This window comes from Pinus tabuliformis, chromosome 7, assembly GCF_031772625.1.
Source record: "Pinus tabuliformis cultivar Carrire ecotype Pingquan chromosome 7, CPIR1, whole genome shotgun sequence".
In the NCBI taxonomy this organism is placed as follows: Eukaryota; Viridiplantae; Streptophyta; class Pinopsida; order Pinales; family Pinaceae; genus Pinus; species Pinus tabuliformis.
Genome location: NC_142293.1, coordinates 566,068,731 through 566,140,819, shown reverse-complemented (window position 1 = coordinate 566,140,819; position 72,089 = coordinate 566,068,731). Strand labels below are relative to the sequence as shown.

The following is a 72,089-nucleotide window of genomic DNA, read 5'->3' as shown; positions in this document are numbered from 1 at the left end:
CATATATAAGAATAGGAGAAAGGACATGTCAGAATAACATGGAACAATTAGGTGGCTCTTAGAGGTATATTTGGAGGTGTTAATCTTAGTATGCATGTTTCTATAAAATTCCCAGGATAAAATTATTTTACATTTTTTAAATTTTAACCTTTTATTCTCACAAATCCAATAACTATTGTAACAAATATTTTTCTCCTTGACATTAAATTAAAAAAAAAAATGATTTACTTGGATATCATGTAAAATGTATTTACTAATTGAAATTAGTAGAGATATTTTATTGCAATCAATCTAGTTTTAGTTCCACAATGTGATGCAGGAGCATCTAGCTGACGAAGGTCATCATGACAGAGGGTCATTTGGTCTCTGAGAGGACTGAGGAGGAAATTGCAAGTGGACACTTTAATTTCGTTTCTTTTGTTATTATTTTAATTTCTTAGAGAAACAGTACTTAGGAAGATAAAAGTTGAAATTAAACAAGTTGTTGTAGTTAATTATTTTTTTTTCATGTTAACTTTTACAGATCATAGCGTAGGGAAATAAACAGTTTTAGAACTGAAAATGAACTATCAAAATGTAACTAACAACAGTTAAGAGAAACTGTTTCCAGGAAATTATTGAAAAGGAGACAGAATGCATTGTAACGGGTTCGACTTTTAGAGAAAGAGAAATATAATAAAAACATCTCTGAGCACACAAGTTATATTTTGGCATCCCACAGTTGTCTATCTACAGTTTGTTGAATTGCTTGATACAGTGAAAGAAAATTCTCTGGTATCTATTCTACAAAGCATATATATATTGTTCTACTTGTATTGACTAAACAGGCCAACAAATCAACAAAATCTTGCAAGTATAGACACGGAAGAAACTACAGAGACGAGGCCGCATAGTCCCAGAATTATTAAATCAAAAGAGCGAAAGGAGTTCCTGGAAGATACACAAATTTTGAACAGCAAAGACAGAGACCAATAGTACAGGTATTTTCTGAAGAGGAAACCCTCTCTTTTTATTCACAAAAGTAACCGTAAATCTCTGTTCAATATACATACAGTCTATGCAAAATAACGTTGTACAAATCGAATGAGATTGTAATAGTGGACAGGTTTAGAAACCCTAACTGTAAACAAACCTACAACAACAACCCAGAACAGAAACATTGCAAGTCTAACAGACTCGGCTACATTATATCGGCCAGCCAAAAGTCTTCACAACAGACTACCCTAACCAAAGCCAGCGACAGAGATAAACAAGTGAACAAGATTGACAAGGAGCGACCCTACCCGGGTCTAGCCAGCACGCCATAAAGCCGAAGCCAAGACCTCCAAGACGAAACCACCTGCAACGAGAACACCAACAACAAAAGTATGAGCATTCCGTGACAGGGATAGAAGAAACGAGGAACAATTTTTTTTTACAGAGATATAGGGTTCAGACTTACCAGTGCGGAGACAGAGCACCTAGGTTGCAGTCACCGAGGGTCCCTCTGCTCACGAAGGAGCAAGTGAGTTAGACAAGTGCGTAAAAAGGGGAGAAGAATGATGGCATAGAACGGGACCTTACCTTCGCCGTTGAAGAAGAAACCGAAGCCGAAGACCCTGAGACCACAACCTGTCAAGGAAACAGAGCAATATGACCAGAGAACTCTGAGAATGGTTGAATCAAAGAAACCAAGAAAGGAACAGTCGCACAGTCCAGCAAAACAACCAACTGTAACCACATACTCAGAGAAACACACAGTCTTTTCAAATAAGCGAATTTCCTGAACACAATAGAGTATATTAAGTGCCGAGGCAGAAGAACAATAGAAATTCAGTATCGAGCAAGCATAACTTACCAGACAGTGAAGCCGAACAGGTTCCTAGGTCGAAGACCGAACCAAAGCACAAGAAGCAGCATACACTTACAGTGAAAATCGCACCAGAAGGACTACACAGTGAAACCCTCGACCTCCAACAGAATGACGAGCAAATGACCGGGAGAATAGGGTTTGCGGGTCACTTACCAAAGCAGGAGTGAGATTATCGAGGAGTGGACACCTGTCCAAGAACTAACGGTGCTGGTACGAGTCATAAATACCGGGAGCCAAGATATCTAATAAATCATTGTAATCAACCGCCGAATAAACTAATCACACAGTCAATCAAACTATTAATCATTTCAATTAATTTATATCCATTCATTAAGGTTGGCGAGTGTAACGAGGGGCTGGACCCATCACAATGTTACATGCTTTGCCATTTTCTATAATGCAAACTAAGAAAACTTTAATCTACCTCTACATATATGTAAAATATCTTTATTATTTTGTTATTATTGTTACAAATATATCGAAATCTAAAAAAATTTCCATTTATTTTTTCAAATTGTAAGTTCTTTGATTACTTATTATTTTATATAATCTCTTGTGATATAATTCCAATTCACCATAAAGTCACCTATCTTACACTTCTCTAATATACATAATTAGATACAAAATTATTTTAAAATACAATTAAATTTTCTAGAATTGTTTTAGGACACCAAAAGATTGCAACAAAGTATGTTTAATTTTTCACATAAACAAATGAGATATTGAAAAGAAACTCAATTTGGGTATCTAAAAATTATAATTTCAAAAGTTGGCAGAAAATTTATTTTACATTAAATTAAATGTAATAACCACTAACTAAAAGATAAAAGATAAAATGATACATATATAATATAGTGTTCATTAATTAATTAATGTATGATTGATACTTTGCTTAAATATTTTAGCCAATATTTTATAACAAATGCTTATTTAAAAACTTTACCCAAAACATTGCCCAATCCTTTAATACTCTATAAAATCTTTGATACTTTACCTAAAGATTCTATGAAATACTTTACAGCAAATGCTCATTGAAAAACTTGACTAACTTCTGTCTTTTGCATGACTTTGATACTGAATAAGATCTTTCATACTTTACCTAAAGATTCTATGAAGTAATTTACAACAAATGCTCATTGAAAAACTTAACTGACTTTTGTCCTTGGCAAGACCACAATTATGATCATATAAGTGTTATTGCGAAACATTATTAAGTTTTGATATAACAAGGTCATAACATTTACAGATTTAAATTAATCTATAGAATAAATTTAACTTTTCCTTTACATGTTTACTTTGTTCTTTTAAGCATTCATGATATACATAATGAAGCTTGAAATGGAACAATGGATATATAATTTAAGCAGTGAATTGCATGGATACCCAATAAAATGATACATATCATATTGAAGGGGGCATTGCTTTCTCCCAACATTGGTTATCTACACCAATAATAAGCCATAAGGACAGCTCCAATTAGTGAGTAGGGGCTTATTTAATATATTGCAGTTGACCTACTATACACAATTTAAATGGATAGTAAGCTAAGGATGTTTGCATCATCTTTAGAAGGAGGTTTCCATTATATTTTCTAACATTCAATCTTCGAAAGTATTTACATCGATTCTTCTAACATTTTTTCATTATTTTGGGGAAGCCATCATTCCAATATTACTTGGTGAATACTATGTTTAAATGTGTAGCAATGACTTTATATTGTGGGTTCATATAGCACTTTTACTTTCAAATCACAGATTATGAAGTTTTTGAAAATAACATATCCAAATATTATTGCAATGAAATCTTATTCAAAAGAAATACCAATACTCAATAACAAATTGTTCACAAAAGGATACCAGTGCTAATCCACAATGGAAAGAAAATACCATCATAAATGAGCAAGGGCACTTTCTTGTAATAAGTTTAAAAAAGATACTAATAAATACTCATATCTCCTTCAAACTTTTCACAAGAAAATACCAATAATCATTTAAGATGAAATCTTTTTTCCATTGAAGAAGAGCACTGATATCCTTTTGTGAATAAGTACAAGCATCTTCTTGCAAATAAAATTTGTTTGCAATAACAGTGAGATATGTTCTGTTCAAAAATCTTGTAATTCGTCCCTTATAAGAGAAAGAGCTATGCAAACCTGCAAAATAAAGAGACTGTTACTTCCCCTAAACATAGCATTACTCCTTTTTCATCCAATTGGGAGAACCTTAAACAAAGTGGAGGTCATTTGAGAGCTTTGAAGTGCTATCCAAAATCTTGTAATGAGTCCCTTATAACAAAAAGAGCTATGCAAACCTGCAAAATAAAGAGACCGTTACTTCCGCCTAAACACAGCACTGCTCCTTTTTCATCCAATTTAAAGGAACCTTCGACAAAGTGGGGTCATTTGAGAGCTTTGACATGCTATCCTCCACCACCACCGGCAATAGTGAAATAGGGCATGTACCAAATGCTGGAAGAGATTTTGGTTGGGTGAGCGACTGAAGACGTGTCAACCTTAAAAATTCAATGAAACTCTCATTTGACCGTGCGGCTAAGTTTTGGTGGATTTGCCAGCGAATGTAGCTCAATGCTGAATCATTTGGTGGATTTGCGGCTGAATGCAGCTTATTGCTGAATCATTTGGAGCTTATGCTTCAAGAAACTAATATGCTCATCCAATCAACCACATTTCTGCAATCCAGACAGAGAGTTTTAGAGAGGAGAGAATATACTATATAGTAATTACGATTATATGATTTGTATGAGATTATACCCGAAAGACATCAATGAGCACATTATCAAGAACTGATGCGCTTAATGCGAGCAGAGGCCTGTTCTCCTGCTTCATCACCACGGCCATGACATTAATTACCTTGATCTTTCACACAAAATAACCCAAAATTTCAATTACCTTGATCTTCCACACAAAAATCATGAATAAAGTAGCGTGCTCTAATCAAAACAGACAAAATAAGGGGCAAACTCAACCTGAAGGCTCTACCATAAAAGTGCGGCTCTACCATAAAAGTGCCTCCGACGCGGATCTTGTATATAGAATGAAGTGAGTCATTTATTTCCTGTGCTTTCAGGGCATCAAACGATTGTGCCGGAGCCGATGCAGGGGACTGGGACTCTTACTGCCATTTTCTTTGTTTTTGCAGTTTACTTACTACTGAGTGTGAAAGCCTAAAACCTTTTCTGTGCCGGTTCCGCTTAACAATCGTTGCATTAGTCGGCAATTAGAAAACAGTGACCTTATGCTTTGCATTTCCAAGCCAGAGAACATAAATTCTCAACTGCAGATTTAGGGGAACCTTCCGAAATCTGAAACACGGAAGAATATGTACTTAAACACTGGGAAACAGGCCGAAACCTGGAACACGGAAGGATATGGAGTTAAAAACGAAAGAAAAATTCGAAGGATCAACAGAAATTTTCGAAACTAAATCGTTCGGCTCCGAGTCGAATTGAGAGTGAGAACACGGGAAATCTGGATCAGGGACATGATTCAGCATGGAAGCATTCCCGGCAAAGCGTCCGAAATCCGAAACAGGAAGAATATGAAATTAAATACTTTAAGATTTAGGGAAACCGTCCGAAATTTGAAACACGGATGAAGATGAACTTTAAAACGGAAGAAAAAATTGAGGTATCAACAGAAATTTAGGAACGAACTTTTATCGTTCCGTTACGAACAAAATTGAGAATGAGAATCGTTCCGTTACGAACAGAATTGAGAATGAGAAGGCTGCAAATCTGGATCGGAGACAGGTATCATGATGGAAGCATTGCCAGCAAAGCATCCGATATCTGAAACACGGAGAATATGAACTGAAACACCTTAATACTTGGAGAAACCTTCCGAAATCTGAACAACTGGAGAGTGTAAACTTAAAAACAGTAAAAAGATTAAAGGATCAACAGAAAATTTGAAACTAACTTTGATGCCTCGGAGAATATGAACTTAAACACCTTAATACTTGGAGAAACCTTCCGAAATCTGAACAACTGGAGAGTGTAAACTTGAAAACAGTAAAAAGATTAAAGGATCAACAGAAAATTTGAAACTAACTTTGATGGCTCGTCTCCGAATGGAATCGACGATAAGAACTCTAGAAATCTAGGTCGGGCAAAGGATTCTGCATGGAATCATTCCCAGCAAATCCCACGGAGGCAGTAGGAGTTCTCCCAGAGCCTTATGCGTCCTCCTCCTTCGCTAGAAGGATTTTCTTGAGAAAAGCCACCACCTGGCTGTATGCACGAATTGGTAGTATAGATAAGATAACAAATGCAGAGAATCTGGACCTGATTCCGTCCAGATGCATTGCATCGCGAGTGAATCTTAGTTTCACTGGACCTGATTCCGTCCAGAAGCATTGCTTAGTGAATCTTCGGTTTAAGGTCTCTTTTCAATTAAGGTACCACTTGTTCACGAGCTGCGCTGTTCTTAAAAATGATTTTAAAATAAAATATAATCTTATAATTTTTAAATGTTTTCTCGAACTTTGTTAAAACTATAAGGTTTGCAAAATCTTTTTTTTTTTAATTGTGCTTTTTATTTTCTACGACTGTCTTTAATAATAAAGTTGTGAATTTATTTTTATTTTACGATATTTTGAAGCAAATATATCAAAAAGTTTTTTGTTTTAATTTTCTAATTTAAAATTAATTATTTTTACGTACTAAATCATTTTTTTTATATTTTTATATTTTATTATCTTATCATTATTCCTTAAAAATGAGAACACTATCTTTAATGAATTGATATTTTTAAAACATCCCTTTCCACCGCCCACCATTTTGGATTATACAATTTAGAACTTATTTTGGATTATACAATTTAGAACATATTTTTTATTTTGGATTATACAATTTAGAACATATTTTTCATTTATGTTAGACAATTTGTACAATAAGTGTTTTATTATACACTTCGTTTTTTTGGAATGTAAAATAATATTTAAAATGTCTTTTCATGGGATGACCGATTGTTTTGCACAATACTATAGGGAGACATCTTTGGCCCCTTGTGATAGTGCTCAAATAGTTCCTAGAGAGGTTAGATATACTTTTAGAGTTATAATGCTCAAATAGTTTCTAGTGAGGTTGGATATACTCTTAGAGTTATAGGGCTCTTGGATATTCTCTTTAACTAATTACCTATTCCTAATTGAAAAAAAAAAAAAAAAAAACTAAATTCACTCATTTTTTTCTTAAATTTTCTTAAAAATAATAAGTATACAATCATATATAAACAATAGAATCACAAACATATAAAAATATATTTATTTCCTTAAAACTATAACTTAACTTCTTTACAAATATTTTTAAGATCATAAAAACATTTCAACCCATATTTATCCTTTTCTAAATTCTATAGTGGATGTTGATTCTAAGTTATTTAGACTTCTTCTAAGATATGGTTATTTTTATTTTCCAAAGTTCTAAAATATTGTTATTAGAAACTAACTTTGAGCAAATTTCATTTTTAGAATTAATGATCATTATCTTTTATTTATTTATCAATATTCATAGTAATTTTACTTAAAGATAGTGCAAAAATATGAAGAGAATAATAGCTAGCCTAACCAAATGCATGTCCATGCAACCTTTATTATTTAGATAAAATTATAACTTGTTTGTAGAAATAACAATGAATAAAAGATAAATAACATCCTTGTTGGACCCTATATTAATATTAATTTCTTTCATCCCACATTTATTACTGCTAAAGTTGGCTCTCACCATAATATGTGAATTATTAAAGTACACAATCATAGATAAACATTGGAATCACAAACATGTAAAAATATATATATTTCCGAACTTAACTTCTTTACAAATATTTTTAAGATCATAAAAACATTTCAACCCATACTTATTTTTTCTAAATTCTTTGGTAATAATTTATCATATGTTGGATATTGATTCTAAGTTATTTATATGAAAGGATTTCTTTTTATATATGGTTATAATTTTTTTTTCAAAATTTTAAGATATGATTATCATAAACAAACTTCAATTAAATGTTATTTTTAGAATTAATAATTATTATCAATCTTTTATTTATTAATATTTATGGTAATCTTATTATAAAGAGAGTGTAAAAATATGAGGAGAATGATAGCTAGTCTAACCAAATGCATGCCCCCACAACATTTATTATCTAAATAAAGTTATAACTTGTCTATAGAAATAACAATAAATAAAAGTCAAATAGCATCCTTACTCAACCCCTACATTAATATTAATTTTTTTCATCCAACATTTATTGCTTCTAGAGTTGGCTCACACCATGATATGTGAATTATTATGTAAGCATTGCATCTACTAGCATGATATTATAATAGTGTTCTATATACGTATTTCATTAAAGAATATTATATATATATATATATATATATATATATATATATATATATATATATATATATATATATATATATATATATATAGAGAGAGAGAGAGAGAGAGAGAGAGAGAGATTCTACATTAATGCATGCCACCCTATTAAATTTAGACTATTGCACTTAACCATGAGAACATAAAAATATTTAGAATGTGCAAGATTTTTTGATAAATAGATTTTATTGCAAATCCAAAAATTTCGCATGAACTTTCAATTTTTTGTATTTATTTCCTGTAAACATTTATCCTTTGAGCTTAAATAAAAAAATGAATCTACAGTAGCAATATTTCACTTCTCTTTAACCCAATTTCATAAAGAATCCAATAAATTAAATACCATTTAAGTATAATTACAACAAAGTTACAACCTTCATGACACACTTTCCAAGGATATAAAAGAGTTGAAATGTCATATTACATCATATTATAACAATAATAGTTCCACCTAGTTATCTTATATATATATGTTAAATCACTTATCCACCTATACACTATGTTATATTAATCCATGTGCAAATTTAGTGTTATAATTTACCCAATCAATAAGATAATATAAAATGAAAATCAAATAAGAAAGTACAAGAATTTTGGATGAGTGGTACACACACGCACGAACAACATATGCATATAACCAATTTATAGAACTAGCATAAGTAATCAGGATTTTCAAGCTCTTATTAAGGAAACCATAACAAAACCCTAGCCTTTCTTTTGCATAGGTACTATAAAAATACTTCCTTTACTCCACAATATTTTATTCCAAACTTCAGTTTCTTCATCTCTTAGGGTGAACCCTAACCCCTTTCTTCCTTTGAAATTATTCAAAGAACCCTAGCACTCAAGACAAATAGATAAAAATACATTATGAAGAAAAAGTTTTCCTTAACTCTCACATATCTAATACAAATATGTGGTTAAATGAGTGAACATGTATAACTGAAGAAAATTTTTTATCCTCCCTTTATTTCTATGAAAGGTTAGAAAGTCCAACAACTAAAAAGTGGATCAGATCCAAAAAAAATACATACATGATTACTAAATAGGCCCACACATTGAGCACTCCAACTCCAATTGACACATGTTAAGCTTGAAAAATTGCACATCCAACAAGAAAGGATCTAAAGATTAATGTTTCTCAAGGATGGTTCAATACTACCTCCTAAGTTGTATGTACTTATATGCCCACCACACCTATAGATCACTCCTCAATCTAATCCTTTGAAGGTTAACTAGAATTTTTTATGCAAGTAACCAATTGTATCCATGCCATATACCCTCATCTAAGATGCTACGGTGAATCATCCTCCAAACGAGCAACCCACTCTACATGTGTGTATCATGTAGAATGTTATCATGACCTCTGGGTCTCTAATGCTTCAAGAAATAATGCAACATAATCATCAAGACAATGCATAACAATGAGTAGGTATTCTATGTCCAATGTATATATTCATTATGGTACATGTTATCCTCCATAATGTCCCAAGGTTGAGAAAGGAGATCGACAGAGGTAACCTCAAACCACTTAGGGTTCAATAGCTAGCCCTACTAAACCAGAGAGGGATCTCTCTATAAAGATCACGACCAAATATGACTGGAGTGGGAAAAAGATATTAGGCTAGATATTTTCAGCTCTAGGGTTTTGAAATTTGTGGTTTTGCTGGGTTAGGAGTGAAAATTAGGGAACTAGGTCAAAAGATCAAGGTTTCAGTTGCAAGAGATATAAAGGAGCAGGGTAGGTATGCCTTTGTGATACTTTGGGGTTTTGTCGATGTAGTGTAGTGTGAAAAAGAAAATATTCAAAATGATCATGGCAAGCATGAATTCATTTATCATAATATAGGTAACATAAACATGAAATTCTAAAGGAAACAAATCTTAAACTTAAGAATTCTGTTTAAAACCTCTTAGGAAAATCACTGAAAAGCATAGATATGGAAAGAAGATGAAATTATCATTCATATAAAACTATAATAGAGAGAAAACATTATCAAAAACTCACAACACAAGAATTCCTGAATAATAGCTGCAACTGTCCTTTGATTTCCTGTAAAAAAGATAATTGAATACAAGCTCCAAGAGTTCTACTCACTGATGTCCAACCCTTTCTCTAACTTAGACTAGGTTACATATAGATCAAAATATTGGTTTCCCCCTCTCAGGGGTCGAATCCAACATTCAAGGAACTGCTTACAAGAATATCTCCAACCATACCTAAGATTAGGGAGGTTAGAAACCAACTCCCAATTTGGTGCAAAACTAATTCATTTGACCATAAGAACCTATACAAGGATGAATCTACTTAATTTTTACTTTGACAAACATAATTACACCCCAATACATCATTACAACACCATAAATGAGAAATTACATGAAGAAACCTTGAACTTGACTGAAAAAAGTAAAAAAAAAAATCACTTCCAGGCAAAAACGTAGCGAATTCCCTGAAAACGTAGCGTGTCTACAGAAAATGTAGTGTGTTTCTTGCAAAAGGCTTTCGGAGGGGTTCCCGTGCTCCAAATTAGAATCTGTAAAATGATGGAGAAATATATGCATGTCTACTACATCATAGAACCCTTAAGAACTAAAAAATACTGCTCCAAGGCCTCCAAAATTCAATTCTCTCACAGTTACTCCAAAATATAGCATGCTGCTGAAGAACAAGGCAGAAAGGTGTTTTTCGCTACCTTTTTTACTTTTTGACCTACCAGAATGTGTTGAAGTGGAACTATGGCTTGATAATTTTGATTTGGAGGTCAAAAGGAATCCATAAATGTAAACCTTTTATGAAATGGAGGCCCCCAACAAAAACGTAGCGTAGGGCACGCTACCTTTGTGGACAAAATGCTATGCAAAATTTCTAGGTTTTCTGCAAACATAGGCCTCAAATATGGAGAAATATCTCTTTAACCATAACAAATTTTGCACAACTGGGAGAGGTTTTTGTCTATAACGAGGTTTTGAAGAAAAACCTCTCTTAGGTTTTGGAAATTCATTTTCATTTTCTCGGAATCCATGCCAAAAAATCGTGGCTAAAATAGGAAATTAACATGGAAATTTTTTATTTTCTGAAATATGTCTCTAAGAAAGTTGCATATATCCCTATGTTAAAAAATGAATGATTTTTTTGTTCCTTGGTTTATGATCGACAAAAACCTCTTTCACTTTTGTCAAATTCATCTTCCTTACTTCAGAAACTGATTTTGAAGTAAGATTGTCCCTATGTGTGGCAAATGACATCAAAACCCTAAAAATTATGCCAATCATGTTTGTTGATATGATGAAGTCCATCCCTAATATTGTGGCTTTTCCTCTTTTCAAGTTGGTGGCAAATAGGCTTGTCAACTTGGCATGGTATCCCACTTGCTGAATTTGCTCACAAAACCCTAGGCAACCCACTTCTTCACATGACCTTTTGATGAATGGTGAAGCATTGATCTCTTTGGTGTGAGGTGGCTCAAATCTACACACCTAACCTCCTTTATTATATGCCTTCTTCTCACTTTCCATGATTTTAATTTGCACAACAAAACCCTAAATGGATGAAAGGGAAAAAACACAGAGTTTTACTTGGGAAAACAGGGGATTAGGGTTAGTGTTTTAAGGTGAGGGGATAGAGGGGTTAGGGAGGAGATATCTTAGTTGGAAAATTTTGGAAGGTAGGGAGGTGTGTTGGGAAGCTTAGGGAAGTGAAAATTCAAATAGGGAGTGAAGGGATGATTGGTAGGAATTAAAACACAGTCCTAACCCTAATTTCTACAAAAAACGTAGTGTACAGACTAGGGTTAGCTATAGGACTTAGAGGAATGAGGCAAGAGGGATAAGGAAAGCTAGGGGAAGTGTGTTTGAGTGTGGGGGAGGGTAAAATGTGTAGGGAAATAGGTTTTGTTGTGCGCAAAGTAAATAGTAGTGCCAAACCAAGAAAACGTAGTGCGAAACCCTAGGAGAGGTTTCCCCACTAAAAGGCTAAAAAAACAAATGATTGGAGGTGGTGTTTTGATTAAAATTACTTGTAACTCAAACGATGAGAGCTTCACCTGCAGGAGAGAACATTTGGAGCTGTTCCTTTACTTCACACACTAAAAACGTAGTGAGCTAGAGAAAATGCAACGTGAGGTTGAAAATGCAGTGTGGAAGACACAAAACGCAACGTGAGGTAGGAAAACATAGCGAGAGGATGCAAAACGCCCATTGAGAGTAGAAATCGATGTTGAGGTTGCTTGGAAGGATTTCAATGACCAATTGGAGCTCTATACAAATGAGATGAGTGAAAGAAATGCTTGAAAGATCCTTTAAAACTCAAAAACACCTTTTTTTGGCATATGTCATGACATGGCATCATACATCATTGATTGGAGCAATATCTTTTTGAACTGAAGTATTACCTTTACCTTTATTACATTTTCTCCCTAAGATGCTAACTCCCTTTATATGAGGACTCAAGGCAATAAACATAGCTCTTTTTACTTAAACTGACATGGTGATGATGAAACAGGTGAAGACCTAGACTAAGACCCATATGATGACATTTTAACTGATTCATGATCTGCAACACCTGAATGATGACATGACCATGATGAATGATGATAACCATGAATACTGAAGGGAGTAGCACTGACCTAGACACACCAACCAATGATCAAATTTTTATTTGAAATCTCATTTGAAACCATAAAAGTTTGACCTAAATCCCTAGCAAAAAAATTTGAAAGAACATATTTGTGACTAACATAACTGACGGGCACTAACAGTACAATCAATGGTAATCAACAAATCATGCACTACACATTAATTGAAGTACACACAAGCATGGTGTAAATGCATTTAAAGTGATCTTAAACACTAACAAGAAAATTCAAATGAGACATCTAATAGTGGAAAACTTGCCAAACATAATATTGATGACAACCAATTGAGCTTACACACATACATATTAAATATTGATATCATAAACACATAAAAACACTTCTTTTTTAATTTAATTTTGAAAAAAATAGCTTACCATTTTACAACTATTTTTAAAACTATATAAACTTCTTGACCTTGGAAATAGGTTTTCTGTAATGTTTTGTATATTGTAAACAAGTTCTAGGGGTTCATGTACTCTAAATGGCCTTTTTCCTTAGGAACAACCTGTAATCATTTATCATTAAATTTCAAATAAAATTATGCTATATTGTATAATCATTTAATATTAAATTTCAATAAAAAATAAGATATACTGTATATTTTCATGGAACATATTCAAATTTGATGGCAATAATTTGGAAGTTGAAAGGAAGGAAAATACTTGTTAGAAGTAACTTTAACATTAAATTTCAATAAAAACTAAGATTTATTGTATATTTTCATCTAACATATTCAAATTTGAAGCCAATAATTTGGAAGTTGGAAGGAAGGAAAATACTTGTCAACTCTAGTTATTACAAACACTGATATATGTATAATACACCCAAGTTGTATTTTTAAATAGATGAGGACCATTTAGACTTTTGGATATGAGCTCGATTTTAAGAGGCTATTTTATTGAGAAAGGATAAAATTGATGTATTTTTAAACCTCTAAATAAAAAACCTTTGTTTAGAAATAACCTCAAGGGGAAATTACACACTTTATTACAATGGCTAAACTTGGCCTTTTGATGCCGACAAACATTGTCTCATTCCTAATGAGATAGTATATTTCAACCCGCATTCTTTATCCTCCACAAAACACACATATCAAATTTAAAAATCTCACACAAATGGAATAATTTCACACACAATTCATACAATTTTCATTAACACAAAGATCAAACACACACAAAATCCATAATTTTCGGTAACATAAAATTTATGTACAACTGGGCCAAATTCACAATATGTGCATTTATGGACCTAACCACTCCTCTCTCACACACTCCAACATGCATCGCAGGCTTACATATGTTTATACAAATAGATATGAGCCAAATTTGGTTTAAGTTCCTTAAAGTCTCTTTATATCCTAAAAACCCTCCTAATATATCGTAACAATCCTTGATTTTTTCTATGACTTAATTATGTGGAGAATATATAAATTATTTTCTCCATCTTCTAAACAAGATTTTCCTTAAGCAATTTGTACATGTCAATGAGGAAATCCTCTCCTCATTTCTCAACTAAATTTCTATAACAATTCCCTATTCAATAAAACTAATTCCTATCTTTTAATTATAGAAATTTGACTCAAAGTAAATTAAGGGAACCCACTCCCTTTAGAAAATATGGAAAGACCTCCCACATCTTGTTGTTGTGTAGAATGGTCCTACACCAGACTCCCGAAGTAAAAAAAATATCATGAGTCTACTTCTGCTAATTGTACCTTTCACCTTTGTTGTCTGCCATTTTTCAATTGCAGGTGGATATACTGCAATTTATTCTCCTCCTAGATCATGTACTTTATTATGTTGTTTTCCACTTGCCTCACTGTCATGATCATATTTAGTATCATATATTTTGATGTAGAACTTCCTCATCTGTTTTTGATGTGTTGATGTTATCCTAAATCTTCTAGGTTTCCATACTTTATTTTGTAATGCTCCACTAGCCCTAATGATGTACTTTCTTGCAGTCAACTGATTTCAATTTCTAACTTTCTTATTTGTTTTAGCATGCCTCTTCTTAAGTGATTTCTTCATCATAATACATAACTCCTCAATATCTATGTCCAATATACTCTTTTGTTGATCCATGTTGCTGACATTGCACCATTGTAACTTTGGTTCAAACTTGAAAATTTTATGGTCTTCAATTCCCTTTCATTATTCATCTTCCATTCTTCATCACTAGAAATTTTCCAAAAAAATTTCAAGCACTTTGTTTCCTTCTCCATGGTTGCTTTATGAAAGATGGATTTTCATCCTATAAATTCTCACTTTTACCTGCATCTGCAAAGACATTAAATTCGTAGAAATTGCAATCAATCATGAAAATGATTGCTTCCTTCTCTTCATTTACGTTTACAACCATGTAGCTTATTATCCATCCATGTACATTAGTTTCCTTTTTAGCCTCCGTTCCATCTTCCACAGTTTACCAATGAGATTTGTTGCTTTAATCATCTTGGGTTTTAATGAAATAAAATTTCATTCTCAAATTCTCTCATCATTCTTTCTAGAAATTCAAATCCCTCATCAAATTCCACTAACATTGTATATGATTGCTGCTCTTCATATTTCTAATCCTCTTTCTGGCTATTTTTGTAAGGAAACCTTTTTCGTGTTCATTACAACAATAAGTTCTCGTAACTATTCTTTTGTAGTTGTATTTGTCCATTATGTATGACTTCCATCTTAATTGCCCCCATAAGATAATTCTATCTCTCTCTTTCTTGTAGTAGAATTTAGATTATGTTATTTCTCTATCATTGATTTTCCTTCCCCTTCGATATGTATAACACTTGTATACAAATTATTAGTTTTTAAAACATAGGCCTTTGTAGTCTCCCTTGATGTTGTTGTCATCAAATCCTCATGTTAATATGATTTTAAATGATGCATCCTTATCACCGAACTACTGGAAATGATTCCTCATTTGCAAAGGGGTAAAAATCCCCTTTGGATAATGATTTCTATGATCTGGACCACTTGTGAATGGTACCTCATGCAAAATATTTCTAAAGTTTTTATAACTGAAATGAAGATTCATTGACTTTATTGCTACACTTTTTCACCCTTGAAATTTGTCCTTGCAACAATTGCATAAAACATGTCTATTGTCATGACTGTTAAGACACCAGAACTTCAGCACCATCTTTAGCAATAAAATAAGACAAATAGCTCACACTCAGTGTCAAGGTGATTTATATCTTTGTATCATTGAAAATAACACCAAGCAAGAGGAAATATGGGAGCTCAAAAGAAATGCCAAGAGCTAAAACTCTAAGAACAACTTGGGACAAGAACTTTATCAATTGTGCCATATTGAAAGTGTCAATTAAATTCATTTGAAAGAAAAGATTATAGACACCAATAGTTGTCCCATCGTTCATCAAATATTATCCTTCAATAATAGTATTTAGTTTCTTGCTATCACCAAGTTATTTTAATAAGGCCGCAACAGTTACATGGTCTGTGGCACTAAGCAGAACTCCCAACAATAACAATATCTTCCAGTTCCAATCATATGGAAACAGAAAGTGTATTGCAGTGCCAAGGCAAAAGGTTGATATCATCGCACTAGGACCAACAAGTAGCATGATTTGTACTAGACATTTTTGCAGTTTTGTTTGGCCCACTAGAATAAGATAGTTATCCACCAAAGATAATAAAATGTTGCTTTTCAACTCGAAATAATTTTTTATGCAATTTTGATTCCCTATTAGAATTTTTCTGAGAAAAAAATTTAAATTTAGGCATTGCAAGATTTAGCGACAATGCAAATGTTGAGGGTTTTCTTATTGTAGCCAATAAATATTATAGGGAGAAGGGTGAGTTTTAGTGGGTAGTTGAAGGCATGCTACAAAGTCTTCAGATAAGATGTTCTCTTGGCTACCATTATTAAAATGATCTAGCTATTTTTTATTTTACTTAACAATTATGAGTAAATGGAGGATCAAAAGGATTTCATTTCTACATGAGAAGTAGGGAAGGGTTTGATCTAATGATATTAGGAAGAGGGACTATTTCTGAATGAGAAGAGGGATTAGGGGGTATAATGTGGTTTATAAAATAAAATGCAATTAAATAATATTCTAGTAATCAATCCTTGGTTTATATATATTTTTAGTTAGATTGTCATTGTAGGCCATGACATCTAGAAGCATCATAAAGTGGGATTTGTGGAAATGACACTAGTGATAGGGTCATGAATGCATATCAATATTATGGTGAAGGTAAGGTTTGGATTAGGAATAGCATTGTGGAAGGATTGGTCAAACATGGCATTGAAAGGACATGAGGGTGGAGGGCATGGAGGAAATCTTTAACTAAATTTTTTCTCCCAAATAAAGATACTTCATTACAAAAAAAATACTAGAAAACTAAAAAATAATTTAAGAGTAAATGAATCTTCCAAATATTTTATCTATAGTTGGATATGGAGCTTCGTAAAAATGTAAATACGTTGTTATATACTTTTTCCTAAGAACTTCACAACTGTAACCATCCATACATCCAGTTTTGTAGGTATCCATGTTGATGCAGGAGCATCTTGACTTTATTAAATTATATATATTTAATTATTTCCTAAGTATAAGAAGTCTCTAGATATGTAAAATTCTAGAAAAAAATATGTCATCAAAACTGATTTCATATATTTTCTGTATTCAAGCTTCTCTGATCCATATTGAATTAAACAACGTCTTTTGGTAGAAATAACATGAGAGAATTTTTTGGCCGACGTGTTTCGAACCAATAAGTGTGGTTCATCATCAGGACTAGATGAAGAGGCAGACCATGGAAAAGGCTTAAATAGAGAGCAATGTAGAGACATAATTTCAAGTAACGACTATATTTGAACAATAATGTTTAAACTAGCAATTGCCCCAAAAGGTGCAAAGAGAGGCCGATAAGATTCTTAAATTGAAAAAAATGTATTTTGGTTTCCATAATCAAGTAATAAATGAACTTTGATTTGGAATATTGAATTTTGAATGATGCAATTGTCTTTGAGCTTCACATTGAAGGTAGCAAAGCATATTTGCAGGTGTTCATAGTACATCGTAGATCACTTTACTCAAAATCATAATGCAGAATAACACATAAAAGATTCTATCCATGAGATTAGAGATTGATAATGAAAAATAACACATAAAATATTATATCCATGAATTTGACAATCTTTGCGACATCTAAACAAGTTTTTCCAACCTAAATTTACTTTTCTTGTTTTTCTCTTTTGGTCATTCTCTATGTAATCTGTGTACATCATAAAGCTCATATGCATGTAATTTGTGTACATTTTCTATAATACAATGTCTTCTAAGTTACCAACATAAAAAACACACTATACAATATAATATAATTGATAATATTTATTTATTTTTGCAAAAATACTCTAACAATATGCTTCTTATATACACTAAAGAAATACCAAAATTTTCCACTAAATCCCCATGTAAAAGACAAAAACATAATCAAATTTCAATATAAAAAACAAAAATATAATACGAATTCAATTTTTTTTCAAATCTTAATTGATTTAAATAATGGAAATATTAAATTTGTTCCCTAATTAATTATAATTTTCAATCTTTCTCAAATTCGTAAACTTTAAGCTAAAATCACCTATATAAATTTAATAATATAGAAAAAATATTTTTACCTTTCTTACCTTCATGGAAAATGAATATTTCCTAATTTATAAATATATAAAATAAATTTATAATATTTATACTGTTGGAGAATCTACAGAATGCAGTTGGAGAAAAAGCAAGAGATCATTGTAGCAAATTCCTACCCTTATCTATAGAAACATGTTCCAACATAACTCACAAGCACACTATCGATCAAATACTGGAGTTGTTGAAGAATCCAAGCCATAAATGCTCTTGTAGATCATAAGCTAACTTGCAAAAATCTCATGGAAAACTTTCTAAGCTGTTTCCTGGCCACCTCCTAGAGGCTAACTATTTTCAACCTAGAGGGGGTGTTTCCAGTCTTCTAATGTGGGATGCACACAGACCCTACAAACTTAAAAAGCACATTGCTGATAAAAAGAAAGAATCATAAAAAGAAACCCTAAAAGTTATGTTTTGTCTTGCATCTTTGCACCTTTCTTTCAGTTTTTAAAATTACAGGTACTACAGCCTTGATAGGTGTCACCATGACCTACTGTCACCGTAGTCCGCGTACAAGGACAAGTAGCTGCATATTCTGGAAGAAATCAACCCGTAATAGTACTGGAGTTCTAACAAGGTGGGTGGCTTAGACTAAAACTTTTTGAGTATTGTTGGATGCCTTTGATGTATGGTTTGGAAATTTAATAGGTTTATAATATATGCGGATTTAATATATAATATTTATACTATTGGAGCATCTACAGAATGCAGTTGGAGAAAAAGCAAGAGATCATTGTAGCAAATTCCTACCCTTATCTATAGAAACATTTTCCAACATAACTCACAAGCACACTAGCGATCAAATACTGGAGTAGTATGCTATATCCATGGTTACAGTTGCTACTTATACCAATTGCAAGGCAAGGAAAATCATATCCACTTCCAGTGTCAGAACCCCATATATCTCGTTGCGTAGTTGGAAGTATTCATTCTGCAACTTCCTTGAGATCTTTGGATCTCTATCAATATTGAATAACAATGATTCTTGAGACCTCTATATTTTGCAGAAGGCTTTGCTGTTGGCAACTGAACTGCGTGTACTCCTTTGTAAGTCATAAAACAAGCTATGAATCTAGCCATTTTGGTTAAAAATGTGCTTCAAGTAATGTTAAGAATCATGGTGTTAAGAAAGTTAAATATGTATCTCTCTAGAATGATGGTCCTATGGGAAATGTAACTGCAAGTGAAGAGCTTATAATGGTACGTGGCATACAAGCAGCCCCTAAATAATTTAGTAAGGATGAAGGAACACATGCAAACAATCAAAAGAGCAAATGATATCAATTACAAGAATTCTACGGAATTCGGGAGTCAGTATGATCATATGACAGATCAATGCTTGTCATTGACTTAATCATGACAAATGCCACAACTTCAGATTACATGTATATTCCAAATTTTAGACAGCTGAAGAACCTGCAAACCTGTTATTGATTCTCCAGGTCCTAGGAGTTGATTGATTCTTGACGTCTAACTTACCTAGAGTAATTTACTAAATGACAAAACTCGGGACTCCTATAGATATTGCATCAAGCAAACTTCAAATTCAATTTGGGTAATGCAACTCTCATATATGACCAAGCGGGCTTCTATGGTTTAGCATTGTTACTTTTCATAAGGCTCACTAACTAGTTTATACGGTTTTCTCAATAATTATGCTTTAAAGGCAACACCAAGGGAATTAAGAGAGCATAACAGAAAAAATACATTGTTTTCATTCAAATGTACAACTACTGAAAAACAATTTAAAAAATGTAGAAACTCTTTAAGGCACGTAAAATCCCTCAAGAATCTCAGCTATACATATCTTGATGCACAGGATGGCCGAAGCACATTAAACATGGCAAATTTTATGGTGTATGATATATTAGAGCTACAGAAATATTAATTATGTTTTGATTTATCAAACTTTGATTAGATTCCTAGTGAATGGATTTGTTTTAGGGTGGTTTCTAGTCTATTTTATTAGATTCCAACTTTATGGAATCCTGGTGAATTTTTTTTTTGCAAGTATTAACAATTTAAATGTTTCTGCCTGAAGTCTTGGTTGGTCTATCACGTGCTGATAAATAAGTTTTATTGCCATTTTGTCTTAGATGTTTGGGTTTTGGGATTTTGATCGTAAGGAGGATGTTTTCATTTGTTTTTCCTGGAAATGAAAAATTAGAAATGGAGTTTCTTGAAGAGTTTCATGATTTGATTTTCTCAATCAATGGCATAGGCTTCTCTAAATCTATGGCCTATGTCATTTTTGGTGCAGTCAATTTTATGGAAAGACTAGCATTTGCTTAAGAAGTACTGCCCAGCTGTATGAATTATACAGTTTGTCATAGCTTCATAGTGACAATGGTATGCACTGTCCATTGTGAAAATGCTACAGGGATTTATGATTCCAACTGTGAAGGAGAAACTATTCTGTAGGAAAAGGTGACCCACTTAATAGGGCTAGCCTCATGAATAGGTCCTTCAACAGTTCTGTAAGTTCAATGGAAGAAGATAGAACTCAGGCATTTGAGGAGGTCAAGGAACCTTACATAGAATCAGTTCACACGCAGAATTTGGCAATATTTGACAAGGATCCCACATAACATGTTGCAGAGGGATCTGAATGAGTTTCCAAAAGATATTACTAAAGGTGAGTCTCCCAGCAGTGATGAGGATAGTTGGGTTGATGTAAAGCTTTCTGATTCCCTTGGTTTGGATTCTTCTTGTGAGGCTAGAGCTGCATCTTGTCTTGAAATATTGAATGATAGGAGAAATATTGAAGGTGCAATGAACAAGAAACCAACAATATCAGTTGATGAGGAACAGTAAGCACAACTGAATGTTCAAAAGAAAACAAACGGGTTGAAGAAGCTAGACAAGAGGTTAATTCAATCCCTCCTTTTTTTCGTAAACAATTTAAGGCCGGAAAAGACATTCTACAAGGCAAAAAGTGAGATAGTAAATGCTAAGTCGTGAATGTCTCTGACTATTCGGCTGCCATCTGCTCAAGACAAACATTTTGTTGAAGTTGAAGAAATCTGTATCCATGCCATCCCTGTTGCAGCAGTCATGGAAGGAATGGAACACATGGGTTTCAGTAGTCATTTCAATCCTTTTGGTAGCTCAATTGGAGGCTCTTTACTGGCAATGCTTGTTCCAAGTATTTTACAGATGTCACGGGTTTTGGATAAGTGGTGATCAGGTGTGCGGTTAAGGCACTCTTAGATGTTAATTCACCTGTTCAATTCCCAGCCTTATTCGTGTGTTATTTTTGTACATGACTATGATGTAGTCTCACCATTGCCAAAAAGAAAAGCAAGTGATATGGAAGATAAAAAAAAAAAAATTCACTAAGGTCAGTGAACAGCAGAGAAAGGCAGAGATCCAAGCCATAAGTAGAACAATACGAGCAAAGATATCACCACTGAGCAATTCAGTGCACCTAATAAAAATAGAATCAACTGTTAACAATATAATTGATTGTCATGGGATCATAGCTGAGGAAGACCTTGGAGCAAAGAGGTGGGGCATTGTGCAGATTGAGTCATAGTTTGACCGGTGGAGAAAGCTAAAAAAAGGTTCAATGACTCCGAACGAGGAGATTCAAAATAATTTTTCAAACAAGGTAAGTATGATGCAGAGCATCCATCACCATTCTGTAAAGCTCTGCACAATCAATAGATTACACAACACATCCCTAAACGCCACATTCTTGCAATGCAATAAGACCCGTTTATTAGTATTATTTTTATAAGAGGAGGTAGGCAACAGTAGTAACTGGGAGGCTCAAGAACATTGTAAATACACTCAGAGGAGCAAACACTTATTCTCAGCCCAATAGTCTCTAAGTTCTATATTATCTCCCTAATTACCACTGAAGCAAGCATAACCCCCAATAGATGGGACCATGAAGGTATTTCACTGTTCATCCATCTTGGTCTCATCGAATACCAGACCTAGCCAATTAGCAGTTAATAGATACCCACTGGCATTACTGATTGTATAGTCACAACAACAACACCTTGGGATTTATCTTAAGATGTTGCAGCGTGTGAGTCCTCTTCCTTACCACTGTGAGAAACCTAACTGTTCTTACTGAACTATACTTGTAAGTATGTGTTGAACTAAATGACTATTATAGTTTTTCTTCAATATCGCTAATATAGATGGGGTCAGGAAAAAGTTTTCTGAAAATGGATCTCATGGCCAGTAATTTTATTATAAAAGCATAGACTGCATCTCTGTTATACAGAATGTAAAAAAAATTACTCAGAAAATTAATGATAGGAAAAAACAGAAAAGCCTCGATACAGTCTCAAACCAGTGGACTCTGTTCACTTTATACATGTTGCACTATGCAAATAGTACTGTGCAATTCTAACAAGAAGGATAGGAAAATAAATTATTAAAGATCTTACCAGATAGAACTGGCTGCACATTGTTGAGAAGCATTGTCAGTGCAAGCAAAGTTGCTAGCTTGGATACTGCATGCATAACCTCCTTGCTATTCATAAAAGCCACTAGAAATTCATTTCTGGTGCCGAAAATAATGATCATACATGTTATTCCTATCATTAGTGATGTCAAGGTTGCCACCACTACTGCAAACTGTCCAGCCTTTGGGCACCCAGCTCCAAGTTCATTCGACACTCTCACACTGCAGCAGAACAAACCGAATACAGATAGAGATCATCATACTCTAGTTTTTGGGCACGACTCAAATGATTTTATTTAGTTCAATCAGACTATCATAGGGAAGAACTGGAACCACCCAACAGACCTGACAACAGCATTGAATCCAAGGGCTATCATCATTTCCCATCCGTTCAAATTCATACTGCAAAGGCATAATGGTTGCCAGTAAGATAATTACTATACTCTGTAACTTTGATGTACCAATAAAGAATATTAGATACAGGAAATGTTTTTGCAAATTATCATACCAAATGGAGATTGAGTCTACTGCAATTTCTAGATTTTTCAGGCGCCCAACTAAAACGATCAATATCATAAGATACCAGAACTCTAGGCTGCCAATTAAAGAGTACAGGATCAGAACGAGTACTTTTGCTAAGATTTGAACGAACTAAACAGTAAAACTAGAGAGCATAGCAATAAATGATCGAAGAAAACAAACCATAGCATCACAGCAGAAGCCAAGGAAAGCCTGATGAAGGCAGGCAAATCCTGGAATGCCAACCGTGACATTCCAGTCCATGAACCAGGAAAGGCACCCGACATTATATATATCAGCTGCCCCACATCAACTATCACCCATGCAAGGTTGAGAGTTATGGCTGCTCCTGGAAAACCCCATCCCAGCTTCAAAATAAAGAGCCAGCTCAAGAAAATGTGTATGACTAAAGCCACTGCAGCGATCCAGGCCATGGCCATGACCTTTCTCTGCGATTGAAGGAACTTCTGCATTGGAAAATTTAGTGCATAGGCAAATAACTGAGGAAGCATCCAGATGGCAAACTTCCCAGCCAAGTCAGAAATCTCATCAGATTGCCCAAAGAGCTTCAATATGGGCGGTGAAAAAATGTAAATGAGGCTTAAGCCTGATGCTGTGACAAGAAGTATAATCCATGACCTCTGCATATACACTCCCAGCATGTGTATCTGCCCTGCTCCAAAGGCTTGACCACACAGTGTCTCTAGTGCACTGCCCATGCCAAGCTGCAATTCAATTCAAGTCAAGCTTTACAAAACTGAAACAAACAAAAAAACTACCAATAGAAAATGGTTTTTAGTTTGGCCCACCATAGTTCCGAAGGCCAACCCTGCTATAACAGAGTTCTCGATAGCCACTGCAGCTAGTTCAATAGTACCCAAATGCCCAGCAAAGGTCTGGGTGATAGCTCCCAGCGAATACTGGCATAGAGCAGTGAAATCACAAGGCCTGAAATAGCCCACAGCTTTTTGGATTCTATCCAAGTTTCTCGTGCTGCCTCGTCATTTACATTTCGTCATAACGTAAATGCACTGAATTTGTTGATCGTGCATGGCATAACCGGGTTTTGGAGAGAGCTAAGGAATAATGCCACCAAACCAGACGCGGAGAAACCTGGAATAATGATGCATGTGGGAAACATATGTCAAGCGGATAGAGAAAAAATTGTGCCAGATGTCAAATAGTAGAAGATCCAGATATTAATCAGAGGATAGAGAAAAAATTGTGCCAGATGTCAAACAACAGAAAATCCAGATCTCAATCAGGGAATGAAAGTGTAGACTACTAAATTGATTCAAAGGAAGGCCTATGGGCCTAATTATAATATTAATTTATTAATATATTAAAAACAAATATTATCAAGTAACGGTTATATTAAATGGCTAGTTTTTGGAAAAAAAAAAGTAATGATATTATTTTATTAATTTATTAAAAATATTAATAGGTAACAGCTATATTAAATGGCTAGTTTTTGAAAAATAATATTTAAATTAATTTATTAAAATGAAATATTACTAGTTCTTGAAAAATAATATTTAAATAATGATATTAGTTTATTAATTTATTAAGATATTAATATGTAACGGCTATATTAAACGGCTAGTTTTTGAGAAAATATTTAAATAATGATATTATTTCATTAATTTATTAAAAATATTAATAGGTAACAGCTATATTAAACGGCTAGTTTTGAAAAATAATATTTAAATAATGATATTAGTTTATTAATTTATTAAAATATTAATATGTAACGACTATATTAAATGTCGTAGTCTAACTAGCCAGAGGAATTGTCTGGAAAGTTATGGAAATTTTGGGCATATTTAGAGAAAATCCGGCAAGGATTTTTGTAAATCCAAGTTATAGCTGTTAAACTTTAAAATTTTAGGTGTCCTAGACGTTTTTGATGGTGCTGAATCCATTTCCACTATCAAAAACACAATTCAAACACTGTCTCTACAAGATTTTTTGAAATTTTTTTGCCCAGATTCCGGCCACTTTTGGCTGTCCGGGCAATTCCTCCGCCTCGTTAGACAACTCCATATTAAACGGCTAGCTTTTGAAAAATAATATTTAAATTAATTTATTAAAACCAAATATTACTAGTTTTTAAAAAATAATATTTAAACTGTGATATTAGTTTATTAATTTATTACAAACAAATATTAATAAGTAACCACTATATTAAACGGCTAGTTTTTAAAATAAGTAAATAAATAATCAAAGTCAAACTTTAAAGGAGGGGAGTCAAAAATTATAAAAACGAGTGAAGACCCTAATCGAGACAAGATCATTTGATAAATAAAATAACTAATGGAAATAAAATAAAATAAATTAAAAATAATTAATGGAAAAATAAATAAAACAAAACAAAAATATCATTATTTAAATATTATTTTTCAAGAATTAGTAATATTTGGTTTTAATAAATTAATTTAAATATTATTTTTCAAAAACTAGTCATTTAATATAGCTGTTACCTATTAATACTTCTAATAAATTAATGAAATAATATCATTATTTAAATATTTTCTCAAAAAATAGCCGTTTAATATAGACGTTACATATTAATATCCTAATAAATTAATAAACTAATATCATTATTTAAATATTATTTTTCAAAAACTAGCCGTTTAATATAGCCGTTACCTATTAATATTTTTAATAAATTAATGAAATAATATCATTATTTAAATTTTTTCTTTTCAAAAACTAGCCATTTAATATAACTGTTACTTAATAATATTTGTTTTTAACATATTAATAAATTAATATTATAATTTAAACATTATTGTTCAAATATAGCCATTACTTGAAATTATGTCTCTACATTGCTCTCTATTTAAGCCTTTGTCATGGTCTGCCTCTTGATCTGGTCCTGATGATAAAACCACACTTGTTGGTTCGAAACGCTTTGGCCAAAAAAATTTCTCATGTGATTTCTACCAAAAGACTTTGTTTAATTTGATTTCATATAGTTATGATAGGTTCCTAAGTTTTATAGGATTCCCCTCAACTTCCTCGAAATCTATAGGAGTGGAATGATCTCTTGAACCATAGATATGTTTCCTTATTCAAGTATAAATAGGAATGTAATTCATTTATTGAGAAAGCAAGGAAAGTCCCAAGATTCATAATGAAATAAAATCTTATTTTTGAGTAATTACTAGTTTTATGTCTAATTTTTTCTTTTAATGTGTGAGTTTTGGTTTTAGTTCCATCATTTTGGTATAAAATATTTTATTGGCATGAGGTTGTGTACCATTGTTAGGAAGTGAGGTTATGTACCATTGTTAGGAAGTGAGGTTGCATCCAAAGCCTTCAAAGTGATGGAATTTTTATGTGAAGAATGAATCCTGCATGAAATTGTGGAGAGAAAAGCCTAAGGCCATATGAGTTTGAGATTACATGTTGTGGAGCTAAGGGATGAGAAGCTTACATGTGTGGAGCCAAGGCATGAAGATTCGAGGCACAAGGTTTGAGGCATGGAGTTGCATGAAACTCTTCCAAATTTTTGGAACCTTCTCTAATTCGTGGATCTTCTCTTACAAATATCGTGGAACCAACTACTTTGATTCATGCACTTGTTTGTAGTGTGAGAGGGCATGAGCTCAATTTCCTTGTGGCATAGCATATTTTCCTATAATTTCCTTGTGTCAAGATGCACGGAGCTTGAGTTTGATTTCGTCTTCAATGTGGCAAAGATAAGAGTCCAAACTTTGGCATTGTGTTCATGGAGCTCATGACTTGATAAGTTTGGCATTGGTGACTATGCCTGTGGCTTGCACAAGGAAAATGGTCAAAGTTGTACTAAGAGCAATCATAGTCTCTTCATACATCAAATATTAATTTCAAGTACAATCCTCTTCACAGACCTATATGTGGACCTACTAGTATGTTTAATGTTTCTTTTAGGAAGAAGTGGCATTGATGGTAGGCTTTAAACTTGTGTAAAGCAAGCCCATGAGATTTCAAGATTTTATTATTATTTTATTTTATTTTTAACTATTTATAGTAACATTAAACAATGTTTTATAATCAAAGGATTTTTTTTTCAAGAAATTTAAAAGGGAATAATATTCTTTAAGGATGATATAGAAGGAGACTATTATAATTTTTTCCAGTATCGATATTTTAAATATATTTGTACTTACAAAATTTAAATCTTTGGTAGTGGTGAGTATATTTTTTGGGATTAAAAAGAAGGTTTCTTAAGAAGCAAATTACTTGTAAGATAAATTGTGCAAAAGACCAACAACCAACCAAATCTTACATGAAGAAGTAGGAAGCATATGAAAAATATTATATGGAATGGAGATAACACAAAGGAGAGGTGTTGATATCGAAGGCATCAACAACCAAGAAGATTCCTTACAATAAGAAGAATCTAATGTTGGGAAGAAACTCAATTATAAAGAATGGTTAAGATAATTATAGGATTGAGCACCAAACCAATATTGGAAGTTCATATGTACAAAGGAAACTTAAACGTTGTAGAATTGATTGATTGGATTTGCACCATGGATAAATATTTTGACTACAAGAAGGTAGCCAACGAGAAGAAGGTGAAATTTGCATTTAATAGATTGAAGGGCCATGCCTATATATGGTGGGACAGTGTGAAAGAAAAAAGGAACAAAGGTAAGAAGAAGATTACTAATTGGGACTAGATGGTGGGAAAATTAAAAGGTAAATTTGTGCCCAAATATTTTCAGCTAAATCTCTTTATTCAAATGCAAAACCACAAGCAAAAATCAATTTCTATGAAAGATTATACAAAATAATTTTATAAGTATAGAATTGGCCATGTATATAAGGAATTGAAAATCTAGTTAGATATATTAATGGTTTAAGCTATGAAATCCAAGACGAGCTAAGTATTTTTCTTCTAAGAACTGTTGAGGAAGCACATAAGGTAGCTCGGAAGGTCAAAGAGAAATTGGCAAGGAAACAAATATAGAGATAAAAGGAGAAAAGTACATTGGAGAGTAGAGGGAAGGTAAGCAAATATCTACGTAACATACGAACTTTCATGGCGATCTACTCTTACCCCGAGGTTCAATGTTGCAACCTCGCTCTGATAATCCGCTTCTCCTAATTTATCTCAGTCAACATATCATCATCATCATGACACAATACTGCAATAATGACTATCACAATGCATGCATAACAAACACATAGATAACTAACATGCATGCATGACAAACACAATCTGCCCATCCTGTCCAAGTGTTTGAACCATGCTCTGATACCACTATGTAACCACCCCTCACATATCTAACCACGTCCACTAGTCTACCAGGGTAAACATGTGAAAAAGAGCTACTATGATATGAATCAACCTCCTAAATATAGTTAAGGAAGTGGCATAGACAAACCGAAACTTTAATGATCTTACTCAGGAGCTACATGACCACCAAGAGATAAACCATCCCTCCAGGTTCCAAAACCCTGAGTTAGTTAGCTTTTTCACTGACTTGAACTCCCAGTTGCATGCATAATCAAGCATCCATGCGACTGTAGGCCTCCAGTCGCATACACAAGCCTACAAGGGAGAGATTGCAATCCCAATTTCCTAATTTTTTGCCTGCAACCATGAAATTTGTGCCACCATTTCAAGGCTAGACTCGAGGGTACTTCCAAAACTTTATGAAACTTTCCAAGACAATAAATAACACGAGGAAAAAGCCTCTAACACAAAAATTGATCGAGTACTTGACCTAACAACCCTAACCATGAAAAAAAATTCATCCAACACAGTGAGAACATGTAATCTACAGCTCATGAATGCATATCTAAACATAGGGGTCTGATACTTATATGAGAATCATAAAGAAGGTATAATGTCGTCTCACAATGGATGCAATAGCATCTACTAGAATTCAATATCCATTATTTTACCAATCAAAACATGTTAAGAGCCATAACTAGAATCTGTCATGAAACCATGTATATAACCAACATATAACCAGAATAATGATAGTGATAGAACAACCATCAAATCCACATAATAATAAGTACATTTACTCATAAAATACAATAGGAAAAGGATCTCTTATTAGCATATGCAAATCCAACCAAGTCAGGTAATTTCACATACCACCCGACCATAAATTGTGCTGAACCAAATCTCTCTTTCATCCAATCACCCCCAAGCCATATTCCAAGCATGAATGCAGGATCTCATGGAATAAACCAAGCAAAACCAAAACCAAGGATTCCAAAGGCCAAACCACCTCAACCCTCATCCAATGATTCCACCTCATGGTCATACATCACTAACCATTACCAAATGGGTCTCTACCCAAGCTGTCTAAGGCTCTAGGGCATTTGTTCCAACTTGGCTCCAAGACTAGTAACTCAACCGACAATTGTTGCAAGGCTCCAAAGAGTTTGTACAACCAAGGATCCAGGACTAGTAACTCAACCTGCCAATGGCTCCAGAGCATTTGTCCAACCCATGCTTCCAAGACTAGTAACTCAACCTTATTTGTTCTGTGGCTTCCAGAGCATTCATCCAACCAAGGATCTAGGAGCTAATAACTCAACCCACAGCCATAAGGAACTTTAGCACCAATCAAAAAACAAAAGGGAAAACCCACAACACCATGGTTATCTAGGAAATGGATAGACTAGGCAAAACCATAGTCAATCTAGGAAATCCCCCATGGCAATGATAGATCATAACCAAATAACCACATGCCTACACCATGCATGCCAAAACTAGAAACTAAATCATACATGAAACTCGATACCTACAAAGCAATCATGTTTTCCCCTTGCACTTTCTCATTTTCATTTTCCTTCTTGTTCCAAATCCAAAGTATGCCATAATGCTCCAAGAGGGCTCCAAGAAATCTCTAAGTGTGCAAGAGTATGAGAGAGAGAGAACACAGAGAGAGTTCCACCATAAAACTGTCAAAAGCCATGAACTGATCCTCATAATCATTTTTATCATTGAGGCCTCTATTTTCTTCATTTTCCTTTATTTTTCCTTCAACTTCCTCCTCATGAAATTATGTGACCTTTCATCTCTCTTTTCTCCCATTTTCCTTTATTTTCATACATAAATGTCAATTAATCCCTCTGTGCCTTTGCCAATTTCCGTAGCCATTAATTAACTAAAAGTGATACACACTAGGATGCTTTTCCCACCATTCGTCTTGGAATACATGTCCCATGACCTTGGTATTATATTTTTTTACATGGGAATTCAACCAAAGGCTATTATAGTGGGGAGGACATTTCATATATCCCATCATGGACATTACACTCATATGTACTTAAATTGTCATCATAATCAGAAATTGTTGTGAATTAACAACTAATATATGTTAGAATTTTGTTAGATTAATATATATTGGAAAATTCAACCAATATATAGATTAGTTATAATAAATATAGTAGAAAATATTAGATGTGTAAGCATTGAAGCCTCTCATTACACTAGCTAGTGCAAATCTAGTTATGTTCTTGAGCATGTTCAAATTAAAAAAAATTGGAACAGTTATCTTCAAAACCTTGATAAAAAATTCTTTGGTGATGATAGCATCACACACCATTGATTTTCCATGCCATTCAATCCAGTTCACAGCTGTGGGTTTCATGTCTGCACAGAAATTGCTAGAAGCACTCATTAACATCCATGTCATGAAACTCATTTTGAAGGAAATCCAAAGCATTCTTCACACCCTTGGATACCATAGAATCCTTAGTAAAGTAAGAAAACATCATGTAAATCCATCAAATTATATATATATATATATATATATATATATATATATATATATATATATATATATATATATATAATTTTAATGTGCGGAATCACATCAGATATTCCACGGTATGTGGAAATCGTCACATATATGACTCTTATCAAACGAGACTACCGTCGAATATTCGATGCACGACCGATAGAATGAAGTGTTGGACATATAACACTCACGTCGAACAAAATTTTCCTATTTTCGATTATCAAACACTAAACCATCAGACTTTCTACTCCATACCAATGGAAAGACACGTGAGAGATATAAAACTCTCGTCGCACTAACTTAATTTAACGTCGATTATTCAACGCTTCACTATTAGACTTGCCACTCCATACCGGCAGAATGAAGCATCGGAGATATAACATTTCCATCGCACAAACTTTTTCTACTACTGATTATTCAATGTTCGACTGTCGGAAGTACCCGTTGGACTAAACTAACAAATTGTCAAATATCCAATGGAAAAGTGTCGTAATTTTTATCATCTAGGGCGATGGAATGAACCATAGGTCCTGTCAGATATCTAATGCATGTGGGAATCTCTACCAACATTTTTCCTGCCGCATATATGATGCATGTGGGTGTCGCAAAACCAACATCAAAGTGTTTGATTTTTAATGACATTTTCGACCATTTTTGGTGTTGCATATTCGACGTCAGTCCTGTCAAATATCCGACACTTAATAAAGTGTCGACTATTCGACACAATGCCACCAAAATGTTGCTTAGCTCCAATGTATCAGATAGAAGACACCAATAAGTCATATATCCAATGAATAGACATCGAAATTTTCCCCCATTTTTACTTGTGGGGCTAATCCACTATTGCTTTGATCTTCTCTAAATCCACAACCACTCCCTCATTTGAGATTATATAATCGAGGTAGTAAACTTGGGTTTGGAAAAAATCACACTTGCTGAGTTTGGCATATAATTTATGTTCTCTGATAAATTGTAGAACAACCCTTAGGTGGTCTTAATGTTTTTCATTCTTTGAATAGACTAGGATGGCATCCATAAATACCAACATAAATTTATCCAAAAATGTCCTGAGCACAATAAGGAACATAAAAGTTGTTAGAGAATTTGTCAGTTTAAATGGAACCATTGTGGATTCATATTGGCCATACCTTGTTTTGAATGCATTCTTGTGAATGTCCTCCTCCTTGATTCTGACCTGATGGTAACCTGACCTTAAATCAATCTTAGAAAACACTGCAACCCCTCTCAATTGATCAAACAAATCATCAATCCTGTGCAGTGGGTACTTATTCTTCATAGTGGCCTTACTTAATTTCCTATATTCAATACACAAACATAGTGTTCCATCCTTTTTCTTAACAAATAGTGCAAGGGATCCCCATGGTGATACACTAGGCCGAATATACCCATTTTCCATCAATTTTTTCAACTGTACTTTTAGTTCAACAAGCTCAGGCATGCTCATGCGATAAGGGCCTTTCACTACAGGTGTTGTTCCCAGAATCAATTCGATTTTGAAGTCAATGTCTCAACAGGGCAGGAGTCCTAGAAATTCCTCTTGAAATACATCACTATATTCACTTAGATTCAGATAATTTGCAAAGGGGTCCGAGTTAGTTCTTTTTTCTTCTGTGATTTGACTAGTGTAGAGGGCCCAACCCTTCCTACTGTAGCACTTCACATACACTGCAAAGATATTTGTAAATGTTATTAGACTTTTCATACCTTGGAATGCAATTGGGTCACCCTCATGATACATTCCAACACCTTATTGTAACAATCCACTTTCGTCTTGTGGGCTACCAAGAAATCCATACCTGTTAGGACATCATATGATCCCAAAGATAGGAAATTCAGTTTAACTAATGTAGTGATGCTCTCGAGTTGTACAAGGAAGGATTCAACCATCTTTGTTATTATTCTCTTTGTTCCATTGCCAACTGGAAAGCCATGATTCCTCATGGATTTTATTTGGCAAATCATATTTTTCCACAATCTTAGGATTCATCTAACTGAAATTGGATCTTGGTTGAATTAAAACTGAGACTGGAGAGTTTTTTATCATACCTTCCATTTGAATGATTGTTACTTGTTTGTATGCTTGTCCATTATCCAATGCTACATATATTTTCGGGTTGCTCAGAGCCACATTTTTCGCAGTCGATGCCTCATGTATGTTGTGCAGCTTTGCACTAAACTTCTACAACTTAGGGAAGTTTATCCTTAAGTGGTTTTCTCTGCATTCTTAGCACTAATAGATTCATTTAATATTTTCACTCCCTAATTTATGGGGCTCATTTCTACTGATAGTGGAGTTTTTTTTTATCCTCACCTTTGGTGAAGTTATTAAACCTTCCACCCTTTCTTCATTTTCCTTTATTCCTCTAGTCAGTCCATACTTTAGTCTTATGCTAAGACTATTCATAACAATGCTTAGTCTTCTGGATGACCTCCTCCAGAGTCTTAGGATCATCGAATTTTATTCGATCTCGATATGCTTGCAGTAGTCCGTTGACATACCTCTAGATCTTAGTCTTCTCATCCTTGATGTAAGGTACATACCTTAGTAGCTCAAAGAATTTACTAGTATATTCTTCAGGTGTGATCTTCCCCAGTTTATGCTTGTAGAAATCCGTGGCTTTGTTGTCATAATATTTCTTAGATAGGTACTTTTCTTGAAAGTAATTTTCAAAATTTCTCCAGGTCATCTATTTATCCTTTATGTCTTCGATGTTGTTGAGATCCTCCCACCATAATATTGGCTTTTGTCGGTATAGTGATGTAGCTTGAAGTACTTTATTCCTAAGAGCCAAGCCTCTACATCCTCTACTTCATTTACCTCTCCATCAAAGGTTGGGGGTTTTGCTTTCTTGAATTCCTCTTGCATGGGAGTCTTTCTACTCTTATTTTGATGATGATATTTGATAGTTGCACTATCTGATGATTAGCTAGGACTGCTTAATTATCTTTCTAGAGAGTTGAGTAGTTATGTTCCTCCTTCTACATGTCTTCTCCTCTTTCTTGAACAGCTACCTTCTGCATTCTTATCATTCCCTTTATGTATGTATATTTTTGATGGGCCGTCCTTAATCTTGTTCTTGTCTTGATGGTCAGTGCAACATCTTGTAGTATTTGTATTGTAATTTGGATAAGCTTTGTAATAGTATGGTGTATACTTCTGCTTGATCTCTGACAATATTTTCATTATCTGCCTTAAAACTTCTTATTTCATCTCTTAGACTTAAAGAGTGTCTATTAGTTTAGGAGTGTCCTCCTCTTTCATTTTCCCAACCAATTCTTCTTCAAGTCCCTATTGGGTTCTATTCATACCATGTTGGATAGCTCTTCTGCTCATCCTTTCCTCTTTCCTTATGGCACCTGGATACCTATCAATCTGCCTTTACATACATACAAATTTTATCCATCAATAAGAAATATGCATTTGATACAGATTACTTCTTCTCATTGGTCTACATTAATCTTTACCCATCACATAAAAACCAACATGTAACCATGTTCAATCAGTAACCATATAATGAATGCATTAAAAGATTATGGAGTAATCATAAAAGAAAACTTAACAGATCAGGCATATTATGGATATCAGTCAATCATTTAACATGTGCAAGTGAACCTTTTTAGGTATAGTGTCTGCACTTGTTTCTCTAATACCACTTTGTAACACACCCCCTCCAAAATCCTACCAATCATAGGTTAGGAGGAGGTGGTTACTATGTTGACCCAAAATCGAAGATGTCGTTATGGAAATGGGGTCTAAAATTTTCGATCTCATCAAATTACTTAAAACCATAATTAGACATCACCACTACGTTCATCTCGTCAAGACGATTTTGGTGATACAAAGTTTTACTTTGATCCATCCCTTTGATCAAAAGTTATAGCTCTTTAAGGTTTTTCACTACCTTGTCATCCTTTTGCTACGTGGAAACCATGTGGCAATTTTGTCAGCTTTTCACTACCACTTGGTGTGGTAATAATAGTTTCCAACCAATTCATGGTATGGGCCTCCACAATTCCCTTCCTATGTTTTCACATGAAATTATGTGTACATGTATGCATTTATTAATCCAAATTGACGAGCCACCAAATATCGTTAAACTCCCCATTACCCAGGTTCATTTTCCTGGACCTAAATGCTTTATTCATCTTGCAATTTGCTTTGGTTAAGCTCTCTAAGGCTGACTAATTGTCAAAGGATCAACTAACATATCGCTTGTGGATGGAACTTTTCCCGTCTCCCAAGGTCTGTTACTTGGCCAAAACTCCTTACACGCATTTATTTTCCTACAGAGTGAACCTTTCGGGATCAAGCCTCTAGTGCACACCACTTCATCCATTCGAGGAATCGCATCTGGGAAACTCCACATCAAGCATCCAGGAAAGAGACATCCAGGTAACCGTTAAACATCGAAATGTTTATTGTTGGAAAATTTTCCATCTCTCAACTCTGAAGCCTACCTAAAACTCTAGGTTCACTTTGCTTCATTCTTCTGGGGAATACCCTCTAGTGCACTCGATTCATTTATCTAGGGAATAACCTCCGGTGCACCTTGCTTTATTCATTTGGGTAATATCCTCTAGTGCACCCACTTCATTCATCTGGGAATGAGACCTCTGACGAATAACATCTAACATTATCCACATTGTAGTCTTGCCACGCCATCTCAGTACTTATTATTTTGGGTGTCTCCCTAGCGCAATATTTTGCAGGCTTCCAGGACTGTAACCCCCCAGGCTTATGTCATCCCAGATTTCTTGTGATTCATCAATCTTCTTGCTCTCAATCTCAGCCATCCATTATATAAGCTTCACACTCAAATATGCTATGCAGTCATATAGGCTAGCAACTTGGCCTTCAAGCCAACATTTACACAGCGAAATAAATCCCGATGGGATCGTAGATGAGGTTAAAAGGGTTTAAGGGTAAGGATTTTCCGCTTGAACCATCTGTTAGGGTTTACGATCATGGCTCTACCACACTGGTTCTGTAAGAGTTTGGACCTATGAGAGAATCTGGTTCTTGCCCTTGGGATCCTATGAAGAATGCGTAGTGCTATCCCTCCTGAGATTCCTGCAAGTAAATCATCTCAGGGTTCTCGATGGATGAGATACAAAACAAAACATAGGGAGTTATCCATACAATCCAAGGACTTGCCCATTTAGCATAATAGAGTCTTGTAGGTTTCATTTGAGAAAACGATAAGCGTAGCAAGCTTATAATAGCAAGTACAAGACATACGATGCCATGAAGGGCACCAGAACATCAAATTTTCGCAAAATAATAGGAAATCCCTCTTTACAGTCCTTTTATAGACATATATATATATATATATATATATATATATATATATATATATATATATATATATATATATATATATATACATATATACATACATATATATATATATATAGATACATACATATATATATATATATATATATATATATATATATATATATATATATATACAGGAAAGTAATCACATTCTTACAAGCCTACAAGCATTTCATTTTCAAAGACAAAATTTCCAGGCATAAATCCACATAGTTGCATGGCAAAGAATCATAAACAAAATCATAACAATGTTCAAGCAATTTCATTAGCAAGGCTCATGCAACAATATCATGCAAGACTTACAAATAATTTTCTTTAAATTCATAGCTTTCAACTCAGAGCTTTTTCATCTACAATTCATAAAAGAAAGGCAACTAAAAATGGGACTTCGATTTTCCCCCCAACCTTAGACCTACTGTATCCAATATTACTTACATCAGTCCACACCAAGCCAAAGCCATGATCTAAGGGGAATTAATTTCTCAACAACCTTTGTAGAAAGCCATCTTCATGACACAGAGGATGGGAAATTATAATAGTGGGTGGTTTATTAGCTATTCAAGCACAACATAATCCACAATGAGGGTGGTTTATCAAATATGTCAAGCACTCTATGAGTGGTTTATCAACCCACAACAAGCACCCTTTTTGGTTTATTAGTTAGTAAAGCACAAATGAATTTCACAGTAATGGTTTATCAACTGTGTCAACTACTATATGAGTGGTTTATCAGACCATGACAAGCACCTTTCTGCATGTGGTTTATCATCACTAGAAAGCAACCTTATGCATGTGGTTTATCAGCAATAGCAAGAACCCTGAGTGGTTTATCAATTGCAGCAAGCACTCCATGAGTGGTTTATCAGCTCACAACAAGTACTCAATCCCAACTCCTCTTGCTCTTCTAGTCACAATTCGTCCACTCAAGGAAATCCCATTCCCATAGCTCATAGCTTATTCTATCTTTGCTCATGAGCTCCACCAAGAAGAGGTCCAACCCCATATTGTTGTGCATTCTCCTTTTTATCATTTTCCCAGGGGTCTATTCATATTCCTCTTGGACACTTCTCACTTTTTTCTCATTATTTAAACCATAAAATTAATTTAAGGTGCCAACTAATCCCACTTGGGTTCTTCTTTCCTCTTCCCTCTTATATCATGGATATATGCTCCCATACTTCAAGCCATTGCATTCTTACATTACAAAAGTCAAGGGAACAAGTACCAAGGGTGTCACACCTTCATATACAAGAAGAGGAGAAAGGACATGTCAAAATAACATGCAACAATTAGGCGTCTCTTAGAGGTATATTTGGAGGTGTTAATCTTAGTATGCATGTTTCTATAAAATTTCCAGAATAAAATTATTTTACATTTTTTAAATTTTAACCTTTTAGTCTCACAAATCCAACAACCGTTGTAACAAATATTTTTCTTCTTGACATTAAATTTAAAAAAAAAATGATTTACTTTAACATCATGCAAAATGTATTTACTAATTGAAATTAGTAGAGATATTTTATTGCAAACGATCTAGTTTTAGTTCCACAATGTTACATGCTTTACCTTTTTCTATAATGAAAACTAAGAAAGCTTTAATCTTCCTCTACATATATGTAAAATATCATTATTATTTATTATTATTGTTACAAATATATCGAAATATAAAATAATTTTCCATTTATTTTTTCAAATTGTAAATTCTTTGATTACTTATTATTTTATATCATCTCTTGTGATAAAATTCCAATCCGCCATAAAGTCACCTATCTTACACTTCTCTAGTATACATAATTAGATACAAAATTATTTTAAAGTACATTTACATTTTCTAAAATTGTTTTATGACACCAAAAGATTGCAGCAAAGTATGTTTAATTTTTCACATAAACAAATAAGATATTGAAAAGAAACTCAATTTTGATATTTAAAAAATTATAATTTCAAATGTTGGCAAAAAATTTATTTTACATTAAATTAAACGTGATAACCACGAACTAAAAGATAAAAGATATAATGATACATATATAATATATTGTTCACTCATTAATTAATGTATGATTGATACTTTGCCTAAATATTTTACCCAAAATTTTATAACAAATGCTTATTTAAAAACTGTACCCAAAACATTGCCCAATCTTTTAATACTCTAAAAAGTCTTTGATACTTTACCTAAAGATTCTATGAAATACTTTACAACAAATGCTCATTGAAAAACTTGACTGACTTTTGTCCTTTGCATGACTTTGATACTGAATAAGATCTTTGATACTTTACCTACAGATTTTACAAAGTAATTTACAACAAATGCTCATTGAAAAACTTAACTGACTTTTGTCCTTGGCATGACCACAGTTATGATCATATAGGTGTTATTGCTCTTGCAACACTATTAAGTTTTGACATAACAAGGTTTTTAAGTCATAACATTTACATATTTAAATTAATCTATAGAATAAATTTAACTTTTCATTTACATGTTTAGTTTGTTCTTTTAAACATTCATGATATACATAATGAAGCTTGAAATGGAACAATGGATATATAATTTAAGGAGTGAATTGCATGGATACCCAATAAAATGATACATATCATATTGAAGGGGGCATTGCTTTCTCCCAACATTGGTTATCTACACCAATAATAAGCCATAAGGACAGCTCCAATTAATGAGAAGAGGTCATTTAATACATTGTAGTTGACCTACTATCCACGATTTAAATGGATAGCAAGCTAAGGATGTTTGCATCATCTTTCTGGAAGGAGGTTTCCATTATATTTTCTAATATTCATTTTTCGAAAGTATTTTAATCAATTCTTCTAACATTTTTCCATTGTTCTTGGGAAGCCAACATTCCAATATTACTTGGTGAATATAAATATGAAGAAATGATACTATGTTTAAATGTGTAGCAATGACTTTATATTGTGGGTTCATATAACACTTTTACTTTCAAATCACAGATTATGAAGTTTTTGAAAATAATATACTCAGTCACAAATTGTTCACAAAAGGATACCAGTCCTCATCCACAATGGAAAAAAAATACCATCATAAATGAGAAATGGCACTTTCTTGTAATAAGTTTAAAAAAGATACTAATAAATACTCATATCTCCTTCAAAATTTTCACAAGAAAATACCAATAATCATTTAAGATGAAATCTTCTTTCCATTGAAGAAGAGCACTAGTATCCTTTTGTGAATAAGTACAAGCATCTTCTTGCAAATAAAATTTGTTTGCAATAATAGTGAGATATGTTTTGTTCAAAAATCTTGTAATTTGTCCCTTATAAGAGAAAGAGCTATGCAAACTTGCAAAATAAAGAGACCGTTACTTCCACCTAAACATAGCATTACTCCTTTTTCATCCAATTGGGGCTATTCAATACATATTCTCCAATGGATAGCTTGATATTATGGCACTTTCTTGAGCAATTTATGGTTCCTCCACTTGCAACCATCACTTGACACTCTAGTGCTAGATATAGGAAGAAATTCAATTCCTTGGCTATCTTACAATGAATAAAATTATGGGTACTTCCCGAATCAATCAACACTATTACCTTTTTATTCTTGATATGCCCTTCTATCTTCATAATTTGAGGAGTGGTAATTCCAGCCAATGCATTACAAGATATGCTCAGATTCATTTCTTCTTTATCTAGGGGTTGTTCCTGGTGTATATCCTCTTCTTTTGACATTTCTTGTTCCTTTTCTTCCTCCTCTTCACAATCTATGTAAAATAATTTCTTCTTTGCACACTTATGACCTTTAGTGTATTTGCTATCACAATTGTAACAAAGCCCTTTTGCTCTTTTTTCTTCCAATTGTTGTGGTGTCAACCTTGTAGGTTGTGGATGGTTGGGGCAACAACACTTCCATGTTTATGATTGTGAGTGGTAGGCTTCCTTGTTGCCATAATTTTTCTTTCCATTTTTCTTGCCAACCTGAATGCCTTCTCCAATGAATCTGGTTCCCAAAGGCGAACCTCATGTTGGATGTTATCTTTTAAAGTCCCTATGAACACATCAATCCTATGCTCCTCTGGAATATATTTTACCCTTATATTCAAGTTTTGGAAGTCTTCAATGTGCTCCATCGTTGAACCCTTTTGTTTGAGATTTATCAATTGGCTAAAAAAATTGTTGCTTTTTGTATCCTCATAATGTGTTATCACTTCATCCGTAGAAATAGCCCATGTGACAATTTGTTTACGAAAGCAAAGCCATCAATACCATACAAACTGATTTGGTTCCAAATATAAAGTTGCAATGCGTACCTTTTGTGTATTTTGCACATTATGGAGATCAAAAAGTTGCTCCATTTGTAGTATCCATGTTCTGGGATCCTTGCCATCAAACTTCCTCATATCAATCTTTGGAACATGGTGGTTCTTCGATCCAACGTTAGAGTCTATGAAATCATGATTAACATTTTTTTTTTCTCATCATGAGTTTCCTTTACTATCCTTTCACCATTAGTAAGCATTTCTTGTAGAAACTTTGTCAAATCTGTCTTCAAATCTGTCTTCACTTTCTGTAAATCATCCATCTTAGCTTCCACATCATCCATCTTAGCTTCCACATCGTCTATCTTAGCTCCCACGCCATTCATCTTAGTTTCTATGCATTTCTTTAAACCATCCATCTTAGCTTCCATGCCATACATCTTAGCTTCTACGTCTTTTTTTAAACCATCCATCTTAGCTTCTGTTACTTTTGTGCGTGTGAAATTTGTTGCACTTGGTCTCATAATTTTGATATATCATGTTGCATTTCTTCCTCTTCTTCATGAGTCATGCTAGAGCTTTCAGGTTTCTTACTAGGTATTTCAATTTTCTTTCTTCGGGGCATCAATTACCAATAATAATGCTTCACTATGCCCTTTGAATTCCTTCAAACTAATTTTTCAAACCAAGCTTATGCAAAATAAAAAAAAAAAAAACTACACACCTTTTTTCACTTTGTAGGAGCTCGATATTGAATCTGATGTATCTCTGTAATTTTGGATCTCCAAGGTCTAGAATTTCTTCCTGTGGTAACCCTTTGAGTGATCTTTCTAACCCCGCAAGTCTGATCAATATTCGATTCTCCAATGAAGAGTTATGCCAAATCTCCCACGGTGACCTAAGTATAGACTAGTTCAGTAGAGTGAACTTGCACTATGTGCCGCAGGTCATTGTTTCAACCTTAGGTTCTGAAAATGATACCCAAAAAACTACAATCCGTCCCCTTTCTGTACTTCTTACGAAAATTCAATCTGATGCTCAGAGCGAAAGTTATGACGATTTTCCCAAGGTCACCTGTTTGGAATGTAATTCAGGGGTCTGCAAATACCCTAACTTCCTCATATTATATCTCCAAAAATATAGCGAGACAATATCTGAAATTTGGAGCCGAGATTCAAACCGATTTTTTCTCAAATGGGTTTTTGTTTTAGCTTCTGAAACTTCGTAGTGAAAGAGTTATAGCGAAAATTCCATGATGACCTATTTTAGATGAAATTATGGAGTTTACAAAAACCCTAACTTCCTCAGATCATATCTCCGAAAATATAGCGAGACAAGATCTGAAATTCGGATCTGAGGTTCAACGCGATTTTTTCTCAAATGGGTTTTTTGTTAGCTTCTGAAATGTCACAGAAAAAGAGTTATAGCAAAACTTCCACAATGACCTGTTTGGAGCAGTGAAACCCTATAATCCAAAGCTCTAATACCAAATGTTATGAAACCCGCTCACAAAAAGATAGAAAAGATAGATCAACACCTTAGAATTCAGCCTTTTCGAGGGGGGAACCTCCTCTACATTACACAAATGAACATTCTTGGATGATTCAAATGACAAAACCTCCTTTCTATATATAGGAGTGGGTCACAATATAACCAAAGCAAACCTAACAATAATAATATAAAGGCACAAAAATAACAATAGTGGGATTCTATGGGGCACAATAACAACAATATGGGAACAATAAGGGCACAACAATAACAATAAGGGATACAACGAAAATAGCAATGGGGGAATCACTAGTATTATAACAATCATAACAATATTCAAGCAATTTCATTAGCAAGGCTCATGCAACAATATCATGCAAGACTTACAGAGAAGTTTCTTTAAATTCATAGCTTTCAACTCAGAGCTTTTTCATCTACAATTCATAAAAGAAAGGCAACTAAAAATGGGACTTCGATTTTCCACCCAACCATAGACCTACTGTATCCAAGATTACTTACATCAGTCCACCCCAAGCTAGATCCATGATCTAAGGGGAATTTCTTTCTCAACAACCTTTGCAGAAAGTCATCTTCATGACACAGAGGATGGGAAATTATAATAGTTGGTGGTTTATCAGCTATTCAAGCACAACATAATCCCCAATGGAGGTGGTTTATCAACTGTGTCAAGCACTCTATGAGTGGTTTATCAACCCACAACAAGCACCCTGGGTGGTTTATTAGTTAGTCAAGCACAAATGAGTTTCACAATAATGGTTTATCAACTAGGTCAAACACTCTATGAATGGTTTATTAGCCCATGACAAGCACGTTTCTGCATGTGGTTTATCATCCCTAACAAGCAACCTTAGGCATGTGGGTTATCAGCGATAGCAAGAACCCTGAGTGGTTTATCAATTGTAGCAAGCACTCCATGAGTGGTTTATCAGCTCACAACAAGTACTCAATCCCAACTCCTCTTTCTCTTCTAGTCACAATTTGTCGACTCAGGGAAATCCCATTCCCTCAACTCATAGCTTATTCTAGCTTTTCTCATGAGCTCCACCAAGAAGAGGTCCAATCCCATATTGTTGTGCATTCTCCTTTTTATCATTTTCCCAAGGGTCTCTTCATATTCCTCCTGGACACTTCTCACATTTTTCTCATTATTTACACCATAAAATTAATTTAAGGTGCCGACTAATCCCACTTGGGTTCTTCTTTCCCCTTCCCTCTTATATCATGGATCTATGGTGCCATACTTGAAGCCATTTCATTCTTACATTACAAAAATCAAGGGAATAAGTACCATGTGTGTCACACCTTCATATACGAGAAGAGGAGAAAGGACATGTCAAAATAACATGGAACAATTAGGTGGCTCTTAGAGGTATATTTGGAGGTGTTAATCTTAGTATGCATGTTTCTATAAAATTTCCATAATAAAATTATTTTACATTATTTAAATTTTAACCTTTTAGTCTCACAAAACCAATAACTATTGTAACAAATATTTTTCTCCTTGACAATTAAAAAAATAAAAATTACTTTAATATCATGAAAAATGTATTTATTAATTGAAATTAGTAAAGATCTTTTATTACAATCAATCTAGTTTTATTTCCACAATGTTACATGATTTACCATTTTCTATAATGCAAAATAAAAAAGCTTTAATCTACCTCTACATATATGTAAAATATCACTATTATTTATTATTATTGTTACAAATATATCGAAATATAAAATAATTTTCCATTTATTTTTTCAAATTGTAAATTCTTTGATTACTTATTATTTTATATTATCTCTTGTGATATAATTCCAATCCACCATAAAGTCACCTATCTTACACTTCTCTAATATACATAATTAGATACAAAATTATTTTAAAATACAATTACATTTTCTAAAATTGTTTTATGACACCAAAAGATTGCAACAAAGTATGTTTAATTTTTCACATAAACAAATAAGATATTGAAAAGAAACTCAATTTTGATATTTAAAAAATCATAATTTCAAAAATTGACAGAAAAGTTATTTTACATTCAATTAAATGTAATAACCACTAACTAAAAGATAAAATATATAATGATACATATATAATATAGTGTTCACTCATTAATTATGTATAATTGATAATTTGCCTAAATATTTTACCCAATATTTTATAACAAATGCTTATTTAAATATTTAAAAACTTTACCCAAAACATTGCCCAATCCTTTAATACTCTATAAAATCTTTGATACTTTAACTAAAAATTCTATGAAATACTTTACAACAAATGTTCATTGAAAAACTTGACTGACTTTTGACCTTTGCATGACTTTGATACTGAATAAGATCTTTGATTCTTTACCTAAATATTCTATGAAGTAATTTACAACAAATGCTCTTTGAAAAACTTAAGTGACTTTTGTCCATGGCATGACCACAATTATGATCATATAGGTGTTATTGCTCTTGCAACACTAGAGTTTTGAGATAACAAGGTTTTCAAGTCATACCATTTACAGATTTAAATTAATCTATAGAATAAATTTAACTTTTCATTTACATGTTTAGTTTGTTCTTTTAAACATTCATGATATACATAATGAAGCTTGAAATGGAACAATGGATATATAATTTAAGGAGTGAATTGCATGGATACCCAATAAAACGATACATATCATATTGAAAGGGACATTGCTTTCTCCCAAAATTGGTTATCTACACCAATAATAAGCCATAAAGACAGCTCCAATTAGTGAGTAGGGCTTCATTTAATACATTGCACTTGACCTACTATCCACAATTTAAATGGATAGTAAGGTAAGGATGTTTGCATCATCTTTGGAAGGAGGTTTCCATTATATTTTCTAACATTCATTCTTCAAAAGTATTTACATCAATTCTTCTAACATTTTTCCATTGTTCTTGTGAAGCCATCATTCCAATATTACTCAGTGAATACTATGTTTAAATGTGTAGCAATGACTTTATATTGCAGGTTCATATAGCACTTTTACTTTCAAATCAAAGATTATGAAGTTTTTGAAAATAATATATCCAAATATCATTGCAATGAAATCTTATTCAAAAAAATACCAATACTGAGTCACAAATTGTTCACAAAAGGATACCAGTTCTCATCCACAATGGATACCATCATAAATGAGCACGGGCATTTTCTTGTAATAAGTTTAAAAAAGATACTAATAAATACTCATATCTCCTTCAAACTTTTCACAAGAAAATACCAATAATCATTTAAGATGAAATCTTCTTTCCATTGAAGAAGAGCACTGGTATCCTTTTGTGAATAAGTACAAGCATCTTCTTGCAAATAAAATTTGTTTGCAATAACATTGAGATATGTTCTGTTCAAAAATCTTGTAATTTGTCCCTTATAAGAGAAGAGCTATGCAAACCTGCAAAACAAAGAAACCATTACTTCCACCTAAACATAGCATTACTCCTTTTTCATCCAATTGGGAGAACCTTAAACAAAGTGGGGTCATTTGAGAGCTTTCAAGTGCTATCCAAAATCTTGTAATGAGTCCCTTATAAGAAAAAGAGCTATGCCAACCTGCAAAATAAAGAGACCGTTACTTCCACCTAAGCACAACACTGCTCCTTTTTCATCCAACTTGGAGAACCTTCAACAACAAAGTGGGGTCATTTGAGATCTTTCACATGCTATCCTCCACCACCACAGGCAATACTGAAATAGGGCATGTACGAAATGCTGGAAGAGATTTTGGTTGGGTGATAGACTGAAGACAAGTGTCAACCTTAAAAAATTCAACAAGTGGTTTTTACCTTTATGAAAACCTGAAACTTTCATTTGACCGTGCGGCTAAGTTTTGGTGGATTTGCCAACGAATGTAGCTCAATGCTGAATCATTCGGTGGATTTGCCGGTGAATGCAGCTTATTGCGGAATCATTTGGAGCTTATGGTTGAACAAACTAATATGCTCATCCAATCAACCCACATTTCTGCAATCCAGACAGAGAATTTTAGGGAGCAGAGAATTACGATTATATCATTTGTATGAGATTATACCCGAAAGACATCAATGAGCACAATATCAAGAATTGATGCGCTTAATGCGAGCAGAGACCTGTTCTGCTGCTTCAACACCACGGCCATGACACTAATAGCTTCTTCTCCACAAGCTGTATCCCCAATTTTTTAATTACCTTGATCTTTCACACAAAATAACCAAAAATTTCAATTACCTTGATCTTTCACACAAAAATCACGAACAAAGTAGCGTGCTCTAATCAAAACGGACAAAATAAGGGGCAAACTCAACCTGAAGGCTCTACCATAAAAGTGCCTCGACGCGGATCTTGTATATAGAATGAAGTGAGTCATTTATTTACTGTGCCTTCAGGGCATCGAACGATTGTGCCGGAGTCGATGCAGGGGACATCATGTTGTACAGATAGTGCGGTTTAAGAGACGGCAAAGACTGGGACTCTTACTGCCATTTTCATTGTTTTTGCAGTTTACTTACTACTGAGTGGGAAAGCCTAAAACCTTTTCTGTGCCGGTTCCGCTTAACAATCGTTGCATTAGTCGGCCATTAGAAAACAGTGACCTTATGCCCTGCATTTCCAAGCCAGAGAACATAAATTCTCAACTGCAGATTTAGGGGAACCTTCCGAAATCTGAAACACGGAAGAATATGTACTTGAACACTGGGAAACAGGCCGAAACCTGGAACACGGAAGGATATGGAGTTAAAAACTAAAGAAAAATTTGAAGGATCAACAGAAATTTTCGAAACTAACTTGGATCGTTCGGCTCCTAGTGGAATTGAGAGTGAGAACACGGGAAATCTGGATCAGGGACATGATTCAGCATGGAAGTATTCCCGGCAAAGCGTCCGATATCTGAAACAGGAAGAATATGAAATTAAATACTTTTAAGATTTAGGGAAATCGTCCGAAATCTGAAACACGGATGAAGATGAACTTTAAAACGGAAGAAAAAATTGAGGTATCAACAGAAATTTGGGAACGAACTTTTATCGTTCCGTTACGAACAGAATTGAGAATGAGAAGGCTGGAAATCTGGATCGGAGACAGGAATCAGAATGGAAGAATTCCCAGCAAAGCATCCGATATCTGAAACAAGGAGAATATGAACTTAAACACCTTAATACTTGGAGAAACCTTCCTAAATCTGAACAATTGTAGAGTGTGAACATAAAAACGGTAGAAAGATTAAAGGATCAGCAGAAAATTTGAAACTAACTTTGATGGCTCGGCTCCGAATGGAACCGACGATAAGAGCTCTAGAAATCTAGGTCGGGCGAAGGATTCTGCATGGAATCATTCCTAGCAAATCCCACGGAGGCAGCAGGAGTTCTCCCAGAGCCTTATGCCTCCTCCTCCTTGGGTGAAGGATTTTCGTGAGAAAAGCCACCACCTGGCTGGCTGTATGCAGGAATTGGTAGTATAGATAAGATAAGAAATGCAGAGAACCTGGACTTCGCTAGTGAATTTTAGTTTCACTGGACCTGATTCCGTCCAGATGCATTGCTTCTCGAGTGAATTTTAGTTTCACTGGACCTGATTCCGTCCAGATGCATTGCTTAGTGAGTGAATCTTCGGTCCAATGGTCTTTTCAATTAGCGTACCACTTGTTCACGAGCTGCGCTGTCATTTTACATGATGGAGTCTACAGTCACGACCACGGTTGTTCCGTGAGTGCGACAAATATTATTTTGAAGTTTATATAGCAGGTAAATAAGATTATTTTGAAGTTTATATAGCATGTAAATAAGATGATGAAGTTTATTTTTATTAGTTAATTATGCCGTAAGGCGTTCCCTTTGAAATGAACTCCTTCTCTTGCCTACTTGACATCATTATGGGCCATAAGATTATGTACTAGATGATTGAAAATAGTTCCACCCTTGGATGAAGGGAAAGTAGTTACAATTCGTTGCAGAGTATCAAGGATGCCATTTGATTAAATTAACACGTCATGGCAATGGTTGCGCTTGCCAATGGCAATGGTTGCACTCGCCGCTGCAACCACAAGAGCCACAGCTGCACTGAAACATCAAAATGATTCTGATACCCATATCTATACATCCATTGCTGCTAATGACAGCCCCAAAGGTTACCCAGTGGCAGAACACATGCCTCATTTCGGATTTCTTACTCAACGAATGTGGGCTGCGCTAATCTGAGCTTTCAAGAATCCTCAAAATAAGGCCAACCTTTGTCAGAACGAGATCCACTTCTACAGCCCAACAAGCCGTTCGGTTCTTGACAGATTCAGGATTCACGGATGACCGAGTAAGGAACCTCATTACCAGAAACCCATCTATTCTCGCTTTCAATGTTGTTCGGCTGTTGAAATCCAAGTTTGAGTGAATGAAAACACGTGGTATCACTGCCCAAGACATAAAACTTGCCTTATCTCGGGCACCCAGATTGATTAAATGCAGTATAGAGAAACTTTTGTGTCCTAACATGTAGTATCTTTCAAAATCTATTAGGAACAGAGGCCGATGTTTCCAAGGTTTTTAAATGGGCATCTCAGATTCTAGTCAATAGTAATATGCCATGACTTTTGGAAAAAAAAACGAAGTATTGGGCAACTTTTGGCCTCCTGGAAGATGAGATGAATGAGATTTTTAGCAGAAACCCATATATACTGAATGTTTCCATGGATAAGGTGCAGAAGAACATGGATTTTTTCATGCACACTGCAGGGCTGTTTTATCATATCCTAATTTAGCGTCTCATTGCAGCTTGGCATGTAGGATCAAGCCTTGCCACAAGGTGTGGAGCGTTATTAGTGCTATGCAAAACACTGAAAATTCAATTACATAACCCTTTAACAACCTCTAGCTTTTTCGCAGTTAAAAGAGTGTTACTTGTTTGATACATTTCCATAAAGTGAGTGCTTTTTCATTTTTTGTTGCATTTGTAATTTGTTTATTTTTCTGATTAATAGGAGAAATTACATTGATAGTAGAAATCACAATGTAAGAAAAAAAATTCTTCTTTTATTTATTTACTAGAAAAATCTAAAAGCCTTAAAATTTCATTGAAGTCAACCTTGTAATAAAGCAGTCCCAAAGATATTTGATGTTAGGTAACACTCATTCGTACTCTATTGCCTTAATGCTTGCTGTTTAGGGCTGACACTAGTATGCCAATTAGTAGCACAATTAAATCTCGTAGCAATTTTCCCTCAAAAGTTTGTTCATGGACTGTAACAGCGTTTGATTTCTTCTCAGTGACACATTGTTCTCCATGTATCAATCTGAATGCAGACAGCTATCAATAACCAAAGAGGCAATAGAATTTGTGATTCAGATTTTGGAAAGTTGGACTCCATACGTTCATTAATGAAATAGATCAAACACTATAACATCATCATTCCTGAATTCTGAGTCACTCCTAACTTATTGCTGAACTCCACCTGCAAATGAGATAAACTATCTCACACTATCCATCACACACTCCCTTTGTACGATAAAAGTGATCTCAGTATCAATTTGTATGCATGAATTGGTGGATTTCATTTCATTTGATAGTGTATGTAGAGGACAGAGGAAACAGATAGAGGTCTGCATGTATTCTGCAATTTTCTCTTGTCCTGAATCCCAACTAATTACTTCTTCATTTTCTTGTCTTGCAATATTATAATTTACAGGGTCATTGTTCTCCATATATAAATCTGAATGCAGATAGATATCAATAACCAAAGAGGCAATAGAATTTGTAATTCATATTTTGGAAAGTTGGACTCCATACGCTCATTAATGAAATAGATCAAACACTATAACATCATCTTGTAATATTTTATAAGTGGTTGGATTATCAGCTCTTGAGAGGGTGGTTAAAGTTTAGTTTTTTCTTGTGCAGCATAATGTGGATGTTTAAACCCGAGTCTTTTTTTCGAGCAATATGAAACAGAAAAGGAAGGAATCAAGGATGGACTAATCTTGAGAATCAATTCGAATGCTTGGTTAATTTGCTGGTATCCCATGGAACGAACCACACATTTCATGTATATTATGATAAAATAAAGTGACTTAAGGAATTAAAATAAGTGTGCTCTGATGGATGGGTTGTTTTCTTAATGACTTTTACATTATGGAAAACCTATGCCTGTTGAATCTTCTCATAAAAAATTAGCCTTGATGCTTGAATGTAGACAATGCCATAGGCCAGCATGCATTGATACAACAGAAAATAGCAGGTAAGAAGAAACCTGACAGATACAAGTAACAGTTCTCTAAACAATATGATGGAAGTGAAAAGACCCTACTTTAGATACAGGTTATAAACTTCATAGCTTCCTAAATTCTAGGTCACTCCTAACTTATTGTTGAACTCCACCTGCAAATGAGATAAACTATCTCACACTATCCATCACACACTCCCTTTGTATGATAAAAGTGATCTCAGTATCAATTTGCATACATGAATTGGTAAAAGATAGAGGTCTGGTTTTTACCTTTTCATATTTGGCATGTATTCTGCAATTTTCTCTTGTCCTGAATCCCAACTAATTACTTGTTCATTTTCTTGTCTTGCAATATTATAATTTATGGGGTTATAAAGCCTCCGCAGGTTCTGTGACACACTTCTTGGAAAGACAAATGTTTTACTAAGAAAAGAGACGTCAACAGACTCTAAAGTCATATCATTATCTAGTAAACGCTAATAAGCAAAGTCATTTCTACGACTCCATTATGTGCAAGAAAATACCAAGGGGAAACACTACATTTGAATCTGAATGTACATGCCAGAGCACCAAATGTTATGCACAAGCATCGCATAGAAAGAACCTTGATGATGAAATTTTCTAGTATAAGTTGTAACCTATGTTGCACGGGAACCGTTCCTGAGAGCTGGGAAACCCGTTCCGGTGGTTCCCACGCTCCTTGGAACTTTGGAGCTGCACAGGAACGTTCCGTTTTTTGTGGGAACGGTAAATGAAACTTTGGACGGTTTCCGGAACTGGTCAGAATTAAATTTGCAACGCTCCAGCGTTTCCATGTGGACCCATGTGGAAATTGGAATTGGCAGCGGTCTTTTAGCTATGGCAGCTAGTTTCGAACCAAACATTCCAGTATGGTTTCGGTGGAAACTGCCAGCGTGATATGAAAATTGGCTACTTGAATTCACTAATTTAGTAATTTTCACTTTGAATTTACCCAGGAAGTTGCAGAATTTAGTAATTGAATTCACCCATGAAATTGTATAGTGGATTACTACCAATATGTTAAGTAAAAAATACTGTAAACCCCAAAGAAAAGGACCTGGGCAGAGAAAGACGCACTTGCTGTTACACACTGTATGATCAGAGAGGGAAATACGCACTTGTTATTAATAGACGATGCACTATTCGTCTTTCCACCAGTTTCTGTGGATATGAATGGGTGGGAATGTTTTTGGCGCCAAAAAAACCCTTCAGTTTTTCCATAAATGCTGGTTGCTACACCTCTTTTCACTGAGAGCTTTAGTTGTTGTTTGGCGTTGAGAGCGGAGAGCTAAGTGTGTTGAGAGCGGAGAGCTGAGTGTGTTGAGAGAGCTAAGTGTGTTGAGAGTTGGAGCGCTGCCCTTCAGCAATAAACTACTTGTTTCGTTTTCATAAGTTCAGGTAAAAAAAACAAATCAAGCATATTTTATTTTTATTTTTGTTTTTGTATATATTCGAGTTGTTTGGGAATGCAGCGTTTAAAAATTTAGGCGGAGAGCTCATGGCTTAAACATTTACATGTACGATCCAACATTTTACTCAAATATGTTCATGGATACAACGCAATGATTAATTCAAAAGAAAATAATAAGACATGGCTTCAAACTTAAAATTGGTATCTACACTACACTAGTAAAAAAGTGCCTTTAAATTTGTTATGGATCACTAAATTTTTTAAAGAAATATCTGCAAATTCTTTTTCTTACCTCTGTAACTTATATTAATGTAATTTTAGTAAAGGTTCACCCTATTGGTAAATATTATATCTTTTTGGTAAAATAGGAGACATATGTCAACACTTATTTTTGGTAACATATGTCAACATATATATCTTTTTGCTATGGCAGCGGTCTTTTTGATTATATATATTATTTTTTTATTATATAATATTGCCGCTCCCAATTAGCCGTTTCCTGGAAAATTTGGGGAAACCTCTAGCCGTTCCAGACACCCGTACCCAAGTTCCCAACGTTCCCAAGTTCCAGAAACTCGTGCAACATAGGTTGTAACATTCCCACTGATATTTGAAGGTGGCTTATCATGTAATTTACACAATAACTATAGTTGTTGCAGGTAAAAAATTTCCTTTGATTGGAACTCGATTATCAAAAAGCAGTTCTTGTTTAAGAAAATAAGAGCATATGCAGCTCATTTAGATGGGTCTGCCATGAACATATTCAAAACGGTATCTCTACTCGTATATAATGTGTCCAACTTTTTTATTGCCAATGCTTTATAAATAATAAATATTTATAATAGAAATATAATAAGAAACTCGAGCACAAAATCAAGAAACATCTTTTTCAAAACATGAATACCAAGTAACTAATTGAGAACATGTCTATTCCAGCCCTCATGCCACAGAATTATTTGAACTTTATAGTGGAAAACCTGTCCTCTTGTAAATGACAAGGCACAATGATTTCTGGTTTGGTCATAGTTAGATTGTATTGCCTTTCTCTTGATGATTAAGTGCATTAACCAAGGGATCGTCTATCGGTTAAGATCCAATGTCATGACCCTTGTTTGTTCACCAGTAATGTTGCGACAATAATGTATTGGCAAGGATAGACCGATCGAAGATCCATTACACAATTCTTTTCCAGAAATACTCAACAACTATGAAAGCCTCTAGTCACTTGTAGACATGAAGATTTTTAGTTTGTCTGAATTATGGCTAATTTGTAAGAGTAAATGTGCAATCCCATTGGCATGTGGGGACCTTTTAAATTCTTATATCCTTTATAGTCTTTAAAGTGGCATGAATTGTTTGTTTTCTTATCAACGATTGTTGTTTGAATCAATTAGTATTGCTACAGACACTATTTAATATAGAAATGCATTTGTTGGTCACATTACACAACCTTTAGAAACTTTATGCGCAAGTGCACCTGTTATGTTAGTAGCTTGCAAGAACTACTGTAGAAATATGGAGAAAGCAGATAAAACCTTGATGACGAAATTTTCTAGTATAAGTTGTAACATTCCCACTGATATTTTCAAGGTGGCTTATCACGTAATTTACACAATAACTACAGTTGTTGCAGGTAAAAAATTTCCTTTGATTGGAACTCGATTATCAGAAAGCAGTTCTTGTTTAAGCAAAGAAGAGCACATGCAGCTCATTTAGATAGGTCTGCCATGAACATATTCAAAATGGTATCTCTGCTCATATACAATATGTTCGATTTTTTTATTGCAAATGCTTTATACGTAATAAATATTTATAATAAAAAATATAATACGAAAATCAAGCACAAAATCAAGAAACATCTTTTTCAAAACATGAATACCAAGTAACTAGTTGAGAACATGTCTATTCCAGCCCTCATGCCACAGAATTATTTGAACTTTACAGTGGCAAACTTGCCCTCTTGTAAATGACAAGGCACAATGGTTTCTGGTTTGGTCAAAGTTAGATTGTATTGCCCTTTTCTTGATGATTAAGTACATTAACCAAGTGATCGTTTATCTATTAAGATCTAGTGTCATGATCCCTGTTTGTTTGCCAGTAATATTGCGACTATAATGCATTGGCGAGGATAGACCGATCGAAAATCCATTACACAGTTCTTTTCCAGAAATACTCAACAACTGTGAAAGCCTCTAGTCACTTGTAGACATGAAGATTTTTAGTTTGTCTGAATTATGGCTAATTTGTAAAAGTAAATGCCCAATCCCATTGGCATGTGGGGACCTTTTAAATTCTTATAACCTTTATAGTCTTTAAAGTGGCATGAATTGTTTGTTTTCTTATCAGCGATTGTTGTTTGAATCAATTAGTATTGTTGCAGACACTATTTAATGTAGAAATGCATTTGTTGGTCACCTTACACAGCCTTTAGAAACTTTATGCGCAAGTGCACCTGCTAAGTTAGTAGCTTGCAAGAACTACTGTAGAAATATGGAGAAAGCAGATATGAGGAACACATTGTAGATGATCCCATCCATGCTGGCCTTGGTAGATTGATTTATGATTAGGCTTCTCTGAGATATGTTGAGGCAATTTCACAGGGGATGAGGCAACAAATGGAATTTTTGAAACATCAAAATGATTCTCATACCCATATCTCTACATCCATTGCTGCTAATGACAACCCCACAGGTTACCCAATAGCAGAGAACACATGCCTCATTTCGGATTTCTTACTCAACGAATGTGGGTTGCACCTGTCCTCAAAATAAGGCCAACCTTTTTTAGAATGAGATCCACTTCTACAGCCCAACAAGCCATTCGGTTTTTGATAGATTCGGGATTCACGCATGACCGGGTAAGGAACCTCGTTACCAGAAAGCCATCTATTCTCACTTTCAATGCTGATTGGCTGTTGAAATCCAAGTTTGAGTGGATGAAAACATGGGGTTTCACTGCCCAAGACATAAAACTTGCCTTATCTCGAGCATCCAGATTGATTAACTGCAGTATAGAGAAACGTTTGTGTCCTAACATGCAATATCTTCAAATTCTGTTCGGAACAGAGGCTGATGTTTCCAAGGTTTTTAAATGGGCATCTCAAATTCTAGTCAGTAGTAATATGCCTTGACTTTTGGAAAAAAAATTGTAGTATTGGGCAACTTTTGGCCTCGTGGAAGATGAGATGAAGGAGATTTTTAGGAGAAACCCATATATACTGAATGTTTCCATGGATAAGTTGCAGAAGAACATGGAGTTTTTCATGCACACTGTAGGGCTTCCTGCAAAGTTTGTTTTATCATATCCTAATTTAATGTCTTATTGCAGCTTCGAGTGTAGGATCAAGCCTCGCCACAAGGTGTGGAGCGTTGTTAGTGCTATGCAACCTTCCAAGCATCCTCGTAGTCTCATTAAAGCACTTAAATTAAGTGAGTGGAGGTTCCTTGAAGAACATGTCTATTCTAGCCCTTATGCCACATAATTACTTGAACTTTACAATGGAAAACCTACCCTCTTGTAAATGACAAGGCACTATGGTTTCTAGTTTGGTCAGAGTTAGATTGTATTGATGATAATCTACTTGAAAGAAGAAAAGGAAACCTATGACAGCCTCCCATAGGAACAACAGTTCTAAGAACTACTTTATGACTAGGTCCATGCCCAATAAGAGCAGGAAGAGGAATAGACTACTAGCATTGCTAGAACCTAGAAAGAACAAATGGATAAATAACAATTGGCTATCCAGGACCAGCCTCTTCATATTCCAAGTATCCCATTTTAGTCCCAGACCATTAAGCAGGTGTACCCCAAAAGAAAAAACCAATTTTGACCGCTATGGGCTAGAAGGCCTCAGGAGGTTTGTCTAAAGAGGAGCGAGGACCAATAGAGCCTCCTTCAGTGTAGAAGAGGCCAAAGGGGCTTGGGCTAGGGGTTGGTCCCAATGCTCCTACTACAATAAAAAAGGACTTACAGTATCCATTCACCCCTCCCATGGTTGAGCAAAAGTAGCAATAAGAAGGAATTCTTCTGAAGAAGAGGAGACATGCACTCTTAGATAGAGGTGCAGGCAGTTTTGGCAGCAGACAAAGACCCCGAAGGGGGGCCACATCTGACAAGAAGAGTCAAATAATCTACCCTATTGCAATGGGGGTATGCTTTTTCCAATCAAAAACAACTAAACAAGCTGCCAAGATCCTTGAGGCCATGAAGTTCCCCCTAGATAACCCCTGCAAGTATGATCGTAAGTGTATAATGGCTTAGCTAAAGGGAAAAAATTGGAAAACATGAGAGCATACCTACACAAGAAAAATTGGAAAACATGCACTCTTGGGTGGAGGTGCAGGCAGTTTTGGTAGCAAATAAATACCCCGAAGCGGCCACATCTGAGGTGTTCCTTGCTCCCTTTCCAGACAGATCGGGGGTACCACCTTTCAACACGTTCTATAGAGCACCAAATGAGGTGGTACCTCCAGAAGGAATGAAGTTTGTGGCCCTTACTTAAGCAAGGAGGAAAGAGGTAATTGAAGATGCTTTCACTACGAAGAAGATGGGGGCTTTTAGATTGTTAATTATGAGGAGATTGCAAAATTCACAATATTCTGGAAATCATAAACATACAAACTCAATGTCACTGCTAAGATAGCAATAACAAAGATTATAGGAGAAACATTTTTTTGAGATGACACAAATTAAAACAACAAAAAGAGATCATTTACTTATAAAGGTTTCAAAATCTTAATGAAGAGAATTTTCATAAATTCTTCACTTTGAACATTGACTTCTTTCTTCTATGCTATTGTTTCTTATGCCATTGCCTTACGGCATTTCCTTTGCAACATGTGGTGCAAATGCTAGTAATAATGATTTTAGAATATTTTGAAAATGAAGTAAAGCAAATTTGTTTTAATTTTATAAGTTTTATAGATTATTATATTATAAATATTAAAATGTTATTAAAAATAATTTCAAAATAAAATATAATCTTATAATTTTCAAATGTTTAAATGTTGTTAGATCTAAGACTTTTGTGATCCATAATTTAGAAAATAGTCTTTTGGATTAATCACATTGTAAGGATTGGGTCGACGTTTCAAACCAGCTAATGTGGTTCATCCTCAGGTCCTGAGGATGAACCACATTAGTTGGTTCGAAACGCAGACCCAATCCTTACAATGCGTTTAAATGTTTTTTAAAACTTTGTTATAACTATAAGGATTGCAAAATCTTCTTTTTTTTTAATTGTGTTTTTTTATTTTCTATGACTGTATTTTATAATATGGTTGTGATTTTTTTTTTTTTTTTTTAATATTTTTGAAGCAAATAATATCCGAGTTTTTTTTTTTCTTTTTCTTTTCCTTTAAATTAATTATTTTTACATATTACATCATTTTATTTTATATTTTATATTTTATTATCTTATCATTGTTCGCCTAAAAATTAGATATATTTATAAATATCCTCTTTCACCACCCACAATATTGGAATTACACAATTTAGAATGCCTTTTTTTCTTTATGTTAGACAATTTGTATAATAAGTGCTTGATTATTTCATTCTTTGTATGAATGGGAAATAACATTTAAAATGTCTCTTTTATGGAATGACGGACTGATTGGCACAATCCTACAGGGAAACAATTTTGGCCCTTTGTGATAAGGCTCAAATAGTTTCTAGGGAGGTTAGATATACTCTTAGAGTTACAGGACTCTTGGATATTCTCCCTAACTAGTTACTTATTCACCATTATTGAAAAAAAAAATCTAAATTGACTCACTTTTAAAAAAAATAATAAAATGTCAAAGTATTCAATCATATATAAACAATGGAATCACAAAGATGTAAAAATATATTTATTTCATGAAAACTATAACTTAGCTTCTTTACAAATATTTTTAAGATCATAAAAACATTTCAACCTATATATGTCATTTTCTTAATTCTATAGTGGATTTCGATTCTAAGTTATTTATATGGAAGGACTTTTTCTAAGATATGGTTTATTTTTATTTTCTAAAGTTCTAAAATATGGTTATCATAAACAAACTTTGAGTAGATGTGATTTTTAGATTTAATGATCATTATTTTTTATTTATTGATATTTATAGTAATCTTATCTAAAGATAGTGCAAAAATATGAAGAGAATAATAACTAGCCTAACCAAATACATGTCCATGCAACCTTTATTATTTAGATAAAGTTATAACTTATTTGTAGAAATAACAATGAATAAAAGATAAATAAAATCCTTGTTAGACCCTATTTTAATATTAATTTCTTTTATCCAACATTTATTACTACTAAAGTTGGCTCTCACCATAATATGTGAATTATTAAAGTAAACAATCATATATATACATTGGAATCACAAGTAAAAATATATATATTTAAAAAAAAAAAGATATAACTTAGCTTCTTTACCAATACTTTTAAGATCATAAAAACATTTCAACCTATACTTCTTCTTTTCTAAATTTTTTGGTATCAATTTATTATAGATTGGATATTGATTCTAAGTTATTTATATTAAAGGACTTTTTTTTTTCCTAAGTTGGTCTATTTCTATTATTGATACAAAATATGCTTACAGCAAGGCAAAGGCCTCGAGAGTTCTAGCCCATGAAACGGCATACTGAAAAAAAAACATTTGACAAACTAACCCGAAGACTTACATAAAGACTAGCTTCAGGACTTGGAATAACTGAAATCCATAACGAAAGACTTAGAGTCCAGACAATGACCAAAATCTGACTTGTAAACCACCTAAGCCAAGACAGTAACCAACAGACAGGGGAATGCCGCCCACGCAGGGGAAACCGACCCTCAAAAAGTTGAAAAAACCTGTTACTGGGAGCTACAAACATATGATGACCTTGTTTCCTGAGAGGATTGAACAACCGCTTTTATCATTTGAACAAAACCTAAAAACGCAAACCTATTTAGTCTTCATGCTGTGTTGGAGGCTGCTCTTCAATAATGCGGCACCCATAATGATCTGGTTCTTCAAAATCCGCGGATTGACCCTCTTTTCTTGCAAGTTCTTCTACTGCAGGAGCGCTCAGGCTAGCAAGAGTGGGCGAATCCTGAATAGCAAAGCCCCCAATGTCCCGTCTCTGCGAAGTCACATTCGTTGAGGGAACATTCTAGTTTTCCATCCGCTGGTGCTGAGGAACTCCTGAACCGACTGTCTCCGAACCCCCAGCATGCTCACTCAGTTCTACAGTGACCGAAACAATGAAGGAGGAATTGCCAAGACTACAAGGGAGGCAGAAGCGAGCCGTGTGCGTACTGGAGTGCTGAGAGCTCACCTCTGACATAAACTGCCTCCTTCCTCTGCCACGACCACTTCTGGTCACAGGATAGCAATAAAAACTGAAATCTGAAGCCTCAGACGAAGGGTCCGAGGTTGTTGAGGACCCCTGGCGAAGGACCCTACCACAAGAGCTGCCTCTTCTACAGCCCATTCTAGGGCGCTCTCTGGGCATGTTGAATTGAGCTAGGGAAGCAGAACAAACAGTCAAAGAGGGGAATGCGCAGTGTCGACTGAGGAGAGTGCATAACAGATAAATATGAGCATGAAAGCCTGGAAGAGTGTAAGCTTCTAGAACCAGAGCCAGACAGTGCCCTGAACTGTCTCTTTCACAAGAAGCATCAACCTTGCTATGCCAGCATAAGCAGATGGGAAGAGTAAAAATGAGAACCGTGCCGAGCCCTATTGCAGATAAACTATCAAACTGGCGCGCTTGAGAGAGCTGCATTAATGCAGCAATAAAGGTAATTGTATGAACCATTAACTCCTGCGTCTTGCAGCTCCATCTGGTTGCGGTAAGCGGCCATGCGCCCACCTGCCAAGCCATCTTTGTATTACACTCTAGATTGTTCACCCGCATCCGGGAATTAAAGGACTTTTTTTGACATATGGTTATATTTTCTTTTCTTTTTTTAATTTTAAGATATGATTATTATAAATAAATTTGAATTAAATGTTATTTTTAGATTTAATGATCATTATCGATATTTTATTTATCAATGTTCACGGTAATATTATCTTAAAAATAGTGTAAAACTATGAGGAGAATGATAGCTAGCCTAACCAAATGCATGTCCACATGACATTAATTATCTAAATAAAGTTATAGCCTGTCTATAGAAACAACAATGAATAAAAGCCAATAGCATCCTTACTCAACCTCTATATTAATATTAATTTCTTTCATCCAACATTTATTGCTTCTAGAGTTGGCTCTCACCATGATATGTGAATTATTATGTAACCATTGCATCTACTAGCATGATATTATAGTAGTGTTCTATCTACATGTTTCATTAAAGAATACTATATATATTGAGAGAGAGATTCTAAATTAATGCATTCCACCCTATTAAATTTAGACTATTGCACTTAACCATGAGGACATATAAATATTTAGCATGTCCAAGATTTTTTGATAAATAGATTTTATTGCAAATTCAAAAATTTCACCTGAACTTTCAATTTTTTGTATTTATTTCCTGTAAACATTTATCCTTTGAGCTTAAATAAAAAAATTAATTTAGAGTAGCAATATTTCACTTCACTTTAACCCAATTTCATAAAGAATCCAATAAAATTAAATACCATTTAAGTATACTTACAACAAAGTTACAATCTTTATGACACACTTTCCAAGGATATAAAATAGTTGAAATGTCATATTACATCATATTATAACAATAATAGTTCCACCTAGTTATCTTATATATATGTTAAATCACTTATCCAGTTATACACTATGTTATATTAAATCAATGTGCAAATTTAGCGCTATAATTTACCCAATCAATAATATATTATAAAATGAAAATAAAATAAGAAAGTACAACAAATTTGGATAAGTGGGACACACACGCACGAACTACATGTGCATATAACCAATTTATCGAATTAGCATAAGTAATCAGGATTTTCAAACTCTTATTAAGGAAACCATAACAAAGCCCTAGCCTTTCTTTTGCATAGGTACTATAAAAATACTTCCTTTACTCCACAATATTTTATTCCAAACACTAGTTTATGCATCTCTTAGGGTGAACCCTAACCCCTTTCTTGCTTTGAAATTATTCAAAGAACCTTAGCACTCAAGACAAATAGAGAAAAAATACATTATGAAGAAAAAGTTTTCTTAAATCTCACATATCTAATACAAATATGTGGTTACATGAGTGAACATGTATAACTGATGAAAACATTTTATCCTCCATTTAATTCTATGAAAGGTTAGAAAATCCAACAACTAAAAAGTGGATTAGATCCACAACAAAATACATACATGATTACTAAATGGGCCCACACGTTGAGCACTCCAACTCCAATTGACACATGTTAATCTTGAAAAATTGCACATCCAACAAGAAAGACTCTAAAGAATAATGTTTCTCAAGGATGGTTCAATACTACCTCCTAAGTTGTATGTACTTATAGGCCCACCACACCTATAAATCACTCCTCAATCTAATTCTTTGAAGGTTAAGTAGAAGTTTTTATGCAAGTAACCTATTGTCTCCATGCCATATACCCTCCTCTAAGATTGTAAGCTGAATCATCCTCCAAGCGAGAAACCCACTCTACATGTGTGTATCATGTAGAATGCTATCATGAACCCCGGTTCTCTAATGCTTCAAGAAAGAATGCAACATAATCATCAAGACAATACTTAACAATGATTAGGTAATCTATATCCAATGTATATATTCATTATGATACAATCAATGGTAATCAACAAATCATGCACTACACATTAATGGAAGCACACACAAGCATGTTGTAAATGCATTTAAAGTGATCTTAAACACTAACAAGAAAATTCAAATGAGACATCTAATAGTGAAAAACTAGTCAAACATAATATTGATGACAACCAATTGAGCGTACACAGACATACATATTAAATATTGATATCATAAACACATAAAGACACTTTTTTTTTTTAATTTAATTTTGAAAAAAAAGCTTACCATTTTAAAACCATATAAACTTCTTGACCTTGGAAATAGGTTTTCTCTAATGCTTGATATATTGTAAACAAGTTCTAGGGGTTCATGTACTCTAAATGGCCTCTCTCCTTAGGAACATCCTTTAATCATTTATCATTAAACTTCGAATAAAATTATGCTATATTGTATAAGCATTTAACATTAAATTTCAATAAAAATTAAGATATATTGTATATTTTCATGGAACATATTCAAATTTGATGCCAATAATTTGGAAGTTGAAAGGAAGGAAAATACTTGTCAGAAGTAACTTAACATTAAATTTCAATAAAAATTAATATATATTGTATATTTTCATGGAACATATTCAAATTTGATGCCAATAATTTGGAAGGTGAAAGGAAAATACTTGTGAGGGGTGACTCTAGTTCTTACAAAATCTGGTATATGTATAATACACCCAAGTTGTATTTTTAAATAGATGAGAACCATTTAGACTTATGGATATGATCTCAATTTAAGAGGTTGTTTTATTGAGAAAGGATAAAGTTGATGTATTTTTAAACCTCTAAAATAAAAAACCTTAGTTTAGAAATAACCTCAAGGGGAACATACATACTTTATTATGATGGCTAAGATTAGCCTTTTGATGCCAACAAACATTGTCTCATTCCTAATGAGATAGCATATTTCAACCTGCATTCTTTATCCTCCACAAAATACACATATCAGATTTAAAACTCTCACACAAATGGAACAATTTCACACACAATTCATTCAATTTCCATTAACACAAGGATTGAACACACACAAAATCTGTTAACACTCAGGTTGTCCCTAAAGCTCCTTAAAGGGATACGGCCGAGGTAACCACAAACCAATCTTTGGACTGCAGGTGCTAGCCCACCTGCAATCAGAGAGGGCTCTCTCTTAATGATTTAACTTTGTTGATGATGATTTTAGGCTAGTTATTGATTTCAAGGGGTTTTGTTTAGGTGTTGGTGGGAAGGTTGATGCTTTCAAGTAGAGAGGTAATGCATAGTGTGATAAGTTCAAACCATTGGGCATGGAGTCATGGAGTATGACTGCTGGTGCGTTTTCTTGTTCACAAGAGGAATATGGAGCAAGATAGCTACACATGAAACAACTTTCAAGCCAAATGGAGATGGATTGAAGGCTAAGGAACGAGAGGCAATTAAGAATCTCTCTTTCAGCTTAACAGAGGGAAGGTGAATGAGCTCTATCCAGGAGCAGTAAAGAATCCCTGGATAACTGTCAAACATGGGTGAATTAGGAGAAATATGAGCCAAAGGGAATTCTATTCATTACCAATTCAGAGGAAAACATAAAGAAACAGCAGAAACTGAGCATAGAGTGCAAGCAAGCAAGTTCTAAGCTAATCTTTCTATCTGCTATTTAGATGGTGATGCATGGGTGATATGAGCATATGTAAACTGGAAAACAAAGGTAAGAAGCACTTATTGAGTCATGTTGCAGCACAAGAATTCCACATTCACTCTTCAACCATTAAACAAACAGTAAACAGTCCATCCTCCAAGCTTTTCAGCAGTCTTTGATTAAGGAAAACATCAAGTATACAGAGCGAGTCTCTAGTGGAACGAATCAACCAACCAACCCTTTAAACAATGAATTAGGGTGGTTTATATAGGGAAAATATCTAAAAATATCCATTACAGTAGATCTTAAACAGATATGAGAGAAGTGAGTTCTTTAATCTAATCTTGTCGTGGAATTAATGCAAAAAAGATATCTAAGTGCTGCGCTGGGGCAGTTGCCTCAAAAAATGAGTCGAAATCTGTCCTTATGGCTCTGTGCGGTTCATTTAGCCATAACTGTGCTTTGGGCTTTGATCCCCTACTCTTGAGTGGCTTTGATGTGCATTAACTGTGATCTGAGAACCCTTAAATGGCTTTACCGCTTTCTTTGACTTTGCTTGGGGGCCTTTAATGTTCGCCCGCTTCGATCTAATACTCTTTGCCGCTTCACTGATATTTTTTAATTTAATCAAGGCTTCATCTTTCCTCTGATACTCTTTGACACTTGAATCGGGCCATTTTCTCTCCCTCGACATGTTTGAAACTGTCAAATCCCCCCTTTTCTGCCCTTTCAAGGCAAGAATGGCTGTTGCAAATGATTTCCGTGGTTTCTGGAATGCTACCGGCACTGGCCGATTTGAATACGAACATAAATGAAGAAATCCTATCAAAACTACGAATTTTCGGGCATCTTGGTAGCCGAGCGATATGAAGCCTTCCATTTTGGTCATTTTTTCTTAGCGATGCGCGATTAGCGCTAAGTGCTAATCGCACATTGAAAACTGCCTCAATTTTTCATTCCGGGCTCTCTTTGCTGCGATTTGCGCCCTTCGCACCTTCCTTTAGTGATGACGTCAGCAGTGGGTCCCGTATGGCAATGACGTGGCAGGGTGATGTGGCAGGGTGACGTGGGAGTACGACAGGGATTAAATCGGAGATCGGCAATCGGCGGGGACAGGGGGCAATGGCTTTTACACAAGTGATGTGATGGGAGCGATCGCCGATATCGGGAAAGCGATAAGGCATGCGGCTGTGCGAAAAAATGGGAAATATTTGCGGAAATGAGTGGATCGTGATGCGATATTCTTTCAGGTGCGATAGCAATATCGCATCGGCAGATGAGAGGGGGAATATATATACAGGTACGGAAACTTGCGACTGCTGATCGCGAAATCGCATCGACGAAGTGATATCGGGGAGACATAAAAGGGGGCGGGCCGATGAATGAATTCTGCGACCTCCGACAACGATATCGCGTCGGAGGGGGGGAGAACTCATCGGAGGAGGGTTAATGCGATCGGAAAAGGCTTTTTTAAAGCTTTGGAAGGGTTCTTGATGCATCGGAAGGAATCCGATAGCATTTGAAGGGGGGTTTTGTGTTTTGGAAGGAGTCCAAACACCTTAGGAAGATGGTTTTTTGAGTGAAATGAGGGTTCTTACTAAGTTTCAAGTAAACTTAGTAATTCCCAAGCGATTTTTATGGTTATATTTCAACCAGAGGAAGGGATAAGTATATAGGGGAGTTACTAACATAGTTTTAGTAGGGGGAGGGGAGATAGATAGGGAGTTACATAATAAAGTTAGTAGTTAATATGAAATGTGATGAGAGAGCGCTAAGTATGTAAATCTTAGGCTATTAAGGGGGAGAATGACTAATATAAGAAATATAAGCATCTTTAAGCAAAGCAGATCTTTACTTAGGCAATGATATGGCAAATGATAAAACTTAAGAGATATCAAGCAGATCTTGACCTCTTTGGGGAGGTTAGTGAATGATTTGGGGAATAAGAAGAAGGGGGAGTTAGTCATGCCTCGCTTGAAGTCCTCCAAGGGAAAATTGCCTCAAACTCGTGATATGAATAGATATGATACTTGAAAAGATGAAATGGGTCACAAGCCATGATTCTGCAACCACAAAACTACCTACCCGGCCTACTCACCTAGAATTTTCCATTATTTTGGTTTGGGTGCACTTGAACTAGCATACCCAGCTTTTCATTCTTTTCTTTTTGTTGTCTTCCTATCTACATCTACACTTATTTCACCCAGGGGCTCAGATTAAGCTGTTGAGCACCCTTGTTTCTCTACCTATCTACAAGTCTGCCAAGATTAAGATGTTTGGACAGATACTGATTCTCTATATTCTACAACAAGAAATTGAAACCTAGGGAGACCAAGATTAAGCTGTTTGTCCTTCCCTTAACTGAAAATTCATCAAAAATGGATCAACTCATCAAAAACAGAACATAGCAGTGGCACTTAGACTAGCACACTCTCATGGACACTTCTCTAGCCTCTGTAGCAAATATGGAACGTTACAGCATGCAAAGTATGACATATTTGGCATGTAAAAATGTCGATCATGAAAGATGAATACCTGCTGCAGCAGGAGGCTAACAAAATCCAGAATCTTCATTAACATAAAATTTATGTACAAATGGGCCAAATTCACAATATGTGCATTTATGGCCCTAACCAATCCTCTCTCACACATTCCAGCGTGCCTTGTAGGCCTACATATATTTATACAAATATATTTGAGCCAAAGTTGGTTTAAGTTCCTTAAAGTCTCTTTATATCCTAAAAATCCTCCTAATATCTCTTAACAATCCTTGAATTTTGCTATTACTTAATTATGTGGAGAATATCTAAATTATTTTCTCCAACTTCTAAACAAGCTTTTCCTTAAACAATTTGTAAATATCGATGAGAAAATCCTCTCCTCATTTCTCAACTAAATTTCTATAACAATTTCCTTTTCAATAAAATTAATTCCTATCTTTTAATTACATAAATTTGGCTCAAATTAAATTAAGGGAACCCACTCCCTTTAGCAAAGATGGAAAGACCTCCTAGGTCTTGTTGTTGTGTAGAATGGTCCTGCATCAGACTCCCCAAATAAAAAAAATCATGGACTCCTATTCATGAGTTTGCTTCTGCTAGTTGTACCTTTCACCTTTGTTATCTCACATTTTTCAATTGCAGGTGGATATACTGCAATTTATTCTCCTCCTAAATCATGTACTTTATTATGTTGTTTTCCACTTGCCTCACTGTCATGACCATATTTAGTATCCTGTATTTTGATGTAGAACTTACTCATCTGTTGTTGATGTGTTGATGTTGTCCTCAATCTTCTAGGTTTCCATACTTTATTTGGTAATGCTCTGCTAGCCCTAATGATGTACTTTCTTGTATTCAACTGATTTCTATTGCTAACTTTCTTATTTGTTTCAACATGCCTCTTCTTAAGCAATTTCTTCATCATAATACATAAATCCTCAATCTCTATGTCCAATATACTCTTTTGTTGATCCATGTTGCTGACATTGCTCCATTCTAGCTTTGGTTCAAACTTGAAAATTTTATGGTCTTCATTGCCCTTTCATTATTCATCTTCCATTCTTCATCACATAAATCTTTCCAAAAAAGTTCAAGGCAATTTGTTTCCTTCTCCATGGCTGCTTTATGAAAGATGGATTTTCATCCTTTAAATTCCCACTTTTACCTGCATCTGCAAAAATATTAAATTCATATAAATTGCAATCAATCATGAAAATGATTGCTTCCATCTCTTCATTGATGTTTACAACCATGTAGCCTATTATCCCTCCATGTACATTAGTTTCCTTTTTAGCCTATGTTCCATGTTCTACAGTTTACCAATGAGATTTGTCGGTTTATTCATCTTGGGTTTTAATGAAATAAAATTTCATTCTCAAATTCTCTCATTAATATTTTTAGCAATTCAAATCCCCCATCAAATTCCACTCCACTAGCATTGTATATGATTGTTGCTCTTCATATTTCTATTCCTCTTTCTGGCTAATTTTGTAAGGAAACTTTTTCCTGTTCATTGCAACAATAAGTTCTCGTAATTATTCTTTTGTAGTTGTATTTGTCCATTGTGTATGACTTCCATCTTAATTACCCCCATAAGATAATTATATCTCTCTCTTTCTTGTAATAGAATTTAGATTATTTTATTTCTCTATCATTGATTTTCCTTCCCCTTTGATATGTATAACACTTGTATACAAATTATCAGTTTTTAAAACGTAAGTCTTTCTAGTCTCCCTTGGTGTCGTTGTCATCAAATCTACATGTTGATATGATTTTTCCAAGTTCTTCATGAACTCATCCCAAATTTGATTTTCTTCTTACTTCAACTATGCAACAACCCCTGGTTGATTTTCCATGTAAATAAAAATAAGACCAAGGTCATGGGACACATATTCCAAGCTGAATGGTGGAAAAAACATTCTAGTGAGTCTCCCTTTCGGTTTATTATGGCTAAGGAAATTGGAAAACGCATTGACAAAGGAAAAGTGGCATTTATTTATGAAAATAAAGGAAAATAGGAGAAAAGGAAGATGAAGAGACAGAGATTTGCATGAGAGGGAAATTAAAGGAAAAATGAAGGAAAATAAAGAAAATAGAGACCTCAATGATAAAAAGGATTCTGAGGATCAGTTCATAGCTTTTGTTGGTTAGTATTTGGTTAGTATAGATTTGGATCTCTCTTCTATTCTCTCATTCTCTCATACTATTGCACATTGGGAGAGTTCTTGGATCATGCTTGGAGAACTTTAGCATGCATTGGATTTAGAGAAAGAAGGCAAGGAAAAGCAGGAAAGCACAAGGGGATTATTGGATCAACGACTACAGTTGGATTTCTTTGCAAGTAACAGGTTGCATGTGTGTTTTTATGGATGCATGGTATATGCATGTCATTATATGGTTATGTGTTGTCGTTGGCATGGAGATTGGCCTGGATTGACAGTGGTTTTAGCCTTACCTTGCCATTTCCTGGATAGCCATGGTGTTGTGGGTTTTTCCACTTGATTTTTTTCTGGTTGGTGCTCAAGTTTCATTATGGCTGTGGGTTGGGCAAACATTCTGGAATCCCTAGAACAACCTGGGTTGAGTTACTATTCCTAGAGCCTAGGTTGGCAAAAACACTCTAGAGCCCTTGGTGGGTTGAGTTACTAGCCTCTAGAGCCAGGTTGGACAAACTCTTTAGAGCCATGGAAGGTTGTGAGTTGAGTTACTAGTTCCTGGAGACTTGGATAGCTTAGGTAGAGACCAATTTGGTTAGTGTTAGTGATGTCCGACCATGAGCTAGAATCACTGGTTGAGGGTTGAGGTGGTTTTGCATCTAGAAGCCCAGATTTGGTTTATCTTGTTTTATTCCATGAGATCCCACATTCAAGCTTGGAATATGATGCGGGGGTGATTGGCTGAAAGGGAGATTTGGTTCAGCTCAATTTATGGTGAGGTGGTACTGGAAGTCCCTGACTTGGTTCGTATCTTCATATGTTAATAAGAGTTATTCTTCTATTGAGATTCATGTGTATTTGTTGGAAATGTGTTTGTGATATTATGGTTTGGTTTCCATGGTTGATATGTTGGTTATTTTCTGGTTATATTTTGTTCATATGATGTGTATCTTCTATGGCTCTTGTCATGAATTGTTTAACTATTGATCAATTGATGAATGTATGGACTAATAAGTGCTATTGCAACTATGTGGAGAGGGCATAAGGCCTTCTCAATGATTCTCCGATGAATCTTAGACTTTTATGATCAGATATGTATTCATGACTTGTAGCTTACATGTTTGCCATGTGTTTGACGAAATGTCTATTATGTTCAAGGAAACCTAGGTCAAGTTCTTGAGTTGAGATTAAATGTTTAGCCTTGTTTCCATGTTAAGTATGATTTTGGAAAGTCTCAAGCAATTATGGGTATGTATATTTTTACTTCTAGATTCAACAGCTTTTGTGATATGCTAAACCAAAAGACAAGAATCAATGCTACTCATTAGCAAAAACCAAACTTGATCAATGAAAACACTAAGCAAAAAAGGAAGAATTTCAATCACACATAACACAATTTTTTTTGGGGAAAACAATTGCTCAAAATCTCGACTATCTATATTGCAATAACTAGAAGATCTAAGAAGAAAATACAATGTGTGTTCAACTTGAACAATCTTTGCACAAGTACAATCTATCTCTCTGCTTCACAAACCAACTCGTGTCAATACTTAGCCAAATTTTATATCTTCCAAGCCCCCACTTACTCGCGCAATCCCTAAGGGAATTAGCCCATATTTAATTGGGAAAATCCCTCACCATAATTGTGCAATCCATCATATGCCTTCTACTCATTGCATGCACCATCTGTACAACTCGGAAAATTATACAATTGATAGTACATTGTCCTTGCACTATAATCTCAACTGGGTCTTCCTATGAACTAACATGCATGAGTTATTTATGAGTGAATCTTTAGTTAACTAGTGGAGCAGTGAAGTTGCACTGAAGCTGATCCCCACTACTAGAACTCTTACTAGTTCCTCTAACTAATTAAACTAGTTTAACTGACTTTAACTCAGTTAGACTGAGTTAATTGATTACAACTCAAAAGAGCTCAACCTCGACCCCTAAATTTTAGGAATCACTCTACATGACTATAGATAGATTTCCAACTCGAATTTACTAAGCCAACTAAGTCAAATTAACTTATTTAACTATTATAAGTTGCCATGAGAATAGAATTTTGATTTAATTCAAGGACGAATTAAATTAGGATTTCTTGTTGCTATTTTTAACACTCCCTCTCAACAAGAAAGGGATTATCTACTACCCTGATCCCGCCTCTGTGAAACACAAATTTTCATCTTAACAATGCCATTGTCAAAATATCTACATCTTGCTCCTCCATGGGAATGTACTCCAACAACATGATTCTCCTTTGCACACAATCTCGAAGATGGTGATATTGGATATCAATATACTTGGACCGATCATGAAAAACTAGATTCTCAGAGAGTTTTATACAACTCTGATTGTCACAGTAAATCACTATTGGATCCATCTACTGACTAGACAAACCAACAAGAATATTCCTCATCCAGATAGACTCACAAGCTCCTTGACTAGCAGCCATGTACTACAGCTATGTGGAACTAAGTGAACCTGATCTCTGTTTCATGTTGTACCAAGAAATAATTGTTGACCCAATACTGAAGATCCCACCTGATGTGCTCTTCCTGTCGGATGGACTCCTTGCCCAATCTACATCGATGAAGCCTTAAAGATTCACTCCCTCTGTCCGTATGTACCAAAGACCAAACTTAGTGGTGCCTTTGAGGTATCTCAACACATGTTTGGTTGCCTTCCAATATCATTTGGTCAGCTTAACCATAGCTTGATTAAGCTAGTTAACTACATAACACATCTCCAATCATGTGTTCACCAAATACATGAGTGAACCCACAAGTTGCCTATAAATAGTAGCCTCCACTACTTCACCGGAAGTAGCATCCTCCTTTCTCTAGTTACTAGCTAGAGGAGTCTCCGTGAGTTTATTGTTCTCCATGTGAAAATTATTTAGTATCTCGTTGGCATACTTTCCCTAAGAGACAAACAGTTCCTCATCTCCTTGTCATACTTCCATCCCCAGAAACTAGTGCATGATCATGAAGCCCTTCATTTCAAACTCTCTTGCAAGATCCTCTTTGCAATACTTGATCATCTTATCATCACTGTCATAATCAAATCGTCGACATATAAAACAATAATAAACAACTTACCTTCAACCATAATATGGTAAAGGTTCACATCTGCTTCACATTTGGTGAAGCCCAACCTAGTGAAATAGCTATCGATCCTGGTTTACCAAGCACGAGGTGCTTGTTTCAATCCATACAATGCTCGCTTGAGTTTGCACATGTGCGACTCTCTGTTAAAGGTCTCAAAACCTTCAGTTTTCTCAATATACACCTCTTCCTCAATCATGCCATTGAAGAATGTTGTATTTACATCCATCTGATGTATCTTCCATCCCATCTACACTGACAGTGCTAGAATGGATCTGATTGATGAGTACCTTGCTACAGGAGAAAAAGTCTCATCGTAATCAATCCCCTCCACTTGATAGAACCCTCTAGCCACAAACTCGGACTTGTGTTTCTCCACACTACTATTAGTTGCTTTCTTTACCTTGTAAATCCATCTGGAACTCACCACTGACTTGTCTTTCGGTCTTGGGACTACTTCCCAAACATTGTTCATGATAATGGAGACATGCTCCTCAACCATGGCATCAACCCAAATTGGTTGTTGCACTGCTTCCTCAAAATAGGATGGCTCAATCTCTACACTCCCGCTCATCAAAGCCATGTAGCCATTGTACCTCTTTGGTGAAATCATCTGCCAGTGCTATGATGTGGGTGATCCACATTCTCTCTAGCATCATGCAATAATATGTTAGCCTCCCTTGTGCACTTTCTCCCATCTCTAGAAGACTTTGCATGAGTGGGTGTTTCCACTCCCTTCTCCTCTGCATATGGCTGCTCCACATCATCTTGAGGTTCCTCCTTTGGAGCTAAAATCTCCTCATCCACATGTGGTTGAAGCTCTCTCTCAAGGGAACATCTCATGGCCTTCTCTTCATCAAATTTTACATCTCTATGAACCATTGTCATCATGTTGGTTGGCAGGTACACTCGAAAGTTGAGAGGTCTATCAATGTACCCCACAAATATGCCCAACTCTACTATTGGCCTATCTTTTCC

The 72,089-nt window shown here is 34.6% G+C and overlaps 1 protein-coding gene and 1 long non-coding RNA gene across 4 annotated transcripts; both read right to left on the bottom strand.

Annotated features, from left to right (window-relative positions):
- Positions 1 to 21,897: 21,897 nt before the first annotated feature.
- LOC149248670 (protein DETOXIFICATION 33-like) lies at positions 21,898 to 24,220 on the bottom strand. The gene is made up of 5 exons (XM_089450751.1): positions 23,679 to 24,220; positions 23,485 to 23,571; positions 23,322 to 23,378; positions 22,960 to 23,198; positions 21,898 to 21,983 (listed from the first exon to the last, which is right to left on the bottom strand). Exons 1-5 carry the CDS (start codon positions 24,212 to 24,214, stop codon positions 21,898 to 21,900), a joined length of 1,005 nt encoding a protein of 334 aa, XP_089306877.1. The 5' UTR covers positions 24,215 to 24,220.
- Positions 24,221 to 45,550: 21,330 nt separating this feature from the next.
- LOC149248669 (uncharacterized) lies at positions 45,551 to 47,783 on the bottom strand. Of its 3 annotated transcripts, none has more exons than XR_016265756.1 (7): positions 47,590 to 47,782; positions 47,358 to 47,459; positions 47,124 to 47,225; positions 46,643 to 47,049; positions 46,448 to 46,532; positions 46,145 to 46,322; positions 45,551 to 45,911 (listed from the first exon to the last, which is right to left on the bottom strand). It is a non-coding gene; the product is annotated as an uncharacterized LOC149248669 (long non-coding RNA). The 3 variants fall into 3 exon arrangements; XR_016265757.1 differs by having other exon boundaries at positions 46,643 to 47,000; XR_016265755.1 differs by having other exon boundaries at positions 46,643 to 47,225; positions 47,590 to 47,783.
- Between the last annotated feature and the right edge of the window lie 24,306 nt (positions 47,784 to 72,089).

What these genes read in the sequence shown, in the direction of transcription:
- LOC149248670 (XM_089450751.1), bottom strand. Translation starts at nt 24,214, where the DNA reads ATGGGCAGTGCACTAGAGACACTGTGTGGTCAAGCCTTTGGAGCAGGG. An exon ending in GCTTCTGCTGTGATGCTATG is followed by an intron (nt 23,572 to 23,678) that starts GTTTGTTTTCTT and finishes TTTAATTGGCAG; the next exon opens with CCTAGAGTTCTGGTATCTTA. An exon ending in GTAGACTCAATCTCCATTTG is followed by an intron (nt 23,379 to 23,484) that starts GTATGATAATTT and finishes ATGCCTTTGCAG; the next exon opens with TATGAATTTGAACGGATGGG.